The 71,244-nt window shown below is 47.1% G+C and overlaps 7 non-coding genes across 7 annotated transcripts; 1 reads left to right on the top strand and 6 right to left on the bottom strand.

Moving 5' to 3' along the window:
* Positions 1-27,838: 27,838 nt before the first annotated feature.
* Positions 27,839-27,948, bottom strand: TRNAL-CAA (transfer RNA leucine (anticodon CAA)). The gene is made up of 2 exons: positions 27,911-27,948; positions 27,839-27,884 (listed from the first exon to the last, which is right to left on the bottom strand). It is a non-coding gene; the product is annotated as a tRNA-Leu (tRNA).
* A 6,063-nt stretch (positions 27,949-34,011) lies between these two features.
* Positions 34,012-34,121, bottom strand: TRNAL-CAA (transfer RNA leucine (anticodon CAA)). The gene is made up of 2 exons: positions 34,084-34,121; positions 34,012-34,057 (listed from the first exon to the last, which is right to left on the bottom strand). It is a non-coding gene; the product is annotated as a tRNA-Leu (tRNA).
* Positions 34,122-39,804: 5,683 nt separating this feature from the next.
* Positions 39,805-39,877, top strand: TRNAK-CUU (transfer RNA lysine (anticodon CUU)). Its single transcript has one exon. It is a non-coding gene; the product is annotated as a tRNA-Lys (tRNA).
* A 298-nt stretch (positions 39,878-40,175) lies between these two features.
* Positions 40,176-40,285, bottom strand: TRNAL-CAA (transfer RNA leucine (anticodon CAA)). The gene is made up of 2 exons: positions 40,248-40,285; positions 40,176-40,221 (listed from the first exon to the last, which is right to left on the bottom strand). It is a non-coding gene; the product is annotated as a tRNA-Leu (tRNA).
* A 17,305-nt stretch (positions 40,286-57,590) lies between these two features.
* On the bottom strand, positions 57,591-57,700 carry TRNAL-CAA (transfer RNA leucine (anticodon CAA)). Its single transcript has 2 exons — positions 57,663-57,700; positions 57,591-57,636 (listed from the first exon to the last, which is right to left on the bottom strand). It is a non-coding gene; the product is annotated as a tRNA-Leu (tRNA).
* Positions 57,701-63,762: 6,062 nt separating this feature from the next.
* Positions 63,763-63,872, bottom strand: TRNAL-CAA (transfer RNA leucine (anticodon CAA)). Its single transcript has 2 exons — positions 63,835-63,872; positions 63,763-63,808 (listed from the first exon to the last, which is right to left on the bottom strand). It is a non-coding gene; the product is annotated as a tRNA-Leu (tRNA).
* A 6,062-nt stretch (positions 63,873-69,934) lies between these two features.
* On the bottom strand, positions 69,935-70,044 carry TRNAL-CAA (transfer RNA leucine (anticodon CAA)). Its single transcript has 2 exons — positions 70,007-70,044; positions 69,935-69,980 (listed from the first exon to the last, which is right to left on the bottom strand). It is a non-coding gene; the product is annotated as a tRNA-Leu (tRNA).
* Between the last annotated feature and the right edge of the window lie 1,200 nt (positions 70,045-71,244).

The raw sequence follows: 71,244 nt of genomic DNA, 5'->3' as shown, positions 1-71,244 counted from the left end.
CAGCCAAAGGACCTGATTCAGACGAGGCCAAATCTGTCAGTTTGGGATCCATCTTGATTAAAAATGGAGCGCCGCCACTCACTAGAGATAGCTCACTTTGGGTTTTCCAGAAAGCACAAGGCTCTCTGGGCCCAACCAACCAGAACTTCAGGGTTAACAGGGATACCTGATGCCTTAGCCTAAAAACCCAGCTCCAAGATCTTAGTAGGAGGGCCTGAGACATCCAGGAGTTTGTCCTGACAGCCTCACCAGGCACGATCAATGCCCTTTTTAAGGTCTTTGGAGAAATTCTTAAGATAGGTTACCAGGGTGGGATCTATCTCCGTAGTCTCAGTAACCTTTGAGGGAAAATCATGTCTAGGACATTCAGATCTCAGCCGAGACCTGACATCTTTGTCGAAACAATGCTGAATGTGTGCTTGAACGTATTCGGCTACCTCCGAAGGCGGAGCCCAGGAGTAAGATCTAGGGCGGACAGTATCTTCGGGTTCGAAAGTGAGTACTTTCAGAGGCTGAGAAGCCACTTGAGTGTGCCGTGATTTGGCTTTTCATTTACAGGGAGGAGAATCAGTGTCCTTATCCGGATTGTTAGAGGAAGACGAGGAATCTGAATCCTCCTTACTCTCAGCTCTTAGATGAAGAGACTATGAGGATGAGAACCAGTTTGCCCTAGTCAAGGATTCTACAATTTGTTCAAATCAGCTTGGTGAGGGTTTGCAACAGAACTTGAGCCGGAAGGGTCTTGCGAAAACGGCAGCTCTTCCTGGCTGCTGCAATGTGGGACCCAGCCCTGCTGATCAGTGAAACCCATTAAGAGATGCTTAATCGTCTGGGTAGCTTTATCTAAGGCCACATTGACTGTGTGCCGAACACCAGCATCGAGGGCATAGACAAGGTCTCGCTCAAATGACCCCACGGAGTCATCATAAAAGGTAACTTTCCCAGATTCTCCTTCATAACCATCCATGCTGTAGAGCAGTGGTTCCCAACCTGTGGTCCGGGGACCCCTAGGAGTCCGCAAAGCCTCCTCTGGGGGCCGTGATTACTTAGAAAATCAAATAATAGTAACAGATTAGGTCCCCAGCTTTCAGTAATGACTCAGTGGGGGGTCCCCAGATTCCAATAATGGTTCATTGGGGGTCCCCAGGTTCCAGTAGTGATAAAGTGGGGGTTCACACAAGTCAAAAGGTTGGGAAGCACTGCTGTAGAGTGTCAGGTCAGAAAAGTGGGAATTTGAAAGGGGCAGAGGAAACTGCCAATAGGAACTTCAAATAAAGTGGGAAGTAAAGCTGACAAACTTCAAAGCAGGCTAATATGCTCAGGGAGGGCCACAAGCCAGTAGTAAAGTGTGGGGGGAGGCCTGCTTAGAATAGAAAAAATTCCACTAATAAAGTGGCATTTGAGAACGGCAAAGTAGGTAGGGACGTGCGCAGGGGGTGGGCTGCTTTAGAGTATTTCCATTGAAGTAAAGAGACATAGACAGGCAGGCGACTGTAAGCGGAGACAGGTGCATATATGTAACCAGAGTCCTATCCAGAGAGTCAGATGCATATATGTGCACAGAGGAAAGTTTGGACAGACAAATGTATGTACCCAGAGGCAGGTCCAAAGAGACAGATACATGCATATACCCTGAGACAGGCTGAGAGAGAGAGATGCATGTTTGTAGCTAGAGGCAGGTCTAGGGAAAGTGGTCCATGAGACTGGAGCAGAGCAAGAGGTAGAGAAAGGGAGAGGATCATGACTGAAGTCAGAGGTCTTAAAAAGAAATGACTTCTACTGACAACACTCCCTGGTGCATCACAGAAAAGAGATATATTGCCCAAGCCTAGCTAAAGGAGCAGGGTTATCTCACTTGGTAGTGCACGATCCTTTTAATATCAGGGTCACGGGTTCGAGCCCCCAGTTAAGCAATTAGTATTTTTTTGTTTAAGGTTTATTCCAATTTTTTTTACAGACTTCCTGCTTTTCACCAATACTACTCAGGCTTTGAAAACACAACTCCTGCAGTTTGCCTCACAATCTCTCCCATCATATTCCACAGCGCTTTCCACTCACGAAAGGTGCCTCAAAGCCGGGTTTAGCCCTGCCTCCTCTAAACACATCCAGAAACCTGTACTTTAATCCCCAAAAATTCTAGCTATTGCGTCACGAATTTTCAATTCTATTAAGGACACGGAGGCGCGGATTGTCACAGCAGCCAATCAATGTTAAAAACTACATATCCCAACATTCCCAGTAGTCCATAACATGCCCAATCCCAGGCCTGCTCTCCATATAAATATCTCTGCCTCCTTAGTCCTTCATCTTTCTTTGCAATAACCAAACAAAATAACCTGCACTCTAAGAATTGAAATCTTCCAACTCCAACGAAGAAAACAAATTGAAGCCACCAACCGAACCCTGGTGCACGTTCCATGCCGGTATCGTCTCTCCTAGTACTCATGCGCCCTTGTTATCCGATCCTGTTAATGAAAGGAAACAGTGCTAATAATCTGCTATTGACTATTAAGAAAAAACATGGATGGCTATCTCAATAATACATATAAAATCATCATATATGAATTGTGCTGTAACTTTCTGCATTATGCCAGCGTGCCCTATGCCAGTCTGTGCTTGTGATAGGTCCCATCTGTCCTTTAGGTCTCTACTTTGTGTCAGTCAGCCCTATGCCAGTCTGCACCTGTGATCCTTCTACAGCTCCATGCTTCAGATCTTTGCACAGTGCCAGTCTACCTTGTGCCAGTCCCGACGTTCATACTTCACATCAGTGCTGTAGCTATGCCCTATGCCAGTCTGCACCTGTGAGGCTTATTAAACACCATATTGCAGCTGCCTACATTGTGCCAATCTGTCATGTGCCAGTCTGTAGCTGTGATGCTTCATATCAGTGCTGTAGGTCTTTGCATTGTGCCAGTCTGCCTTGTGCCAGTCTGTACATGTGATGCTTCACATCAGTGCTGCAGCTCTGCATGGCAGCAGTCTACTATGCTCCAGCCATTCCTGTGATACTTCACATCAGTGCTGTAGCTCTCTGCATTGCACCAGTCTGCCCTGTGTCAGTCTGTATCTTGACACTTCACATCAGTGCTGTAGCTCTCTGCATTGCACGAGCCTGTCCTGTGCCAGTCTGCACCTGTGATCCTTCCACCCCTCCAGGGTACAGGGCTTTGCATTGCACCAGTCTGTTCTGCACCAGCCTGTACCTGAGGTGCTTCTTGATTACAGTGGTGTAGCTGTCTGCACTGTGCCAGTCTGTTCCTGTGATGCTTCTGCGCAGCTTTGGTGCAGCTGTTTGCACTGCGCCAGTGTGGCCTTCTGAGACAGTCCCTGCCAGGGCCTCACAAGCGCCCTGTAGCTGTGCTATTGAGTTGTACGTTGACTGTGTTCAGCTGCTGTAGCTCACTGTAGGCCGGCTGTGAGGCGCTGCGGGCTCAGTCTGTCCTTCACAGTCTCTCTGTGGGAGTGTGTGTTTGTCATGTCCTTGAATCCAGCGAAAAAAGGAAGTATAAATGAGATGCAGAAAAGCCCCATTCTCTAGCTGCTGGACAGACACGCGTCCTTGAGCCTCCTGCAGAGGTGCAGAGCTGCCAGGGGTGCCAGGGGCTGGAGGCGGAGAGCGTCTGCTTTGGAATATTTCCATTGAAGTGAAGGGAGAGGGCGAACGGGGAGCGGAGAGGCGGCTTCCTAGCAGTGAGTGTGGAGTGTCAGCTTGGTCCATCCAGAGGCAGGCAGGGGGGTGTGATGAGACTGAGGCAGAGCGAGAGGTAGAGACAGAGGGAGCTGCAGCACTGGAAGCGGGAGCTTTAAAAGACACAGTGGAATCGGCACACGTGTGTTTCTTCAGAGGAGTCACAAAAAGGACCGCAAGGTCTGTGTTGTGTGGCCCGGCTAGCTCAGTCGGTAGAGCATGAGACTCTTAATCTCAGGGTCGTGGGTTTGAGCCCCACATTGGGCGCTGATACATTTTTTTGTGCTGTACTGTTTTTTTATCTTCGGGTTCGCACCTCCAACAGTGGTTTTATAAAAATTAACAGCGCCCTTTCGGGACTTCACTTTACAATTTCGTTATTTATGTCTGCACACGGGCGGGGACGAGAGCTCTTTATGTCTGCACACGGGCGGGGACGAGAGCTCTCTTCATGTTGACACTTGTAGGGGGTCGCTGCTCCCCGTCCTCTAACTCCGCTGCTGCGCCGCACTCCCATGACCTGTGTGTAAATATGGAGAGTTTAAGTGAGCAAAAACAATGTTGTGTCAGAAGTGGGATTTGAACCCACGCCTCCAATCGGAGACCAGAACACCCAACTGAGGGGAAGAGACAGCTCTTGAGTCTGGCACCTTAGACCGCTCGGCCATCCTGACAACTGAGATAAGTGGAGGCCGGATATGATATCATCACGTATGTGACTCGCCTGCGCGAGCTCTGTTTCTGGGTTTTATCGGGGTGCCCTTTAGCAGGACACACCTTTGTGTCTCACCTGGCAGCCAGGGCCCGAGGGCCCAACTTCACTCTTTAACCCTAATCCCCGCCTTACACCAACCAGGAACCGCAGCCCTCGGCTCCGCTGCCTTTCCAGTGCTCGTCTCTCGCTCCTCCTCAGAGGGTCCTGGCGGCTGCAGGGAATCCAAACTGTGTTGAGATGAATCACGTTACGAAATTCATGTGATTTACAAGCTTTTATTTTAACGTTAAATGCGACCCCGATACAGGAAATCCGAAGCGCGTCGTCTTCCCAACTGTCTTTCCTCAACCTCCGTCCAACTCCCGTTGCCTAGCGATGCTCGTGCCCAGTGTAAACACACTGTGCGCGAAGCACTGTGCGCGAGCATCGCAACACATCTTCCCCCTAACAAACAGAAAATACAACGAGGAAAAAATAAAAAACAATTCCGAAAACGAAAACAATTTTACCCTCAAAGAATAATACATTCACATTCGTAGCATTATGCAAAACAAACATAATCCTGAAATTTGCTTGGTGTCCTGACTAAACGACCACACCTGCTTGTTTTCCTTGCAGGCACATCAAAATGATTGTTGACAGTAGGTACGTTAGACTGTACATTAGAGTTATAATCAGAATCATAGGAAGGCGTATACTTCCAATCATCTAACCAGTCAAATTTGCATACCTTGCGTTCTGGGCTGATAACTTTTCCTTCCTTCCCAACCAACCCAGAATTAACATTCCTACACATGGACAATGAAGACATGTGCCAAACCTTACCATCACTTAATAATGCAGAATTACAAAAAATTCTATTTACTTTAAGGGGATCTGAAAATCGATTATTACCTTTTTTTATGAAACCTGGTTTCTTAACTCTAACCACGTCACCAACTTTTATGGCTTGTTCTTTGCATTTGTGTTTCGCGTCATAATACATCTTACTATGCACTTGGGAACTTTTAATGTTGTGTTTAACTTGTTTAAGTGTCCAATCAGCCTTTTTATCCCCAAAACTCCAACCCACATTATCTTTCCCTGTGGGAATTCTCCCTCTCATCAACACAAAGGGAGAATACCCTGTAGAAACACAAGGTGTCGTTCTGTATGACCATAAATTCCGCATTAATTCACATCTCCAATCCAAATTGTTGTAATTTGCCATTTGGATGACGCCCTTACCCGATTGAATCTCTCCACAGCACCGTTTCCTGCCGGATGATATAAAGCCGTAGTATTATGTACAATACCTTTCCCCTGTACAAAATCTTTGAAAATGCGAGACATAAATTGAGGTCCATTGTCGCTTACTATACACTTAGGTAAACCCTCTTTCAGAAACACCTTGTCCAGGAAGTGTACAACTGAATCCACATCAGCCCTATTAACAATCTCAATCTCTGGCCATTTAGAAAAATGATCAACCAAAACTAAAAAATACTTTTGTTTATCATTGTACATTATTGGCCCTGCAATATCTATGCCTATCCTTTCCCAAGGTCCATCTGGACACGGAATAGGATGGAGAGGTGGTTTTAATGTTACCTGAGTCTTGTCAGATGAATTACATGCATAGCAGTCTCTAACTTTCCTTTCAATGTCTGAGTCCAAACCTGGCCACCAATAAGTACACTTAATTTTGTATTTGGTTTTACCAATTCCAAGATGACCTTCGTGACATATATCAATAATCCTATTTCTTATAGATGTTGGGGGAATAACCCTGCCATTCCTAAAAATTAGACCACCTTCCAGAGAAAGTTCATGTCTCAGTTCCCAAAACACACGCATACTATGATCTAACAAATGTTTATTAGGCCATCCATTCTTGATATATCTGCTAACCACACCAAAGATGTTATCTTGAGCTTGAGCTTGTTCCCAATCCTCTTTGGTAATACCTGGACAATCAGTTAACACATTGGCTACTGTAAACTGTTCAATATCCGTATCTTCATCACACACAACAGGTAAAGGCATCCTGCTTAAAAAATCTGCCACCACATTTTTGACTCCCGGAACATATTGTACACTGTAATTGAAATCTAAAAGTCTAACCGACAAACGAGCTATACGTGGTGACGCTGAAATTAACCCTTTTGTTGTCAACACTTTAGTGAGCGGTTTGTGGTCACATCTTAACAACACATGAAAACCCCAAATGAACTGTCTGAAATGTTCCAAACCCCAAACACATGCAAGTGTACAGAATACCTTTCCTCAGTCGGTGTAATCGAACGCGAGGCAAAAGCTATGGTCCATTCAACTCCCTTTTCATCGATGTGGGATAACGTTGCACCTATGCCTTTAGAACTGGCATCCGTTGTGACCACACTTTGCAACATGGGGTCAAAACCATGAAGTGGTGGAGCATAAGCCACATCATTCTTTATTACCTCACATGCTTCATCACATGCCTCACTCCACACAAACTTAACATTAGTTTTAAGAAGTTGACGCAGAATATATGTTTTTTCTGAGAAATTGTGGACGAATTTGGCGTAAAATTCAGCCAATCCTAAGAAAGCTCGCAAATCATCTTTAGATTGAGGTCTTGGGGCATTTTTGACAGCATTAACTAATTCCAATTTGGGTTTAATACCAGCATCTGAAATTTCATGACCTAAATAATCAATTTTGTTAAATGCAAATCTACATTTTTCAATTTCTGCTGTCAAACCGTGTGTGCTCAGTCTATGCAAAACAATATCTAAATTACGATCATGTTCATTTCTGTCCTTCCCCATTATCAAAATGTCGTCCTGAAAAATCAGTACATCCTTTATGTCCGATAATACCTTGTGCATTAACCTCTGAAACATAGCTGCTGCAGAAGCCAACCCAAAAGGTACTCTTTTAAATCTGTAACAACCAACAGGTGTCACAAAAGTTGTTAAACTTCTACTATCAGCATGTAAAGGCACCTGATGGTAAGCAGCTTTAAGATCAATACTAGAAAACCATCTAATACCTTTAGTGCGAGTTAACATTTCGTTTATTTTTGGCAAAGGAAATTGATCAATTAAAATATTCTTGTTAAGATCTCTGAGATCCACACAGAGTCTCAAATTGCCATTTTTTTTTTTAACTACAACTAAAGGTGCGACCCATTCTGCGGATTCCACGGGTTCGATAATGCCGTCTGACTGAAGTTTTTTAAGTTCTTCTTCTACTTGGTCCCTCACAGAAACAGGTATGTTTCTGACTTTGTGAATACAAGGTGTGGAATTAGCTTTCATTTGTATTTTATGTTGGAAACCCATTAGTTTTCCAATTTGGCCAGAAAAGACATTGGGGAATTTTTTTGCAATATTTCCTGATAAATCTTCGGTATGTTGTACAATAGACACAGGTGTACTACTACTGGGGTTCAAAATAATACCCAACATTCCTTGGTCCTTCCAACCCAGTACGGACGGCCCAGAAACCGCTACATACACCTTGCAGTACGCTTGTTTGCGTTTAAATTCAATTAGCAAATTTCTGTAACCCACCATTCTAATAGGTTCACCCGTGAATGTTTTTGGAGAAATGTCAGTTTTTTCAAAGCAATTACCTAAAAAGGGTTCAAAATATTGTTGCCAAATCTCCTCATTCAGAATAGTGTAGGGAGAACCAGAATCCGCAACAACCGAAATATCAATGCCAGCAATCGTAACATGGCATAAGGGTCTACTCATGTTGTTTTTAACATTCTGTACCTTATCATCAACATTAAGAATGCATAAATTAGAATCAGACTCCTCCGATGAACCGCTGTCACATTCCCTCACACATTTAACACTTGCGTCACCCCCACCAAATTTCCTTCTGCGACACACTTTGGCAAAATGTCCCAAAACACCACAGTTTGAGCACTTCTGATTCCGAGCCGGACATTTCCTATCATTTGCCAGATGAGATTTGCTGCCACATCTGAAACAAAATTTTTTGTCTTTCAGGAATGAATTATCTTTCTCCCCTTGATAAAAATGGACTCTCTTAGACGATAATTCATTGTTTTTCTTGACTATGGCAATAGTAGCATTGTCTTCCAACTTTGAAAATGATTTTTCTTCACTGCGCAGAACAGCCTTTGCGCATCTTCCAGTGAGTTCAGCGCTTTTGACCATGTCAATAACCTCTCGTAACGGTGCTTCCCCTCTAGACCAAAGTTTCTCTTGGATATGTGGATTGGCAGTGTGCATTATAATTTGGTCTCTAATGAGTTCGTCATGAAGATTACCAAACTTGCATGACAAAGCCAAATTCTTGAGTGCAGCAACGTAATCATCTACAGATTCCTCAAATTGTTGCTTCCTATGATAAAATTTAAATCGGTCAACAGCTACGCACACGGCAGGTCTAAAATACTCTGTGAGATCTTCAAGAGCATGGCTAAAAACATCTCCTTGCTCAGGTGCTCTAATCTTTTTGTTAATACTGTTGTAAATTTTCAAACCCTTTGCACCTAAACAGTGTAAAAGAATTTTCTTCTTCTTTTCTGGAGTAAGCTCTTCTTCATCTTCAAAAGTTGAAATGTAGTTTACAAAATATTCTCGCCATTCCTCCCATCTTAGAGTAGCTTCTCCATCTTTTGGCAAGAATGGCTCAGGAGCGCTAAGATTCCATGCATTTCCAGAAGCCATGACCAAAAATTATGATGAAACAACTTTACAACAAATATTTCCTTGGAAAGGAGAAAATATTAATCCAGCAAGTTCGCTAAGTTTGAAAAAATGATGGACTTACGAAAAAATAAATAATAATCAAACGTGCGCAGGCCCTGCGCAAGAGCACAAGAGACTTGTTTGCTTGACACTGTCAGACAATCTGAAAACGTAAAATGCGGCGTGTAGACATTTTCAGTCTAGTTTACTTGGCATAAAACAACTGATAAACAAAGTCTTAATCCTACCGCTACATCAATCACCAAGTCCTGTTGAAAACAGCATGAAAATATCAAGTCCTACAACTTCCTTTAAATCCTGCCTCAAGCTGTGAAGACATTTGCTTGCTGGACGTGTGGGTTCTTCCTCGGGGTCGCTAATAACTCGTCGCCAATTTTGTTGAGATGAATCACGTTACGAAATTCATGTGATTTACAAGCTTTTATTTTAACGTTAAATGCGACCCCGATACAGGAAATCCGAAGCGCGTCGTCTTCGCAACTGTCTTTCCTCAACCTCCGCCCAACTCCCGTTGCCTAGCGATGCTCGTGCCCAGTGTAAACACACTGTGCGCGAAGCACTGTGCGCGAGCATCGCAACAAACTGCGCGCCACGGCACCCTGCTGCGCCCCCAGAGCCACCCAGAGCCGCTGTCCTCGCACTTGCTCAGCAGGGTCCATTATCAATTACCCCGGCCTCTGGAGTGCAGGCCGGGGGCGCTACGTCTGGCGCCTTCTATGTGCTGCACTTGCTGCCTCTTAGCGACACACCGGAGAGCAGGATGCATTTAAGCATGCAATCTTCCATTCCGCTAAAGTCAACCATGCAAGTGCTTAGAAAAAATATATCACCGCTCTCAACAGGCACGGACCACCTTCTCTGAGAGCTACCGCTCCCAGCCGCAGCAGAAGATAAACACCAAATACCCTGGCAGAAATCACCAGCCGCACATGGGCCGGATAGCAGGCTACCCCACAGCATCTTCCTGCTGAGTTGGCCTCTAAGAGAAGTGGGCGCTTGCTGCAGCGTGGACTTTCCCCTTTCAGCAGGGGTCATCCAGTGAGGTCCATGGTCAGCCAGGCGATCTACCTGGCACGGTAGCTCAAAGCTGGCTTCTCTTGCTTTTAAAAGTGAAAAAAGCCCGACATTCCTCCGGCGAGTGGAACCCACCCCTGAACATGAGCCTGGAGTCAAACTTTGCCCATGTGAACAAGTGACACACCCATTTGCAGCACACTGTTTTCACACAGATAAGTATATGTGCATACATTTTTTAATTCCAGATCTTTTATTAGAAATAAAACAAAGAACAGAGACGAATAGCTTCAGTTGTTACCCTACATGCCAGATTTCTTTCGATGCATGAACCAATCAGCTGTTTCCCAGTCTACGAAGGTATTACAGGTACGGATGGCATTTTGTGCCATTATGAGACCCGATGTTAATTCTACATTGATTGAACCTATATTTATGAGGCTGCATACGAAGTTATATTTTGAGAGGCTACTTATTTACCAAGTGTTCTCCTTACTTCACTGGTTCACAAGATGCACACAAAATAAGATGACATTACATACTGTGTTCCAGTATCTGCTCAGTATCCACAGAGCATTGTGCACCTTATATTTAATGTTTTATTATGGAGTTTTGGTCTGTTTGAACATTAATACAAATACACATTTTTAACAAATGGGTTCTGTGGTTGTATAAAGTTTAGGTTAAGAATGTTTCAGAGTGAGCCTGGTGTAAAGTAATAAATTATAGAATTGTTTTCCTTGGCACTTTTTTTTTAGAACACAAAAACAAAAAGTTTTTAATGAATGATTTTTGTGGAATCAACTTCATAACGCCTCTTTGTTCTACCCAGGGTCCTTGGTGTTAAGGTCCAGTTCTGGATTACAGTGCCTCCCACCTGCTGTGAAGCAGTCACTTTAATTATTCTGTTGAGCCAACTTTCTCAAGTTTGTGAAACACAGTCACTATAAATACTACCGCCCTGTTCTCCATTTGTAAAAAAATGTTTTCAGTTTATTAACACTTCCCTGGAAATGGTGCTGGAGCGTGGACAGCAGTGATTCCCAAACTGTGCGCTGTGGCACCCTGAAAGTTCCTTGAGAAAAGGAGAGCCAAAAAGCAGTCCCTCAGCCAAAGGACCTGATTCAGACGAGGCCAAATCTGTCAGTTTGGGATCCATCTTGATTAAAAATGGAGCGCCGCCACTCACTAGAGATAGCTCACTTTGGGTTTTCCAGAAAGCACAAGGCTCTCTGGGCCCAACCAACCAGAACTTCAGGGTTAACAGGGATACCTGATGCCTTAGCCTAAAAACCCAGCTCCAAGATCTTAGTAGGAGGGCCTGAGACATCCAGGAGTTTGTCCTGACAGCCTCACCAGGCACGATCAATGCCCTTTTTAAGGTCTTTGGAGAAATTCTTAAGATAGGTTACCAGGGTGGGATCTATCTCCGTAGTCTCAGTAACCTTTGAGGGAAAATCATGTCTAGGACATTCAGATCTCAGCCGAGACCTGACATCTTTGTCGAAACAATGCCGAATGTGTGCTTGAACGTATTCGGCTACCTCCGAAGGCGGAGCCCAGGAGTAAGATCTAGGGTGGACAGTATCTTCGGGTTCGAAAGTGAGTACTTTCAGAGGCTGAGAAGCCACTTGAGTGTGCCGTGATTTGGCTTTTCATTTACAGGGAGGAGAATCAGTGTCCTTATCCGGATTGTTAGAGGAAGACGAGGAATCTGAATCCTCCTTACTCTCAGCTCTTAGATGAAGAGACTATGAGGATGAGAAACAGTTCGCCCTAGTCAAGGATTCTACAATTTGTTCAAATCAGCTTGGTGAGGGTTTGCAACAGAACTTGAGCCGGAAGGGTCTTGCGAAAACGGCAGCTCTTCCTGGCTGCTGCAATGTGGGACCCAGCCCTGCTGATCAGTGAAACCCAATAAGAGATGCTTAATCGTCTGGGTAGCTTTATCTAAGGCCACATTGACTGTGTGCCGAACACCAGCATCGAGGGCATAGACAAGGTCTCGCTCAAATGACCCCACGGAGTCATAATAAAAGGTAACTTCCCCAGATTCTCCTTCATAACCATCCATGCTGTAGAGCAGTGGTTCCCAACCTGTGGTCCGGGGACCCCTAGGAGTCCGCAAAGCCTCCTCTGGGGGCCGTGATTACTTAGAAAATCAAATAATAGTAACAGATTAGGTCCCCAGCTTTCAGTAATGACTCAGTGGGGGGTCCCCAGATTCCAATAATGGTTCATTGGGGGTCCCCAGGTTCCAGTAGTGATAAAGTGGGGGTTCACACAAGTCAAAAGGTTGGGAAGCACTGCTGTAGAGTGTCAGGTCAGAAAAGTGGGAATTTGAAAGGGGCAGAGGAAACTGCCAATAGGAACTTCAAATAAAGTGGGAAGTAAAGCTGACAAACTTCAAAGCAGGCTAATATGCTCAGGGAGGGCCACAAGCCAGTAGTAAAGTGTGGGGGGAGGCCTGCTTAGAATAGAAAAAATTCCACTAATAAAGTGGCATTCGAGAACGGCAAGGTAGGTAGGGACGTGTGCAGGGGGTGGGCTGCTTTAGAGTATTTCCATTGAAGTAAAGAGACATAGACAGGCAGGCGACTGTAAGCGGAGACAGGTGCATATATGTAACCAGAGTCCTATCCAGAGAGTCAGATGCATATATGTGCACAGAGGAAAGTTTGGACAGACAAATGTATGTACCCAGAGACAGGTCCAAAGAGACAGATACATGTATATACCCTGAGACAGGCTGAGAGAGAGAGATGCATGTTTGTAGCTAGAGGCAGGTCTAGGGAAAGTGGTCCATGAGACTGGAGCAGAGCAAGAGGTAGAGAAAGGGAGAGGATCATGACTGAAGTCAGAGGTCTTAAAAAGAAATGACTTCTACTGACAACACTCCCTGGTGCATCACAGAAAAGAGATATATTGCCCAAGCCTAGCTAAAGGAGCAGGGTTATCTCACTTGGTAGTGCACGAGCCTTTTAATATCAGGGTCACGGGTTCGAGCCCCCAGTTAAGCAATTAGTATTTTTTTGTTTAAGGTTTATTCCAATTTTTTTTACAGACTTCCTGCTTTTCACCAATACTACTCAGGCTTTGAAAACACAACTCCTGCAGTTTGCCTCACAATCTCTCCCATCATATTCCACAGCGCTTTCCACTCACGAAAGGTGCCTCAAAGCCGGGTTTAGCCCTGCCTCCTCTAAACACATCCAGAAACCTGTACTTTAATCCCCATAAATTCTAGCTATTGCGTCACGAATTTTCAATTCTATTAAGGACACAGAGGCGCGGATTGTCACAGCAGCCAATCAATGTTAAAAACTACATATCCCAACATTCCCAGTAGTCCATAACATGCCCAATCCCAGGCCTGCTCTCCATATAAATATCTCTGCCTCCTTAGTCCTTCATCTTTCTTTGCAATAACCAAACAAAATAACCTGCACTCTAAGAATTGAAATCTTCCAACTCCAACGAAGAAAACAAATTGAAGCCACCAACCGAACCCTGGTGCACGTTCCATGCCGGTATCGTCTCTCCTAGTACTCATGCGCCCTTGTTATCCGATCCTGTTAATGAAAGGAAACAGTGCTAATAATCTGCTATTGACTATTAAGAAAAAACATGGATGGCTATCTCAATAATACATATAAAATCATCATATATGAATTGTGCTGTAACTTTCTGCATTATGCCAGCGTGCCCTATGCCAGTCTGTGCTTGTGATAGGTCCCATCTGTCCTTTAGGTCTCTACTTTGTGTCAGTCAGCCCTATGCCAGTCTGCACCTGTGATCCTTCTACAGCTCCATGCTTCAAATCTTTGCACAGTGCCAGTCTACCTTGTGCCAGTCCCGACGTTCATACTTCACATCAGTGCTGTAGCTATGCCCTATGCCAGTCTGCACCTGTGAGGCTTATTAAACACCATATTGCAGCTGCCTACATTGTGCCAATCTGTCATGTGCCAGTCTGTAGCTGTGATGCTTCATATCAGTGCTGTAGGTCTTTGCATTGTGCCAGTCTGCCTTGTGCCAGTCTGTACATGTGATGCTTCACATCAGTGCTGTAGCTCTGCATGGCAGCAGTCTACTATGCTCCAGCCATTCCTGTGATACTTCACATCAGTGCTGTAGCTCTCTGCATTGCACCAGTCTGCCCTGTGTCAGTCTGTATCTTGACACTTCACATCAGTGCTGTAGCTCTCTGCATTGCACGAGCCTGTCCTGTGCCAGTCTGCACCTGTGATCCTTCCACACCTCCAGGGTACAGGGCTTTGCATTGCACCAGTCTGTTCTGCACCAGCCTGTACCTGAGGTGCTTCTTGATTACAGTGGTGTAGCTGTCTGCACTGTGCCAGTCTGTTCCTGTGATGCTTCTGCGCAGCTTTGGTGCAGCTGTTTGCACTGCGCCAGTGTGGCCTTCTGAGACAGTCCCTGCCAGGGCCTCACAAGCGCCCTGTAGCTGTGCTATTGAGTTGTACGTTGACTGTGTTCAGCTGCTGTAGCTCACTGTAGGCCGGCTGTGAGGCGCTGCGGGCTCAGTCTGTCCTTCACAGTCTCTCTGTGGGAGTGTGTGTTTGTCATGTCCTTGAATCCAGCGAAAAAAGGAAGTATAAATGAGATGCAGAAAAGCCCCATTCTCTAGCTGCTGGACAGACACGCGTCCTTGAGCCTCCTGCAGAGGTGCAGAGCTGCCAGGGGTGCAAGGGGCTGGAGGCGGAGAGCGTCTGCTTTGGAATATTTCCATTGAAGTGAAGGGAGAGGGCGAACGGGGAGCGGAGAGGCGGCTTCCTAGCAGTGAGTGTGGAGTGTCAGCTTGGTCCATCCAGAGGCAGGCAGGGGGGTGTGATGAGACTGAGGCAGAGCGAGAGGTAGAGACAGAGGGAGCTGCAGCACTGGAAGCGGGAGCTTTAAAATACACAGTGGAATCGGCACACGTGTGTTTCTGCAGAGGGGTCACAAAAAGGACCGCAAGGTTTGTGTTATGTGGCCCGGCTAGCTCAGTTGGTAGAGCATGAGACTCTTAATCTCAGGGTCGTGGGTTCGAGCCCCATTTGGGCGCTGATACATTTTTTTGTGCTGTACTGTTTTTTATCTTCGGGTTCGCACCTCCAACAGTGGTTTTATAAAAATTAACAGCGCCCTTTCGGGACTTCACTTTACAATTTCGTTATTTATGTCTGCACACGGGCGGGGACGAGAGCTCTTTATGTCTGCACACGGGCGGGGACGAGAGCTCTCTTCATGTTCACACTTGTAGGGGGTCGCTGCTCCCCGTCCTCTAACTCCGCTGCTGCGCCGCACTCCCATGACCTGTGTGTAAATATGGAGAGTTTAAGTGAGCAAAAACAATGGTGTGTCAGAAGTGGGATTTGAACCCACGCATCCAATCGGAGACCAGAACACCCAGCTGAGGGGAAGAGACAGCTCTTGAGTCTGGCGCCTTAGACCGCTCGGCCATCCTGACAACTGAGAAAGAGGGGGCCGGATATGATATCATCACGCATGTGACACGCCTCCGCGAGCTCTGTTTCTGGGTTTTATCGGGGTGCCCTTTAGCAGGACACACCTTCGTGTCTCACCTGGCAGCCAGGGCCCGAGGGCCCAACCTCACACTCTTTAACCCTAATCCCCGCTTTACACCAACCAGGAACCGCAGCCCTCGGCTCCGCTGCCTTTCCAGTGCTCGTCTCTCGCTCCTCCTCAGAGGCTCGTGCCGGCTGCAGGGAACCCAAACTGCGCGCCACGGCACCCTGCTGCGCCCCCACAGCCACCCAGGGCCGCTGTCCTCGCACTTGCTCAGCAGGGTCCATTATCAATTACCCCGGCCTCTGGAGTGCAGGCCGGGGGCGCTACGTCTGGCGCCTTCTAGGTGCTGCACTTGCTGCCTCTTAGCGACACACCGGAGAGCAGGATGCATTTAAGCATGCAATCTTCCATTCCGCTAAAGTCAACCATGCAAGTGCTTAGAAAAAATATATCACCGCTCTCAACAGGCACGGACCACCTTCTCTGAGAGCTACCGCTCCCAGCCGCAGCAGAAGATAAACACCAAATACCCTGGCAGAAATCGCCAGCCGCACATGGGCCGGATAGCAGGCTACCCCACAGCATCTTCCTGCTGAGTTGGCCTCTAAGAGAAGTGGGCGCTTGCTGCAGCGTGGACTTTCCCCTTTCAGCAGGGGTCATCCAGTGACGTCCATGGTCAGCCAGGCGATCTACCTGGCACGGTAGCTCAAAGCTGGCTTCTCTTGCTTTTAAAAGTGAAAAAAGCCCGACATTCCTCCGGCGAGTGGAACCCACCCCTGAACATGAGCCTGGAGTCAAACTTTGCCCATGTGAACAAGTGACACACCCATTTGCAGCACACTGTTTTCACACAGATAAGTATATGTGCATACATTTTTTAATTCCAGATCTTTTATTAGAAATAAAACAAAGAACAGAGACGAATAGCTTCAGTTGTTACCCTACATGCCAGATTTCTTTCGATGCATGAACCAATCAGCTGTTTCCCAGTCTACGAAGGTATTACAGGTACGGATGGCATTTTGTGCCATTATGAGACCCGATGTTAATTCTACATTGATTGAACCTATATTTATGAGGCTGCATACGAAGTTATATTTTGAGAGGCTACTTATTTACCAAGTGTTCTCCTTACTTCACTGGTTCACAAGATGCACACAAAATAAGATGACATTACATACTGTGTTCCAGTATCTGCTCAGTATCCACAGAGCATTGTGCACCTTATATTTAATGTTTTATTATGGAGTTTTGGTCTGTTTGAACATTAATACAAATACACATTTTTAACAAATGGGTTCTGTGGTTGTATAAAGTTTAGGTTAAGAATGTTTCAGAGTGAGCCTGGTGTAAAGTAATAAATTATAGAATTGTTTTCCTTGGCACTTTTTTTTTAGAACACAAAAACAAAAAGTTTTTAATGAATGATTTTTGTGGAATCAACTTCATAACGCCTCTTTGTTCTACCCAGGGTCCTTGGTGTTAAGGTCCAGTTCTGGATTACAGTGCCTCCCACCTGCTGTGAAGCAGTCACTTTAATTATTCTGTTGAGCCAACTTTCTCAAGTTTGTGAAACACAGTCACTATAAATACTACCGCCCTGTTCTCCATTTGTAAAAAAATGTTTTCAGTTTATTAACACTTCCCTGGAAATGGTGCTGGAGCGTGGACAGCAGTGATTCCCAAACTGTGCGCTGTGGCACCCTGAAAGTTCCTTGAGAAAAGGAGAGCCAAAAAGCAGTCCCTCAGCCAAAGGACCTGATTCAGACGAGGCCAAATCTGTCAGTTTGGGATCCATCTTGATTAAAAATGGAGCGCCGCCACTCACTAGAGATAGCTCACTTTGGGTTTTCCAGAAAGCACAAGGCTCTCTGGGCCCAACCAACCAGAACTTCAGGGTTAACAGGGATACCTGATGCCTTAGCCTAAAAACCCAGCTCCAAGATCTTAGTAGGAGGGCCTGAGACATCCAGGAGTTTGTCCTGACAGCCTCACCAGGCACGATCAATGCCCTTTTTAAGGTCTTTGGAGAAATTCTTAAGATAGGTTACCAGGGTGGGATCTATCTCCGTAGTCTCAGTAACCTTTGAGGGAAAATCATGTCTAGGACATTCAGATCTCAGCCGAGACCTGACATCTTTGTCGAAACAATGCCGAATGTGTGCTTGAACGTATTCGGCTACCTCCGAAGGCGGAGCCCAGGAGTAAGATCTAGGGTGGACAGTATCTTCGGGTTCGAAAGTGAGTACTTTCAGAGGCTGAGAAGCCACTTGAGTGTGCCGTGATTTGGCTTTTCATTTACAGGGAGGAGAATCAGTGTCCTTATCCGGATTGTTAGAGGAAGACGAGGAATCTGAATCCTCCTTACTCTCAGCTCTTAGATGAAGAGACTATGAGGATGAGAAACAGTTCGCCCTAGTCAAGGATTCTACAATTTGTTCAAATCAGCTTGGTGAGGGTTTGCAACAGAACTTGAGCCGGAAGGGTCTTGCGAAAACGGCAGCTCTTCCTGGCTGCTGCAATGTGGGACCCAGCCCTGCTGATCAGTGAAACCCAATAAGAGATGCTTAATCGTCTGGGTAGCTTTATCTAAGGCCACATTGACTGTGTGCCGAACACCAGCATCGAGGGCATAGACAAGGTCTCGCTCAAATGACCCCACGGAGTCATAATAAAAGGTAACTTCCCCAGATTCTCCTTCATAACCATCCATGCTGTAGAGCAGTGGTTCCCAACCTGTGGTCCGGGGACCCCTAGGAGTCCGCAAAGCCTCCTCTGGGGGCCGTGATTACTTAGAAAATCAAATAATAGTAACAGATTAGGTCCCCAGCTTTCAGTAATGACTCAGTGGGGGGTCCCCAGATTCCAATAATGGTTCATTGGGGGTCCCCAGGTTCCAGTAGTGATAAAGTGGGGGTTCACACAAGTCAAAAGGTTGGGAAGCACTGCTGTAGAGTGTCAGGTCAGAAAAGTGGGAATTTGAAAGGGGCAGAGGAAACTGCCAATAGGAACTTCAAATAAAGTGGGAAGTAAAGCTGACAAACTTCAAAGCAGGCTAATATGCTCAGGGAGGGCCACAAGCCAGTAGTAAAGTGTGGGGGGAGGCCTGCTTAGAATAGAAAAAATTCCACTAATAAAGTGGCATTCGAGAACGGCAAGGTAGGTAGGGACGTGTGCAGGGGGTGGGCTGCTTTAGAGTATTTCCATTGAAGTAAAGAGACATAGACAGGCAGGCGACTGTAAGCGGAGACAGGTGCATATATGTAACCAGAGTCCTATCCAGAGAGTCAGATGCATATATGTGCACAGAGGAAAGTTTGGACAGACAAATGTATGTACCCAGAGACAGGTCCAAAGAGACAGATACATGTATATACCCTGAGACAGGCTGAGAGAGAGAGATGCATGTTTGTAGCTAGAGGCAGGTCTAGGGAAAGTGGTCCATGAGACTGGAGCAGAGCAAGAGGTAGAGAAAGGGAGAGGATCATGACTGAAGTCAGAGGTCTTAAAAAGAAATGACTTCTACTGACAACACTCCCTGGTGCATCACAGAAAAGAGATATATTGCCCAAGCCTAGCTAAAGGAGCAGGGTTATCTCACTTGGTAGTGCACGAGCCTTTTAATATCAGGGTCACGGGTTCGAGCCCCCAGTTAAGCAATTAGTATTTTTTTGTTTAAGGTTTATTCCAATTTTTTTTACAGACTTCCTGCTTTTCACCAATACTACTCAGGCTTTGAAAACACAACTCCTGCAGTTTGCCTCACAATCTCTCCCATCATATTCCACAGCGCTTTCCACTCACGAAAGGTGCCTCAAAGCCGGGTTTAGCCCTGCCTCCTCTAAACACATCCAGAAACCTGTACTTTAATCCCCATAAATTCTAGCTATTGCGTCACGAATTTTCAATTCTATTAAGGACACAGAGGCGCGGATTGTCACAGCAGCCAATCAATGTTAAAAACTACATATCCCAACATTCCCAGTAGTCCATAACATGCCCAATCCCAGGCCTGCTCTCCATATAAATATCTCTGCCTCCTTAGTCCTTCATCTTTCTTTGCAATAACCAAACAAAATAACCTGCACTCTAAGAATTGAAATCTTCCAACTCCAACGAAGAAAACAAATTGAAGCCACCAACCGAACCCTGGTGCACGTTCCATGCCGGTATCGTCTCTCCTAGTACTCATGCGCCCTTGTTATCCGATCCTGTTAATGAAAGGAAACAGTGCTAATAATCTGCTATTGACTATTAAGAAAAAACATGGATGGCTATCTCAATAATACATATAAAATCATCATATATGAATTGTGCTGTAACTTTCTGCATTATGCCAGCGTGCCCTATGCCAGTCTGTGCTTGTGATAGGTCCCATCTGTCCTTTAGGTCTCTACTTTGTGTCAGTCAGCCCTATGCCAGTCTGCACCTGTGATCCTTCTACAGCTCCATGCTTCAAATCTTTGCACAGTGCCAGTCTACCTTGTGCCAGTCCCGACGTTCATACTTCACATCAGTGCTGTAGCTATGCCCTATGCCAGTCTGCACCTGTGAGGCTTATTAAACACCATATTGCAGCTGCCTACATTGTGCCAATCTGTCATGTGCCAGTCTGTAGCTGTGATGCTTCATATCAGTGCTGTAGGTCTTTGCATTGTGCCAGTCTGCCTTGTGCCAGTCTGTACATGTGATGCTTCACATCAGTGCTGTAGCTCTGCATGGCAGCAGTCTACTATGCTCCAGCCATTCCTGTGATACTTCACATCAGTGCTGTAGCTCTCTGCATTGCACCAGTCTGCCCTGTGTCAGTCTGTATCTTGACACTTCACATCAGTGCTGTAGCTCTCTGCATTGCACGAGCCTGTCCTGTGCCAGTCTGCACCTGTGATCCTTCCACACCTCCAGGGTACAGGGCTTTGCATTGCACCAGTCTGTTCTGCACCAGCCTGTACCTGAGGTGCTTCTTGATTACAGTGGTGTAGCTGTCTGCACTGTGCCAGTCTGTTCCTGTGATGCTTCTGCGCAGCTTTGGTGCAGCTGTTTGCACTGCGCCAGTGTGGCCTTCTGAGACAGTCCCTGCCAGGGCCTCACAAGCGCCCTGTAGCTGTGCTATTGAGTTGTACGTTGACTGTGTTCAGCTGCTGTAGCTCACTGTAGGCCGGCTGTGAGGCGCTGCGGGCTCAGTCTGTCCTTCACAGTCTCTCTGTGGGAGTGTGTGTTTGTCATGTCCTTGAATCCAGCGAAAAAAGGAAGTATAAATGAGATGCAGAAAAGCCCCATTCTCTAGCTGCTGGACAGACACGCGTCCTTGAGCCTCCTGCAGAGGTGCAGAGCTGCCAGGGGTGCAAGGGGCTGGAGGCGGAGAGCGTCTGCTTTGGAATATTTCCATTGAAGTGAAGGGAGAGGGCGAACGGGGAGCGGAGAGGCGGCTTCCTAGCAGTGAGTGTGGAGTGTCAGCTTGGTCCATCCAGAGGCAGGCAGGGGGGTGTGATGAGACTGAGGCAGAGCGAGAGGTAGAGACAGAGGGAGCTGCAGCACTGGAAGCGGGAGCTTTAAAATACACAGTGGAATCGGCACACGTGTGTTTCTGCAGAGGGGTCACAAAAAGGACCGCAAGGTTTGTGTTATGTGGCCCGGCTAGCTCAGTTGGTAGAGCATGAGACTCTTAATCTCAGGGTCGTGGGTTCGAGCCCCATTTGGGCGCTGATACATTTTTTTGTGCTGTACTGTTTTTTATCTTCGGGTTCGCACCTCCAACAGTGGTTTTATAAAAATTAACAGCGCCCTTTCGGGACTTCACTTTACAATTTCGTTATTTATGTCTGCACACGGGCGGGGACGAGAGCTCTTTATGTCTGCACACGGGCGGGGACGAGAGCTCTCTTCATGTTCACACTTGTAGGGGGTCGCTGCTCCCCGTCCTCTAACTCCGCTGCTGCGCCGCACTCCCATGACCTGTGTGTAAATATGGAGAGTTTAAGTGAGCAAAAACAATGTTGTGTCAGAAGTGGGATTTGAACCCCCGCCTCCAATCGGAGACCAGAACACCCAGCTGAGGGGAAGAGACAGCTCTTGAGTCTGGCGCCTTAGACCGCTCGGCCATCCTGACAACTGAGATAGGTGGAGGCCGGATATGATATCATCACGTATGTGACACGCCTCCGCGAGCTCTGTTTCTGGGTTTTATCGGGGTGCCCTTTAGCAGGACACACCTTCGTGTCTCACCTGGCAGCCAGGGCCCGAGGGCCCAACCTCACACTCTTTAACCCTAATCCCCGCTTTACACCAACCAGGAACCGCAGCCCTCGGCTCCGCTGCCTTTCCAGTGCTCGTCTCTCGCTCCTCCTCAGAGGCTCGTGCCGGCTGCAGGGAACCCAAACTGCGCGCCACGGCACCCTGCTGCGCCCCCACAGCCACCCAGGGCCGCTGTCCTCGCACTTGCTCAGCAGGGTCCATTATCAATTACCCCGGCCTCTGGAGTGCAGGCCGGGGGCGCTACGTCTGGCGCCTTCTAGGTGCTGCACTTGCTGCCTCTTAGCGACACACCGGAGAGCAGGATGCATTTAAGCATGCAATCTTCCATTCCGCTAAAGTCAACCATGCAAGTGCTTAGAAAAAATATATCACCGCTCTCAACAGGCACGGACCACCTTCTCTGAGAGCTACCGCTCCCAGCCGCAGCAGAAGATAAACACCAAATACCCTGGCAGAAATCGCCAGCCGCACATGGGCCGGATAGCAGGCTACCCCACAGCATCTTCCTGCTGAGTTGGCCTCTAAGAGAAGTGGGCGCTTGCTGCAGCGTGGACTTTCCCCTTTCAGCAGGGGTCATCCAGTGAGGTCCATGGTCAGCCAGGCGATCTACCTGGCACGGTAGCTCAAAGCTGGCTTCTCTTGCTTTTAAAAGTGAAAAAAGCCCGACATTCCTCCGGCGAGTGGAACCCACCCCTGAACATGAGCCTGGAGTCAAACTTTGCCCATGTGAACAAGTGACACACCCATTTGCAGCACACTGTTTTCACACAGATAAGTATATGTGCATACATTTTTTAATTCCAGATCTTTTATTAGAAATAAAACAAAGAACAGAGACGAATAGCTTCAGTTGTTACCCTACATGCCAGATTTCTTTCGATGCATGAACCAATCAGCTGTTTCCCAGTCTACGAAGGTATTACAGGTACGGATGGCATTTTGTGCCATTATGAGACCCGATGTTAATTCTACATTGATTGAACCTATATTTATGAGGCTGCATACGAAGTTATATTTTGAGAGGCTACTTATTTACCAAGTGTTCTCCTTACTTCACTGGTTCACAAGATGCACACAAAATAAGATGACATTACATACTGTGTTCCAGTATCTGCTCAGTATCCACAGAGCATTGTGCACCTTATATTTAATGTTTTATTATGGAGTTTTGGTCTGTTTGAACATTAATACAAATACACATTTTTAACAAATGGGTTCTGTGGTTGTATAAAGTTTAGGTTAAGAATGTTTCAGAGTGAGCCTGGTGTAAAGTAATAAATTATAGAATTGTTTTCCTTGGCACTTTTTTTTTAGAACACAAAAACAAAAAGTTTTTAATGAATGATTTTTGTGGAATCAACTTCATAACGCCTCTTTGTTCTACCCAGGGTCCTTGGTGTTAAGGTCCAGTTCTGGATTACAGTGCCTCCCACCTGCTGTGAAGCAGTCACTTTAATTATTCTGTTGAGCCAACTTTCTCAAGTTTGTGAAACACAGTCACTATAAATACTACCGCCCTGTTCTCCATTTGTAAAAAAATGTTTTCAGTTTATTAACACTTCCCTGGAAATGGTGCTGGAGCGTGGACAGCAGTGATTCCCAAACTGTGCGCTGTGGCACCCTGAAAGTTCCTTGAGAAAAGGAGAGCCAAAAAGCAGTCCCTCAGCCAAAGGACCTGATTCAGACGAGGCCAAATCTGTCAGTTTGGGATCCATCTTGATTAAAAATGGAGCGCCGCCACTCACTAGAGATAGCTCACTTTGGGTTTTCCAGAAAGCACAAGGCTCTCTGGGCCCAACCAACCAGAACTTCAGGGTTAACAGGGATACCTGATGCCTTAGCCTAAAAACCCAGCTCCAAGATCTTAGTAGGAGGGCCTGAGACATCCAGGAGTTTGTCCTGACAGCCTCACCAGGCACGATCAATGCCCTTTTTAAGGTCTTTGGAGAAATTCTTAAGATAGGTTACCAGGGTGGGATCTATCTCCGTAGTCTCAGTAACCTTTGAGGGAAAATCATGTCTAGGACATTCAGATCTCAGCCGAGACCTGACATCTTTGTCGAAACAATGCCGAATGTGTGCTTGAACGTATTCGGCTACCTCCGAAGGCGGAGCCCAGGAGTAAGATCTAGGGTGGACAGTATCTTCGGGTTCGAAAGTGAGTACTTTCAGAGGCTGAGAAGCCACTTGAGTGTGCCGTGATTTGGCTTTTCATTTACAGGGAGGAGAATCAGTGTCCTTATCCGGATTGTTAGAGGAAGACGAGGAATCTGAATCCTCCTTACTCTCAGCTCTTAGATGAAGAGACTATGAGGATGAGAAACAGTTCGCCCTAGTCAAGGATTCTACAATTTGTTCAAATCAGCTTGGTGAGGGTTTGCAACAGAACTTGAGCCGGAAGGGTCTTGCGAAAACGGCAGCTCTTCCTGGCTGCTGCAATGTGGGACCCAGCCCTGCTGATCAGTGAAACCCAATAAGAGATGCTTAATCGTCTGGGTAGCTTTATCTAAGGCCACATTGACTGTGTGCCGAACACCAGCATCGAGGGCATAGACAAGGTCTCGCTCAAATGACCCCACGGAGTCATAATAAAAGGTAACTTCCCCAGATTCTCCTTCATAACCATCCATGCTGTAGAGCAGTGGTTCCCAACCTGTGGTCCGGGGACCCCTAGGAGTCCGCAAAGCCTCCTCTGGGGGCCGTGATTACTTAGAAAATCAAATAATAGTAACAGATTAGGTCCCCAGCTTTCAGTAATGACTCAGTGGGGGGTCCCCAGATTCCAATAATGGTTCATTGGGGGTCCCCAGGTTCCAGTAGTGATAAAGTGGGGGTTCACACAAGTCAAAAGGTTGGGAAGCACTGCTGTAGAGTGTCAGGTCAGAAAAGTGGGAATTTGAAAGGGGCAGAGGAAACTGCCAATAGGAACTTCAAATAAAGTGGGAAGTAAAGCTGACAAACTTCAAAGCAGGCTAATATGCTCAGGGAGGGCCACAAGCCAGTAGTAAAGTGTGGGGGGAGGCCTGCTTAGAATAGAAAAAATTCCACTAATAAAGTGGCATTCGAGAACGGCAAGGTAGGTAGGGACGTGTGCAGGGGGTGGGCTGCTTTAGAGTATTTCCATTGAAGTAAAGAGACATAGACAGGCAGGCGACTGTAAGCGGAGACAGGTGCATATATGTAACCAGAGTCCTATCCAGAGAGTCAGATGCATATATGTGCACAGAGGAAAGTTTGGACAGACAAATGTATGTACCCAGAGACAGGTCCAAAGAGACAGATACATGTATATACCCTGAGACAGGCTGAGAGAGAGAGATGCATGTTTGTAGCTAGAGGCAGGTCTAGGGAAAGTGGTCCATGAGACTGGAGCAGAGCAAGAGGTAGAGAAAGGGAGAGGATCATGACTGAAGTCAGAGGTCTTAAAAAGAAATGACTTCTACTGACAGCACTCCCTAGTGCATCACAGAAAAGAGATATATTGCCCAAGCCTAACTAAAGGAGCAGGGTTATCTCACTTGGTAGTGCACGAGCCTTTTAATATCAGGGTCACGGGTTCGAGCCCCCAGTTAAGCAATTAGTATTTTTTTGTTTAAGGTTTATTCCAATTTTTTTTACAGACTTCCTGCTTTTCACCAATACTACTCAGGCTTTGAAAACACAACTCCTGCAGTTTGCCTCACAATCTCTCCCATCATATTCCACAGCGCTTTCCACTCACGAAAGGTGCCTCAAAGCCGGGTTTAGCCCTGCCTCCTCTAAACACATCCAGAAACCTGTACTTTAATCCCCATAAATTCTAGCTATTGCGTCACGAATTTTCAATTCTATTAAGGACACAGAGGCGCGGATTGTCACAGCAGCCAATCAATGTTAAAAACTACATATCCCAACATTCCCAGTAGTCCATAACATGCCCAATCCCAGGCCTGCTCTCCATATAAATATCTCTGCCTCCTTAGTCCTTCATCTTTCTTTGCAATAACCAAACAAAATAACCTGCACTCTAAGAATTGAAATCTTCCAACTCCAACGAAGAAAACAAATTGAAGCCACCAACCGAACCCTGGTGCACGTTCCATGCCGGTATCGTCTCTCCTAGTACTCATGCGCCCTTGTTATCCGATCCTGTTAATGAAAGGAAACAGTGCTAATAATCTGCTATTGACTATTAAGAAAAAACATGGATGGCTATCTCAATAATACATATAAAATCATCATATATGAATTGTGCTGTAACTTTCTGCATTATGCCAGCGTGCCCTATGCCAGTCTGTGCTTGTGATAGGTCCCATCTGTCCTTTAGGTCTCTACTTTGTGTCAGTCAGCCCTATGCCAGTCTGCACCTGTGATCCTTCTACAGCTCCATGCTTCAAATCTTTGCACAGTGCCAGTCTACCTTGTGCCAGTCCCGACGTTCATACTTCACATCAGTGCTGTAGCTATGCCCTATGCCAGTCTGCACCTGTGAGGCTTATTAAACACCATATTGCAGCTGCCTACATTGTGCCAATCTGTCATGTGCCAGTCTGTAGCTGTGATGCTTCATATCAGTGCTGTAGGTCTTTGCATTGTGCCAGTCTGCCTTGTGCCAGTCTGTACATGTGATGCTTCACATCAGTGCTGTAGCTCTGCATGGCAGCAGTCTACTATGCTCCAGCCATTCCTGTGATACTTCACATCAGTGCTGTAGCTCTCTGCATTGCACCAGTCTGCCCTGTGTCAGTCTGTATCTTGACACTTCACATCAGTGCTGTAGCTCTCTGCATTGCACGAGCCTGTCCTGTGCCAGTCTGCACCTGTGATCCTTCCACACCTCCAGGGTACAGGGCTTTGCATTGCACCAGTCTGTTCTGCACCAGCCTGTACCTGAGGTGCTTCTTGATTACAGTGGTGTAGCTGTCTGCACTGTGCCAGTCTGTTCCTGTGATGCTTCTGCGCAGCTTTGGTGCAGCTGTTTGCACTGCGCCAGTGTGGCCTTCTGAGACAGTCCCTGCCAGGGCCTCACAAGCGCCCTGTAGCTGTGCTATTGAGTTGTACGTTGACTGTGTTCAGCTGCTGTAGCTCACTGTAGGCCGGCTGTGAGGCGCTGCGGGCTCAGTCTGTCCTTCACAGTCTCTCTGTGGGAGTGTGTGTTTGTCATGTCCTTGAATCCAGCGAAAAAAGGAAGTATAAATGAGATGCAGAAAAGCCCCATTCTCTAGCTGCTGGACAGACACGCGTCCTTGAGCCTCCTGCAGAGGTGCAGAGCTGCCAGGGGTGCAAGGGGCTGGAGGCGGAGAGCGTCTGCTTTGGAATATTTCCATTGAAGTGAAGGGAGAGGGCGAACGGGGAGCGGAGAGGCGGCTTCCTAGCAGTGAGTGTGGAGTGTCAGCTTGGTCCATCCAGAGGCAGGCAGGGGGGTGTGATGAGACTGAGGCAGAGCGAGAGGTAGAGACAGAGGGAGCTGCAGCACTGGAAGCGGGAGCTTTAAAATACACAGTGGAATCGGCACACGTGTGTTTCTGCAGAGGGGTCACAAAAAGGACCGCAAGGTTTGTGTTATGTGGCCCGGCTAGCTCAGTTGGTAGAGCATGAGACTCTTAATCTCAGGGTCGTGGGTTCGAGCCCCATTTGGGCGCTGATACATTTTTTTGTGCTGTACTGTTTTTTATCTTCGGGTTCGCACCTCCAACAGTGGTTTTATAAAAATTAACAGCGCCCTTTCGGGACTTCACTTTACAATTTCGTTATTTATGTCTGCACACGGGCGGGGACGAGAGCTCTTTATGTCTGCACACGGGCGGGGACGAGAGCTCTCTTCATGTTCACACTTGTAGGGGGTCGCTGCTCCCCGTCCTCTAACTCCGCTGCTGCGCCGCACTCCCATGACCTGTGTGTAAATATGGAGAGTTTAAGTGAGCAAAAACAATGTTGTGTCAGAAGTGGGATTTGAACCCACGCCTCCAATCGGAGACCAGAACACCCAGCTGAGGGGAAGAGACAGCTCTTGAGTCTGGCGCCTTAGACCGCTCGGCCATCCTGACAACTGAGATAGGTGGGGGCCGGATATGATATCATCCCGTATGTGATACGCCTCCGCGAGCTCTGTTTCTGGGTTTTATCGGGGTGCCCTTTAGCAGGACACACCTTCGTGTCTCACCTGGCAGCCAGGGCCCGAGGGCCCAACTTCACACTCTTTAACCCTAATCCCCGCTTTACACCAAACAGGAACCGCAGCCCTCGGCTCCGCTGCCTTTCCAGTGCTCGTCTCTCGCTCCTCCTCAGAGGCTCGTGCCGGCTGCAGGGAACCCAAACTGCGCGCCACGGCACCCTGCTGCGCCCCCACAGCCACCCAGGGCCGCTGTCCTCGCACTTGCTCAGCAGGGTCCATTATCAATTACCCCGGCCTCTGGAGTGCAGGCCGGGGGCGCTACGTCTGGCGCCTTCTAGGTGCTGCACTTGCTGCCTCTTAGCGACACACCGGAGAGCAGGATGCATTTAAGCATGCAATCTTCCATTCCGCTAAAGTCAACCATGCAAGTGCTTAGAAAAAATATATCACCGCTCTCAACAGGCACGGACCACCTTCTCTGAGAGCTACCGCTCCCAGCCGCAGCAGAAGATAAACACCAAATACCCTGGCAGAAATCGCCAGCCGCACATGGGCCGGATAGCAGGCTACCCCACAGCATCTTCCTGCCGAGTTGGCCTCTAAGAGAAGTGGGCGCTTGCTGCAGCGTGGACTTTCCCCTTTCAGCAGGGGTCATCCAGTGAGGTCCATGGTCAGCCAGGCGATCTACCTGGCACGGTAGCTCAAAGCTGGCTTCTCTTGCTTTTAAAAGTGAAAAAAGCCCGACATTCCTCCGGCGAGTGGAACCCACCCCTGAACATGAGCCTGGAGTCAAACTTTGCCCATGTGAACAAGTGACACACCCATTTGCAGCACACTGTTTTCACACAGATAAGTATACGTGCATACATTTTTTAATTCCAGATCTTTTATTAGAAATAAAACAAAGAACAGAGACGAATAGCTTCAGTTGTTACCCTACATGCCAGATTTCTTTCGATGCATGAACCAATCAGCTGTTTCCCAGTCTACGAAGGTATTACAGGTACGGATGGCATTTTGTGCCATTATGAGACCCGATGTTAATTCTACATTGATTGAACCTATATTTATGAGGCTGCATACGAAGTTATATTTTGAGAGGCTACTTATTTACCAAGTGTTCTCCTTACTTCACTGGTTCACAAGATGCACACAAAATAAGATGACATTACATACTGTGTTCCAGTATCTGCTCAGTATCCACAGAGCATTGTGCACCTTATATTTAATGTTTTATTATGGAGTTTTGGTCTGTTTGAACATTAATACAAATACACATTTTTAACAAATGGGTTCTGTGGTTGTATAAAGTTTAGGTTAAGAATGTTTCAGAGTGAGCCTGGTGTAAAGTAATAAATTATAGAATTGTTTTCCTTGGCACTTTTTTTTTAGAACACAAAAACAAAAAGTTTTTAATGAATGATTTTTGTGGAATCAACTTCATAACGCCTCTTTGTTCTACCCAGGGTCCTTGGTGTTAAGGTCCAGTTCTGGATTACAGTGCCTCCCACCTGCTGTGAAGCAGTCACTTTAATTCTTCTGTTGAGCCAACTTTCTCAAGTTTGTGAAACACAGTCACTATAAATACTACCGCCCTGTTCTCCATTTGTAAAAAAATGTTTTCAGTTTATTAACACTTCCCTGGAAATGGTGCTGGAGCGTGGACAGCAGTGATTCCCAAACTGTGCGCTGTGGCACCCTGAAAGTTCCTTGAGAAAAGGAGAGCCAAAAAGCAGTCCCTCAGCCAAAGGACCTGATTCAGACGAGGCCAAATCTGTCAGTTTGGGATCCATCTTGATTAAAAATGGAGCACCGCCACTCACTAGAGATAGCTCACTTTGGGTTTTCCAGAAAGCACAAGGCTCTCTGGGCCCAACCAACCAGAACTTCAGGGTTAACAGGGATACCTGATGCCTTAGCCTAAAAACCCAGCTCCAAGATCTTAGTAGGAGGGCCTGAGACATCCAGGAGTTTGTCCTGACAGCCTCACCAGGCACGATCAATGCCCTTTTTAAGGTCTTTGGAGAAATTCTTAAGATAGGTTACCAGGGTGGGATCTATCTCCGTAGTCTCAGTAACCTTTGAGGGAAAATCATGTCTAGGACATTCAGATCTCAGCCGAGACCTGACATCTTTGTCGAAACAATGCTGAATGTGTGCTTGAACGTATTCGGCTACCTCCGAAGGCGGAGCCCAGGAGTAAGATCTAGGGCGGACAGTATCTTCGGGTTCGAAAGTGAGTACTTTCAGAGGCTGAGAAGCCACTTGAGTGTGCCGTGATTTGGCTTTTCATTTACAGGGAGGAGAATCAGTGTCCTTATCCGGATTGTTAGAGGAAGACGAGGAATCTGAATCCTCCTTACTCTCAGCTCTTAGATGAAGAGACTATGAGGATGAGAAACAGTTTGCCCTAGTCAAGGATTCTACAATTTGTTCAAATCAGCTTGGTGAGGGTTTGCAACAGAACTTGAGCCGGAAGGGTCTTGCGAAAACGGCAGCTCTTCCTGGCTGCTGCAATGTGGGACCCAGCCCTGCTGATCAGTGAAACCCATTAAGAGATGCTTAATCGTCTGGGTAGCTTTATCTAAGGCCACATTGACTGTGTGCCGAACACCAGCATCGAGGGCATAGACAAGGTCTCGCTCAAATGACCCCACGGAGTCATCATAAAAGGTAACTTTCCCAGATTCTCCTTCATAACCATCCATGCTGTAGAGCAGTGGTTCCCAACCTGTGGTCCGGGGACCCCTAGGAGTCCGCAAAGCCTCCTCTGGGGGCCGTGATTACTTAGAAAATCAAATAATAGTAACAGATTAGGTCCCCAGCTTTCAGTAATGACTCAGTGGGGGGTCCCCAGATTCCAATAATGGTTCATTGGGGGTCCCCAGGTTCCAGTAGTGATAAAGTGGGGGTTCACACAAGTCAAAAGGTTGGGAAGCACTGCTGTAGAGTGTCAGGTCAGAAAAGTGGGAATTTGAAAGGGGCAGAGGAAACTGCCAATAGGAACTTCAAATAAAGTGGGAAGTAAAGCTGACAAACTTCAAAGCAGGCTAATATGCTCAGGGAGGGCCACAAGCCAGTAGTAAAGTGTGGGGGGAGGCCTGCTTAGAATAGAAAAAATTCCACTAATAAAGTGGCATTTGAGAACGGCAAAGTAGGTAGGGACGTGCGCAGGGGGTGGGCTGCTTTAGAGTATTTCCATTGAAGTAAAGAGACATAGACAGGCAGGCGACTGTAAGCGGAGACAGGTGCATATATGTAACCAGAGTCCTATCCAGAGAGTCAGATGCATATATGTGCACAGAGGAAAGTTTGGACAGACAAATGTATGTACCCAGAGGCAGGTCCAAAGAGACAGATACATGCATATACCCCGAGACAGGCTGAGAGAGAGAGATGCATGTTTGTAGCTAGAGGCAGGTCTAGGGAAAGTGGTCCATGAGACTGGAGCAGAGCAAGAGGTAGAGAAAGGGAGAGGATCATGACTGAAGTCAGAGGTCTTAAAAAGAAATGACTTCTACTGACAACACTCCCTGGTGCATCACAGAAAAGAGATATATTGCCCAAGCCTAGCTAAAGGAGCAGGGTTATCTCACTTGGTAGTGCACGAGCCTTTTAATATCAGGGTCACGGGTTCGAGCCCCCAGTTAAGCAATTAGTATTTTTTTGTTTAAGGTTTATTCCAATTTTTTTTACAGACTTCCTGCTTTTCACCAATACTACTCAGGCTTTGAAAACACAACTCCTGCAGTTTGCCTCACAATCTCTCCCATCATATTCCACAGCGCTTTCCACTCACGAAAGGTGCCTCAAAGCCGGGTTTAGCCCTGCCTCCTCTAAACACATCCAGAAACCTGTACTTTAATCCCCAAAAATTCTAGCTATTGCGTCACGAATTTTCAATTCTATTAAGGACACGGAGGCGCGGATTGTCACAGCAGCCAATCAATGTTAAAAACTACATATCCCAACATTCCCAGTAGTCCATAACATGCCCAATCCCAGGCCTGCTCTCCATATAAATATCTCTGCCTCCTTAGTCCTTCATCTTTCTTTGCAATAACCAAACAAAATAACCTGCACTCTAAGAATTGAAATCTTCCAACTCCAACGAAGAAAACAAATTGAAGCCACCAACCGAACCCTGGTGCACGTTCCATGCCGGTATCGTCTCTCCTAGTACTCATGCGCCCTTGTTATCCGATCCTGTTAATGAAAGGAAACAGTGCTAATAATCTGCTATTGACTATTAAGAAAAAACATGGATGGCTATCTCAATAATACATATAAAATCATCATATATGAATTGTGCTGTAACTTTCTGCATTATGCCAGCGTGCCCTATGCCAGTCTGTGCTTGTGATAGGTCCCATCTGTCCTTTAGGTCTCTACTTTGTGTCAGTCAGCCCTATGCCAGTCTGCACCTGTGATCCTTCTACAGCTCCATGCTTCAGATCTTTGCACAGTGCCAGTCTACCTTGTGCCAGTCCCGACGTTCATACTTCACATCAGTGCTGTAGCTATGCCCTATGCCAGTCTGCACCTGTGAGGCTTATTAAACACCATATTGCAGCTGCCTACATTGTGCCAATCGGTCATGTGCCAGTCTGTAGCTGTGATGCTTCATATCAGTGCTGTAGGTCTTTGCATTGTGCCAGTCTGCCTTGTGCCAGTCTGTACATGTGATGCTTCACATCAGTGCTGTAGCTCTGCATGGCAGCAGTCTACTATGCTCCAGCCATTCCTGTGATACTTCACATCAGTGCTGTAGCTCTCTGCATTGCACCAGTCTGCCCTGTGTCAGTCTGTATCTTGACACTTCACATCAGTGCTGTAGCTCTCTGCATTGCACGAGCCTGTCCTGTGCCAGTCTGCACCTGTGATCCTTCCACACCTCCAGGGTACAGGGCTTTGCATTGCACCAGTCTGTTCTGCACCAGCCTGTACCTGAGGTGCTTCTTGATTACAGTGGTGTAGCTGTCTGCACTGTGCCAGTCTGTTCCTGTGATGCTTCTGCGCAGCTTTGGTGCAGCTGTTTGCACTGCGCCAGTGTGGCCTTCTGAGACAGTCCCTGCCAGGGCCTCACAAGCGCCCTGTAGCTGTGCTATTGAGTTGTACGTTGACTGTGTTCAGCTGCTGTAGCTCACTGTAGGCCGGCTGTGAGGCGCTGCGGGCTCAGTCTGTCCTTCACAGTCTCTCTGTGGGAGTGTGTGTTTGTCATGTCCTTGAATCCAGCGAAAAAAGGAAGTATAAATGAGATGCAGAAAAGCCCCATTCTCTAGCTGCTGGACAGACACGCGTCCTTGAGCCTCCTGCAGAGGTGCAGAGCTGCCAGGGGTGCAAGGGGCTGGAGGCGTAGAGCGTCTGCTTTGGAATATTTCCATTGAAGTGAAGGGAGAGGGCGAACGGGGAGCGGAGAGGCGGCTTCCTAGCAGTGAGTGTGGAGTGTCAGCTTGGTCCATCCAGAGGCAGGCAGGGGGGTGTGATGAGACTGAGGCAGAGCGAGAGGTAGAGACAGAGGGAGCTGCAGCACTGGAAGCGGGAGCTTTAAAATACACAGTAGAATCGGCACACGTGTGTTTCTTCAGAGGAGTCACACAAAGGACCGCAAGGTCTGTGTTATGTAGCCCGGCTAGCTCAGTCGGTATAGCATGAGACTCTTAATCTCAGGGTCGTGGGTTTGAGCCCCACGTTGGGCGCTGATACATTTTTTTGTGCTGTACTGTTTTTTATCTTCGGGTTCGCACCTCCAACAGTGGTTTTATAAAAATTAACAGCGCCCTTTCGGGACTTCACTTTACAATTTCGTTATTTATGTCTGCACACGGGCGGGGACGAGAGCTCTTTATGTCTGCACACGGGCGGGGACGAGAGCTCTCTTCATGTTCACACTTGTAGGGGGTCGCTGCTCCCCGTCCTCTAACTCCGCTGCTGCGCCGCACTCCCATGACCTGTGTGTAAATATGGAGAGTTTAAGTGAGCAAAAACAATGTTGTGTCAGAAGTGGGATTTGAACCCACGCCTCCAATCGGAGACCAGAACACCCAGCTGAGGGGAAGAGACAGCTCTTGAGTCTGGCGCCTTAGACCGCTCGGCCATCCTGACAACTGAGAAAGAGGGGGCCGGATATGATATCATCACGCATGTGACACGCCTCCGCGAGCTCTGTTTCTGGGTTTTATCGGGGTGCCCTTTAGCAGGACACACCTTCGTGTCTCACCTGGCAGCCAGGGCCCGAGGGCCCAACCTCACACTCTTTAACTCTAATCCCCGCTTTACACCAACCAGGAACCGCAGCCCTCGGCTCCGCTGCCTTTCCAGTGCTCGTCTCTCGCTCCTCCTCAGAGGCTCGTGCCGGCTGCAGGGAACCCAAACTGCGCGCCACGGCACCCTGCTGCGCCCCCACAGCCACCCAGAGCCGCTGTCCTCGCACTTGCTCAGCAGGGTCCATTATCAATTACCCCGGCCTCTGGAGTGCAGGCCGGGGGCGCTACGTCTGGCGCCTTCTAGGTGCTGCACTTGCTGCCTCTTAGCGACACACCGGAGAGCAGGATGCATTTAAGCATGCAATCTTCCATTCCGCTAAAGTCAACCATGCAAGTGCTTAGAAAAAATATATCACCGCTCTCAACAGGCACGGACCACCTTCTCTGAGAGCTACCGCTCCCAGCCGCAGCAGAAGATAAACACCAAATACCCTGGCAGAAATCGCCAGCCGCACATGGGCCGGATAGCAGGCTACCCCACAGCATCTTCCTGCCGAGTTGGCCTCTAAGAGAAGTGGGCGCTTGCTGCAGCGTGGACTTTCCCCTTTCAGCAGGGGCCATCCAGGGAGGTCCATGGTCAGCCAGGCGATCTACCTGGCACGGTAGCTCAAAGCTGGCTTCTCTTGCTTTTAAAAGTGAAAAAAGCCCGACATTCCTCCGGCGAGTGGAACCCACCCCTGAACATGAGCCTGGAGTCAAACTTTGCCCATGTGAACAAGTGACACACCCATTTGCAGCACACTGTTTTCACACAGATAAGTATATGTGCATACATTTTTTAATTCCAGATCTTTTATTAGAAATAAAACAAAGAACAGAGACGAATAGCTTCAGTTGTTACCCTACATGCCAGATTTCTTTCGATGCATGAACCAATCAGCTGTTTCCCAGTCTACGAAGGTATTACAGGTACGGATGGCATTTTGTGCCATTATGAGACCCGATGTTAATTCTACATTGATTGGACCTATATTTATGAGACTGCATACGAAGGTATATTTTGAGAGGCTACTTATTTACCAAGTGTTCTCCTTACTTCACTGGTTCACAAGATGCACACAAAATAAGATGACATTACATACTGTGTTCTAGTATCTGCTCAGTATCCACAGAGCATTGTGCACCTTATATTTAATGTTTTATTATGGAGTTTTGGTCTGTTTGAACATTAATACAAATACACATTTTTAACAAATGGGTTCTGTGGTTGTATAAAGTTTAGGTTAAGAATGTTTCAGAGTGAGCCTGGTGTAAAGTAATAAATTATAGAATTGTTTTCCTTGGCACTTTTTTTTTAGAACACAAAAACAAAAAGTTTTTAATGAATGATTTTTGTGGAATCAACTTCATAACGCCTCTTTGTTCTACCCAGGGTCCTTGGTGTTAAGGTCCAGTTCTGGATTACAGTGCCTCCCACCTGCTGTGAAGCAGTCACTTTAATTCTTCTGTTGAGCCAACTTTCTCAAGTTTGTGAAACACAGTCACTATAAATACTACCGCCCTGTTCTTTATTTGTAAAAAAAATGTTTTCAGTTTATTAACACTTCCCTGGAAATGGTGCTGGAGCGTGGACAGCAGTGATTCCCAAACTGTGCGCTGTGGCACCCCGAAAGTTCCTTGAGAAAAGGAGAGCCAAAAAGCAGTCCCTCAGCCAAAGGACCTGATTCAGACGAGGCCAAATCTGTCAGTTTGGGATCCATCTTGATTAAAAATGGAGCGCCGCCACTCACTAGAGATAGCTCACTTTGGGTTTTCCAGAAAGCACAAGGCTCTCTGGGCCCAACCAACCAGAACTTCAGGGTTAACAGGGATACCTGATGCCTTAGCCTAAAAACCCAGCTCCAAGATCTTAGTAGGAGGGCCTGAGACATCCAGGAGTTTGTCCTGACAGCCTCACCAGGCACGATCAATGCCCTTTTTAAGGTCTTTGGAGAAATTCTTAAGATAGGTTACCAGGGTGGGATCTATCTCCGTAGTCTCAGTAACCTTTGAGGGAAAATCATGTCTAGGACATTCAGATCTCAGCCGAGACCTGACATCTTTGTCGAAACAATGCTGAATGTGTGCTTGAACGTATTCGGCTACCTCCGAAGGCGGAGCCCAGGAGTAAGATCTAGGGCGGACAGTATCTTCGGGTTCGAAAGTGAGTACTTTCAGAGGCTGAGAAGCCACTTGAGTGTGCCGTGATTTGGCTTTTCATTTACAGGGAGGAGAATCAGTGTCCTTATCCGGATTGTTAGAGGAAGACGAGGAATCTGAATCCTCCTTACTCTCAGCTCTTAGATGAAGAGACTATGAGGATGAGAAACAGTTTGCCCTAGTCAAGGATTCTACAATTTGTTCAAATCAGCTTGGTGAGGGTTTGCAACAGAACTTGAGCCGGAAGGGTCTTGCGAAAACGGCAGCTCTTCCTGGCTGCTGCAATGTGGGACCCAGCCCTGCTGATCAGTGAAACCCATTAAGAGATGCTTAATCGTCTGGGTAGCTTTATCTAAGGCCACATTGACTGTGTGCCGAACACCAGCATCGAGGGCATAGACAAGGTCTCGCTCAAATGACCCCACGGAGTCATCATAAAAGGTAACTTTCCCAGATTCTCCTTCATAACCATCCATGCTGTAGAGCAGTGGTTCCCAACCTGTGGTCCGGGGACCCCTAGGAGTCCGCAAAGCCTCCTCTGGGGGCCGTGATTACTTAGAAAATCAAATAATAGTAACAGATTAGGTCCCCAGCTTTCAGTAATGACTCAGTGGGGGGTCCCCAGATTCCAATAATGGTTCATTGGGGGTCCCCAGGTTCCAGTAGTGATAAAGTGGGGGTTCACACAAGTCAAAAGGTTGGGAAGCACTGCTGTAGAGTGTCAGGTCAGAAAAGTGGGAATTTGAAAGGGGCAGAGGAAACTGCCAATAGGAACTTCAAATAAAGTGGGAAGTAAAGCTGACAAACTTCAAAGCAGGCTAATATGCTCAGGGAGGGCCACAAGCCAGTAGTAAAGTGTGGGGGGAGGCCTGCTTAGAATAGAAAAAATTCCACTAATAAAGTGGCATTTGAGAACGGCAAAGTAGGTAGGGACGTGCGCAGGGGGTGGGCTGCTTTAGAGTATTTCCATTGAAGTAAAGAGACATAGACAGGCAGGCGACTGTAAGCGGAGACAGGTGCATATATGTAACCAGAGTCCTATCCAGAGAGTCAGATGCATATATGTGCACAGAGGAAAGTTTGGACAGACAAATGTATGTACCCAGAGGCAGGTCCAAAGAGACAGATACATGCATATACCCCGAGACAGGCTGAGAGAGAGAGATGCATGTTTGTAGCTAGAGGCAGGTCTAGGGAAAGTGGTCCATGAGACTGGAGCAGAGCAAGAGGTAGAGAAAGGGAGAGGATCATGACTGAAGTCAGAGGTCTTAAAAAGAAATGACTTCTACTGACAACACTCCCTGGTGCATCACAGAAAAGAGATATATTGCCCAAGCCTAGCTAAAGGAGCAGGGTTATCTCACTTGGTAGTGCACGAGCCTTTTAATATCAGGGTCACGGGTTCGAGCCCCCAGTTAAGCAATTAGTATTTTTTTGTTTAAGGTTTATTCCAATTTTTTTTACAGACTTCCTGCTTTTCACCAATACTACTCAGGCTTTGAAAACACAACTCCTGCAGTTTGCCTCACAATCTCTCCCATCATATTCCACAGCGCTTTCCACTCACGAAAGGTGCCTCAAAGCCGGGTTTAGCCCTGCCTCCTCTAAACACATCCAGAAACCTGTACTTTAATCCCCAAAAATTCTAGCTATTGCGTCACGAATTTTCAATTCTATTAAGGACACGGAGGCGCGGATTGTCACAGCAGCCAATCAATGTTAAAAACTACATATCCCAACATTCCCAGTAGTCCATAACATGCCCAATCCCAGGCCTGCTCTCCATATAAATATCTCTGCCTCCTTAGTCCTTCATCTTTCTTTGCAATAACCAAACAAAATAACCTGCACTCTAAGAATTGAAATCTTCCAACTCCAACGAAGAAAACAAATTGAAGCCACCAACCGAACCCTGGTGCACGTTCCATGCCGGTATCGTCTCTCCTAGTACTCATGCGCCCTTGTTATCCGATCCTGTTAATGAAAGGAAACAGTGCTAATAATCTGCTATTGACTATTAAGAAAAAACATGGATGGCTATCTCAATAATACATATAAAATCATCATATATGAATTGTGCTGTAACTTTCTGCATTATGCCAGCGTGCCCTATGCCAGTCTGTGCTTGTGATAGGTCCCATCTGTCCTTTAGGTCTCTACTTTGTGTCAGTCAGCCCTATGCCAGTCTGCACCTGTGATCCTTCTACAGCTCCATGCTTCAGATCTTTGCACAGTGCCAGTCTACCTTGTGCCAGTCCCGACGTTCATACTTCACATCAGTGCTGTAGCTATGCCCTATGCCAGTCTGCACCTGTGAGGCTTATTAAACACCATATTGCAGCTGCCTACATTGTGCCAATCTGTCATGTGCCAGTCTGTAGCTGTGATGCTTCATATCAGTGCTGTAGGTCTTTGCATTGTGCCAGTCTGCCTTGTGCCAGTCTGTACATGTGATGCTTCACATCAGTGCTGCAGCTCTGCATGGCAGCAGTCTACTATGCTCCAGCCATTCCTGTGATACTTCACATCAGTGCTGTAGCTCTCTGCATTGCACCAGTCTGCCCTGTGTCAGTCTGTATCTTGACACTTCACATCAGTGCTGTAGCTCTCTGCATTGCACGAGCCTGTCCTGTGCCAGTCTGCACCTGTGATCCTTCCACCCCTCCAGGGTACAGGGCTTTGCATTGCACCAGTCTGTTCTGCACCAGCCTGTACCTGAGGTGCTTCTTGATTACAGTGGTGTAGCTGTCTGCACTGTGCCAGTCTGTTCCTGTGATGCTCTTGCGCAGCTTTGGTGCAGCTGTTTGCACTGCGCCAGTGTGGCCTTCTGAGACAGTCCCTGCCAGGGCCTCACAAGCGCCCTGTAGCTGTGCTATTGAGTTGTACGTTGACTGTGTTCAGCTGCTGTAGCTCACTGTAGGCCGGCTGTGAGGCGCTGCGGGCTCAGTCTGTCCTTCACAGTCTCTCTGTGGGAGTGTGTGTTTGTCATGTCCTTGAATCCAGCGAAAAAAGGAAGTATAAATGAGATGCAGAAAAGCCCCATTCTCTAGCTGCTGGACAGACACGCGTCCTTGAGCCTCCTGCAGAGGTGCAGAGCTGCCAGGGGCTGGAGGCGTAGAGCGTCTGCTTTGGAATATTTCCATTGAAGTGAAGGGAGAGGGCGAACGGGGAGCGGAGAGGCGGCTTCCTAGCTGAGTGTGGAGTGTCAGCTTGGTCCATCCAGAGGCAGGCAGGGGGCTGTGATGAGACTGAGGCAGAGCGAGAGGTAGAGACAGAGGGAGCTGCAGCACTGGAAGCGGGAGCTTTAAAATACACAGTAGAATCGGCACACGTGTGTTTCTTCAGAGGAGTCACACAAAGGACCGCAAGGTTTGTGTTATGTGGCCCGGCTAGCTCAGTCGGTAGAGCATGAGACTCTTAATCTCAGGGTCGTGGGTTCGAGCCCCACGTTGGGCGCTGATACATTTTTTTTGTGCTGTACTGTTTTTTTATCTTCGGGTTCGCACCTCCAACAGTGGTTTTATAAAAATTAACAGCGCCCTTTCGGGACTTCACTTTACAATTTCGTTATTTATGTCTGCACACGGGCGGGGACGAGAGCTCTTTATGTCTGCACACGGGCGGGGACGAGAGCTCTCTTCATGTTGACACTTGTAGGGGGTCGCTGCTCCCCGTCCTCTAACTCCGCTGCTGCGCCGCACTCCCATGACCTGTGTGTAAATATGGAGAGTTTAAGTGAGCAAAAACAATGTTGTGTCAGAAGTGGGATTTGAACCCACGCCTCCAATCGGAGACCAGAACACCTAGCTGAGGGGAAGAGACAGCTCTTGAGTCTGGCGCCTTAGACCGCTCGGCCATCCTGACAACTGAGATAGGTGGTGGCCGGATATGATATCATCACGCATGTGACACGCCTCCGCGAGCTGTGTTTCTGGGTTTTATCGGGGTGCCCTTTAGCAGGACACACCTTCGTGTCTCACCTGGCAGCCAGGGCCCGAGGGCCCAACTTCACACTCTTTAACCCTAATCCCCGCTTTACACCAACCAGGAACCGCAGCCCTCGGCTCCGCTGCCTTTCCAGTGCTCGTCTCTCGCTCCTCCTCAGAGGCTCGTGCCGGCTGCAGGGAACCCAAACTGCGCGCCACGGCACCCTGCTGCGCCCCCACAGCCACCCAGGGCCGCTGTCCTCGCACTTGCTCAGCAGGGTCCATTATCAATTACCCCGGCCTCTGGAGTGCAGGCCGGGGGCGCTACGTCTGGCGCCTTCTAGGTGCTGCACTTGCTGCCTCTTAGCGACACACCGGAGAGCAGGATGCATTTAAGCATGCAATCTTCCATTCCGCTAAAGTCAACCATGCAAGTGCTTAGAAAAAATATATCACCGCTCTCAACAGGCACGGACCACCTTCTCTGAGAGCTACCGCTCCCAGCCGCAGCAGAAGATAAACACCAAATACCCTGGCAGAAATCACCAGCCGCACATGGGCCGGATTGCAGGCTACCCCACAGCATCTTCCTGCTGAGTTGGCCTCTAAGAGAAGTGGGCGCTTGCTGCAGCGTGGACTTTCCCCTTTCAGCAGGGGTCATCCAGTGACGTCCATGGTCAGCCAGGCGATCTACCTGGCACGGTAGCTCAAAGCTGGCTTCTCTTGCTTTTAAAAGTGAAAAAAGCCCGACATTCCTCCGGCGAGTGGAACCCACCCCTGAACATGAGCCTGGAGTCAAACTTTGCCCATGTGAACAAGTGACACACCCATTTGCAGCACACTGTTTTCACACAGATAAGTATATGTGCATACATTTTTTAATTCCAGATCTTTTATTAGAAATAAAACAAAGAACAGAGACGAATAGCTTCAGTTGTTACCCTATATGCCAGATTTCTTTCGATGCATGAACCAATCAGCTGTTTCCCAGTCTACGAAGGTATTACAGGTACGGATGGCATTTTGTGCCATTATGAGACCCGATGTTAATTCTACATTGATTGAACCTATATTTATGAGGCTGCATACGAAGTTATATTTTGAGAGGCTACTTATTTACCAAGTGTTCTCCTTACTTCACTGGTTCACAAGATGCACACAAAATAAGATGACATTACATACTGTGTTCCAGTATCTGCTCAGTATCCACAGAGCATTGTGCACCTTATATTTAATGTTTTATTATGGAGTTTTGGTCTGTTTGAACATTAATACAAATACACATTTTTAACAAATGGGTTCTGTGGTTGTATAAAGTTTAGGTTAAGAATGTTTCAGAGTGAGCCTGGTGTAAAGTAATAAATTATAGAATTGTTTTCCTTGGCACTTTTTTTTTAGAACACAAAAACAAAAAGTTTTTAATGAATGATTTTTGTGGAATCAACTTCATAACGCCTCTTTGTTCTACCCAGGGTCCTTGGTGTTAAGGTCCAGTTCTGGATTACAGTGCCTCCCACCTGCTGTGAAGCAGTCACTTTAATTCTTCTGTTGAGCCAACTTTCTCAAGTTTGTGAAACACAGTCACTATAAATACTATCGCCCTGTTCTTTATTTGTAAAAAAAATGTTTTCAGTTTATTAACACTTCCCTGGAAATGGTGCTGGAGCGTGGACAGCAGTGATTCCCAAACTGTGCGCTGTGGCACCCCGAAAGTTCCTTGAGAAAAGGAGAGCCAAAAAGCAGTCCCTCAGCCAAAGGACCTGATTCAGACGAGGCCAAATCTGTCAGTTTGGGATCCATCTTGATTAAAAATGGAGCGCCGCCACTCACTAGAGATAGCTCACTTTGGGTTTTCCAGAAAGCACAAGGCTCTCTGGGCCCAACCAACCAGAACTTCAGGGTTAACAGGGATACCTGATGCCTTAGCCTAAAAACCCAGCTCCAAGATCTTAGTAGGAGGGCCTGAGACATCCAGGAGTTTGTCCTGACAGCCTCACCAGGCACGATCAATGCCCTTTTTAAGGTCTTTGGAGAAATTCTTAAGATAGGTTACCAGGGTGGGATCTATCTCCGTAGTCTCAGTAACCTTTGAGGGAAAATCATGTCTAGGACATTCAGATCTCAGCCGAGACCTGACATCTTTGTCGAAACAATGCTGAATGTGTGCTTGAACGTATTCGGCTACCTCCGAAGGCGGAGCCCAGGAGTAAGATCTAGGGCGGACAGTATCTTCGGGTTCGAAAGTGAGTACTTTCAGAGGCTGAGAAGCCACTTGAGTGTGCCGTGATTTGGCTTTTCATTTACAGGGAGGAGAATCAGTGTCCTTATCCGGATTGTTAGAGGAAGACGAGGAATCTGAATCCTCCTTACTCTCAGCTCTTAGATGAAGAGACTATGAGGATGAGAAACAGTTTGCCCTAGTCAAGGATTCTACAATTTGTTCAAATCAGCTTGGTGAGGGTTTGCAACAGAACTTGAGCCGGAAGGGTCTTGCGAAAACGGCAGCTCTTCCTGGCTGCTGCAATGTGGGACCCAGCCCTGCTGATCAGTGAAACCCATTAAGAGATGCTTAATCGTCTGGGTAGCTTTATCTAAGGCCACATTGACTGTGTGCCGAACACCAGCATCGAGGGCATAGACAAGGTCTCGCTCAAATGACCCCACGGAGTCATCATAAAAGGTAACTTTCCCAGATTCTCCTTCATAACCATCCATGCTGTAGAGCAGTGGTTCCCAACCTGTGGTCCGGGGACCCCTAGGAGTCCGCAAAGCCTCCTCTGGGGGCCGTGATTACTTAGAAAATCAAATAATAGTAACAGATTAGGTCCCCAGCTTTCAGTAATGACTCAGTGGGGGGTCCCCAGATTCCAATAATGGTTCATTGGGGGTCCCCAGGTTCCAGTAGTGATAAAGTGGGGGTTCACACAAGTCAAAAGGTTGGGAAGCACTGCTGTAGAGTGTCAGGTCAGAAAAGTGGGAATTTGAAAGGGGCAGAGGAAACTGCCAATAGGAACTTCAAATAAAGTGGGAAGTAAAGCTGACAAACTTCAAAGCAGGCTAATATGCTCAGGGAGGGCCACAAGCCAGTAGTAAAGTGTGGGGGGAGGCCTGCTTAGAATAGAAAAAATTCCACTAATAAAGTGGCATTTGAGAACGGCAAAGTAGGTAGGGACGTGCGCAGGGGGTGGGCTGCTTTAGAGTATTTCCATTGAAGTAAAGAGACATAGACAGGCAGGCGACTGTAAGCGGAGACAGGTGCATATATGTAACCAGAGTCCTATCCAGAGAGTCAGATGCATATATGTGCACAGAGGAAAGTTTGGACAGACAAATGTATGTACCCAGAGGCAGGTCCAAAGAGACAGATACATGCATATACCCTGAGACAGGCTGAGAGAGAGAGATGCATGTTTGTAGCTAGAGGCAGGTCTAGGGAAAGTGGTCCATGAGACTGGAGCAGAGCAAGAGGTAGAGAAAGGGAGAGGATCATGACTGAAGTCAGAGGTCTTAAAAAGAAATGACTTCTACTGACAACACTCCCTGGTGCATCACAGAAAAGAGATATATTGCCCAAGCCTAGCTAAAGGAGCAGGGTTATCTCACTTGGTAGTGCACGATCCTTTTAATATCAGGGTCACGGGTTCGAGCCCCCAGTTAAGCAATTAGTATTTTTTTGTTTAAGGTTTATTCCAATTTTTTTTACAGACTTCCTGCTTTTCACCAATACTACTCAGGCTTTGAAAACACAACTCCTGCAGTTTGCCTCACAATCTCTCCCATCATATTCCACAGCGCTTTCCACTCACGAAAGGTGCCTCAAAGCCGGGTTTAGCCCTGCCTCCTCTAAACACATCCAGAAACCTGTACTTTAATCCCCAAAAATTCTAGCTATTGCGTCACGAATTTTCAATTCTATTAAGGACACGGAGGCGCGGATTGTCACAGCAGCCAATCAATGTTAAAAACTACATATCCCAACATTCCCAGTAGTCCATAACATGCCCAATCCCAGGCCTGCTCTCCATATAAATATCTCTGCCTCCTTAGTCCTTCATCTTTCTTTGCAATAACCAAACAAAATAACCTGCACTCTAAGAATTGAAATCTTCCAACTCCAACGAAGAAAACAAATTGAAGCCACCAACCGAACCCTGGTGCACGTTCCATGCCGGTATCGTCTCTCCTAGTACTCATGCGCCCTTGTTATCCGATCCTGTTAATGAAAGGAAACAGTGCTAATAATCTGCTATTGACTATTAAGAAAAAACATGGATGGCTATCTCAATAATACATATAAAATCATCATATATGAATTGTGCTGTAACTTTCTGCATTATGCCAGCGTGCCCTATGCCAGTCTGTGCTTGTGATAGGTCCCATCTGTCCTTTAGGTCTCTACTTTGTGTCAGTCAGCCCTATGCCAGTCTGCACCTGTGATCCTTCTACAGCTCCATGCTTCAGATCTTTGCACAGTGCCAGTCTACCTTGTGCCAGTCCCGACGTTCATACTTCACATCAGTGCTGTAGCTATGCCCTATGCCAGTCTGCACCTGTGAGGCTTATTAAACACCATATTGCAGCTGCCTACATTGTGCCAATCTGTCATGTGCCAGTCTGTAGCTGTGATGCTTCATATCAGTGCTGTAGGTCTTTGCATTGTGCCAGTCTGCCTTGTGCCAGTCTGTACATGTGATGCTTCACATCAGTGCTGCAGCTCTGCATGGCAGCAGTCTACTATGCTCCAGCCATTCCTGTGATACTTCACATCAGTGCTGTAGCTCTCTGCATTGCACCAGTCTGCCCTGTGTCAGTCTGTATCTTGACACTTCACATCAGTGCTGTAGCTCTCTGCATTGCACGAGCCTGTCCTGTGCCAGTCTGCACCTGTGATCCTTCCACCCCTCCAGGGTACAGGGCTTTGCATTGCACCAGTCTGTTCTGCACCAGCCTGTACCTGAGGTGCTTCTTGATTACAGTGGTGTAGCTGTCTGCACTGTGCCAGTCTGTTCCTGTGATGCTTCTGCGCAGCTTTGGTGCAGCTGTTTGCACTGCGCCAGTGTGGCCTTCTGAGACAGTCCCTGCCAGGGCCTCACAAGCGCCCTGTAGCTGTGCTATTGAGTTGTACGTTGACTGTGTTCAGCTGCTGTAGCTCACTGTAGGCCGGCTGTGAGGCGCTGCGGGCTCAGTCTGTCCTTCACAGTCTCTCTGTGGGAGTGTGTGTTTGTCATGTCCTTGAATCCAGCGAAAAAAGGAAGTATAAATGAGATGCAGAAAAGCCCCATTCTCTAGCTGCTGGACAGACACGCGTCCTTGAGCCTCCTGCAGAGGTGCAGAGCTGCCAGGGGTGCCAGGGGCTGGAGGCGGAGAGCGTCTGCTTTGGAATATTTCCATTGAAGTGAAGGGAGAGGGCGAACGGGGAGCGGAGAGGCGGCTTCCTAGCAGTGAGTGTGGAGTGTCAGCTTGGTCCATCCAGAGGCAGGCAGGGGGGTGTGATGAGACTGAGGCAGAGCGAGAGGTAGAGACAGAGGGAGCTGCAGCACTGGAAGCGGGAGCTTTAAAAGACACAGTGGAATCGGCACACGTGTGTTTCTTCAGAGGAGTCACAAAAAGGACCGCAAGGTCTGTGTTGTGTGGCCCGGCTAGCTCAGTCGGTAGAGCATGAGACTCTTAATCTCAGGGTCGTGGGTTTGAGCCCCACATTGGGCGCTGATACATTTTTTTGTGCTGTACTGTTTTTTTATCTTCGGGTTCGCACCTCCAACAGTGGTTTTATAAAAATTAACAGCGCCCTTTCGGGACTTCACTTTACAATTTCGTTATTTATGTCTGCACACGGGCGGGGACGAGAGCTCTTTATGTCTGCACACGGGCGGGGACGAGAGCTCTCTTCATGTTGACACTTGTAGGGGGTCGCTGCTCCCCGTCCTCTAACTCCGCTGCTGCGCCGCACTCCCATGACCTGTGTGTAAATATGGAGAGTTTAAGTGAGCAAAAACAATGTTGTGTCAGAAGTGGGATTTGAACCCACGCCTCCAATCGGAGACCAGAACACCCAACTGAGGGGAAGAGACAGCTCTTGAGTCTGGCACCTTAGACCGCTCGGCCATCCTGACAACTGAGATAAGTGGAGGCCGGATATGATATCATCACGTATGTGACTCGCCTGCGCGAGCTCTGTTTCTGGGTTTTATCGGGGTGCCCTTTAGCAGGACACACCTTTGTGTCTCACCTGGCAGCCAGGGCCCGAGGGCCCAACTTCACTCTTTAACCCTAATCCCCGCCTTACACCAACCAGGAACCGCAGCCCTCGGCTCCGCTGCCTTTCCAGTGCTCGTCTCTCGCTCCTCCTCAGAGGGTCCTGGCGGCTGCAGGGAATCCAAACTGTGTTGAGATGAATCACGTTACGAAATTCATGTGATTTACAAGCTTTTATTTTAACGTTAAATGCGACCCCGATACAGGAAATCCGAAGCGCGTCGTCTTCCCAACTGTCTTTCCTCAACCTCCGTCCAACTCCCGTTGCCTAGCGATGCTCGTGCCCAGTGTAAACACACTGTGCGCGAAGCACTGTGCGCGAGCATCGCAACACATCTTCCCCCTAACAAACAGAAAATACAACGAGGAAAAAATAAAAAACAATTCCGAAAACGAAAACAATTTTACCCTCAAAGAATAATACATTCACATTCGTAGCATTATGCAAAACAAACATAATCCTGAAATTTGCTTGGTGTCCTGACTAAACGACCACACCTGCTTGTTTTCCTTGCAGGCACATCAAAATGATTGTTGACAGTAGGTACGTTAGACTGTACATTAGAGTTATAATCAGAATCATAGGAAGGCGTATACTTCCAATCATCTAACCAGTCAAATTTGCATACCTTGCGTTCTGGGCTGATAACTTTTCCTTCCTTCCCAACCAACCCAGAATTAACATTCCTACACATGGACAATGAAGACATGTGCCAAACCTTACCATCACTTAATAATGCAGAATTACAAAAAATTCTATTTACTTTAAGGGGATCTGAAAATCGATTATTACCTTTTTTTATGAAACCTGGTTTCTTAACTCTAACCACGTCACCAACTTTTATGGCTTGTTCTTTGCATTTGTGTTTCGCGTCATAATACATCTTACTATGCACTTGGGAACTTTTAATGTTGTGTTTAACTTGTTTAAGTGTCCAATCAGCCTTTTTATCCCCAAAACTCCAACCCACATTATCTTTCCCTGTGGGAATTCTCCCTCTCATCAACACAAAGGGAGAATACCCTGTAGAAACACAAGGTGTCGTTCTGTATGACCATAAATTCCGCATTAATTCACATCTCCAATCCAAATTGTTGTAATTTGCCATTTGGATGACGCCCTTACCCGATTGAATCTCTCCACAGCACCGTTTCCTGCCGGATGATATAAAGCCGTAGTATTATGTACAATACCTTTCCCCTGTACAAAATCTTTGAAAATGCGAGACATAAATTGAGGTCCATTGTCGCTTACTATACACTTAGGTAAACCCTCTTTCAGAAACACCTTGTCCAGGAAGTGTACAACTGAATCCACATCAGCCCTATTAACAATCTCAATCTCTGGCCATTTAGAAAAATGATCAACCAAAACTAAAAAATACTTTTGTTTATCATTGTACATTATTGGCCCTGCAATATCTATGCCTATCCTTTCCCAAGGTCCATCTGGACACGGAATAGGATGGAGAGGTGGTTTTAATGTTACCTGAGTCTTGTCAGATGAATTACATGCATAGCAGTCTCTAACTTTCCTTTCAATGTCTGAGTCCAAACCTGGCCACCAATAAGTACACTTAATTTTGTATTTGGTTTTACCAATTCCAAGATGACCTTCGTGACATATATCAATAATCCTATTTCTTATAGATGTTGGGGGAATAACCCTGCCATTCCTAAAAATTAGACCACCTTCCAGAGAAAGTTCATGTCTCAGTTCCCAAAACACACGCATACTATGATCTAACAAATGTTTATTAGGCCATCCATTCTTGATATATCTGCTAACCACACCAAAGATGTTATCTTGAGCTTGAGCTTGTTCCCAATCCTCTTTGGTAATACCTGGACAATCAGTTAACACATTGGCTACTGTAAACTGTTCAATATCCGTATCTTCATCACACACAACAGGTAAAGGCATCCTGCTTAAAAAATCTGCCACCACATTTTTGACTCCCGGAACATATTGTACACTGTAATTGAAATCTAAAAGTCTAACCGACAAACGAGCTATACGTGGTGACGCTGAAATTAACCCTTTTGTTGTCAACACTTTAGTGAGCGGTTTGTGGTCACATCTTAACAACACATGAAAACCCCAAATGAACTGTCTGAAATGTTCCAAACCCCAAACACATGCAAGTGTACAGAATACCTTTCCTCAGTCGGTGTAATCGAACGCGAGGCAAAAGCTATGGTCCATTCAACTCCCTTTTCATCGATGTGGGATAACGTTGCACCTATGCCTTTAGAACTGGCATCCGTTGTGACCACACTTTGCAACATGGGGTCAAAACCATGAAGTGGTGGAGCATAAGCCACATCATTCTTTATTACCTCACATGCTTCCTCACATGCCTCACTCCACACAAACTTAACATTAGTTTTAAGAAGTTGACGCAGAATATATGTTTTTTCTGAGAAATTGTGGACGAATTTGGCGTAAAATTCAGCCAATCCTAAGAAAGCTCGCAAATCATCTTTAGATTGAGGTCTTGGGGCATTTTTGACAGCATTAACTAATTCCAATTTGGGTTTAATACCAGCATCTGAAATTTCATGACCTAAATAATCAATTTTGTTAAATGCAAATCTACATTTTTCAATTTCTGCTGTCAAACCGTGTGTGCTCAGTCTATGCAAAACAATATCTAAATTACGATCATGTTCATTTCTGTCCTTCCCCATTATCAAAATGTCGTCCTGAAAAATCAGTACATCCTTTATGTCCGATAATACCTTGTGCATTAACCTCTGAAACATAGCTGCTGCAGAAGCCAACCCAAAAGGTACTCTTTTAAATCTGTAACAACCAACAGGTGTCACAAAAGTTGTTAAACTTCTACTATCAGCATGTAAAGGCACCTGATGGTAAGCAGCTTTAAGATCAATACTAGAAAACCATCTAATACCTTTAGTGCGAGTTAACATTTCGTTTATTTTTGGCAAAGGAAATTGATCAATTAAAATATTCTTGTTAAGATCTCTGAGATCCACACAGAGTCTCAAATTGCCATTTTTTTTTTTAACTACAACTAAAGGTGCGACCCATTCTGCGGATTCCACGGGTTCGATAATGCCGTCTGACTGAAGTTTTTTAAGTTCTTCTTCTACTTGGTCCCTCACAGAAACAGGTATGTTTCTGACTTTGTGAATACAAGGTGTGGAATTAGCTTTCATTTGTATTTTATGTTGGAAACCCATTAGTTTTCCAATTTGGCCAGAAAAGACATTGGGGAATTTTTTTGCAATATTTCCTGATAAATCTTCGGTATGTTGTACAATAGACACAGGTGTACTACTACTGGGGTTCAAAATAATACCCAACATTCCTTGGTCCTTCCAACCCAGTACGGACGGCCCAGAAACCGCTACATACACCTTGCAGTACGCTTGTTTGCGTTTAAATTCAATTAGCAAATTTCTGTAACCCACCATTCTAATAGGTTCACCCGTGAATGTTTTTGGAGAAATGTCAGTTTTTTCAAAGCAATTACCTAAAAAGGGTTCAAAATATTGTTGCCAAATCTCCTCATTCAGAATAGTGTAGGGAGAACCAGAATCCGCAACAACCGAAATATCAATGCCAGCAATCGTAACATGGCATAAGGGTCTACTCATGTTGTTTTTAACATTCTGTACCTTATCATCAACATTAAGAATGCATAAATTAGAATCAGACTCCTCCGATGAACCGCTGTCACATTCCCTCACACATTTAACACTTGCGTCACCCCCACCAAATTTCCTTCTGCGACACACTTTGGCAAAATGTCCCAAAACACCACAGTTTGAGCACTTCTGATTCCGAGCCGGACATTTCCTATCATTTGCCAGATGAGATTTGCTGCCACATCTGAAACAAAATTTTTTGTCTTTCAGGAATGAATTATCTTTCTCCCCTTGATAAAAATGGACTCTCTTAGACGATAATTCATTGTTTTTCTTGACTATGGCAATAGTAGCATTGTCTTCCAACTTTGAAAATGATTTTTCTTCACTGCGCAGAACAGCCTTTGCGCATCTTCCAGTGAGTTCAGCGCTTTTGACCATGTCAATAACCTCTCGTAACGGTGCTTCCCCTCTAGACCAAAGTTTCTCTTGGATATGTGGATTGGCAGTGTGCATTATAATTTGGTCTCTAATGAGTTCGTCATGAAGATTACCAAACTTGCATGACAAAGCCAAATTCTTGAGTGCAGCAACGTAATCATCTACAGATTCCTCAAATTGTTGCTTCCTATGATAAAATTTAAATCGGTCAACAGCTACGCACACGGCAGGTCTAAAATACTCTGTGAGATCTTCAAGAGCATGGCTAAAAACATCTCCTTGCTCAGGTGCTCTAATCTTTTTGTTAATACTGTTGTAAATTTTCAAACCCTTTGCACCTAAACAGTGTAAAAGAATTTTCTTCTTCTTTTCTGGAGTAAGCTCTTCTTCATCTTCAAAAGTTGAAATGTAGTTTACAAAATATTCTCGCCATTCCTCCCATCTTAGAGTAGCTTCTCCATCTTTTGGCAAGAATGGCTCAGGAGCGCTAAGATTCCATGCATTTCCAGAAGCCATGACCAAAAATTATGATGAAACAACTTTACAACAAATATTTCCTTGGAAAGGAGAAAATATTAATCCAGCAAGTTCGCTAAGTTTGAAAAAATGATGGACTTACGAAAAAATAAATAATAATCAAACGTGCGCAGGCCCTGCGCAAGAGCACAAGAGACTTGTTTGCTTGACACTGTCAGACAATCTGAAAACGTAAAATGCGGCGTGTAGACATTTTCAGTCTAGTTTACTTGGCATAAAACAACTGATAAACAAAGTCTTAATCCTACCGCTACATCAATCACCAAGTCCTGTTGAAAACAGCATGAAAATATCAAGTCCTACAACTTCCTTTAAATCCTGCCTCAAGCTGTGAAGACATTTGCTTGCTGGACGTGTGGGTTCTTCCTCGGGGTCGCTAATAACTCGTCGCCAATTTTGTTGAGATGAATCACGTTACGAAATTCATGTGATTTACAAGCTTTTATTTTAACGTTAAATGCGACCCCGATACAGGAAATCCGAAGCGCGTCGTCTTCGCAACTGTCTTTCCTCAACCTCCGCCCAACTCCCGTTGCCTAGCGATGCTCGTGCCCAGTGTAAACACACTGTGCGCGAAGCACTGTGCGCGAGCATCGCAACAAACTGCGCGCCACGGCACCCTGCTGCGCCCCCAGAGCCACCCAGAGCCGCTGTCCTCGCACTTGCTCAGCAGGGTCCATTATCAATTACCCCGGCCTCTGGAGTGCAGGCCGGGGGCGCTACGTCTGGCGCCTTCTAGGTGCTGCACTTGCTGCCTCTTAGCGACACACCGGAGAGCAGGATGCATTTAAGCATGCAATCTTCCATTCCGCTAAAGTCAACCATGCAAGTGCTTAGAAAAAATATATCACCGCTCTCAACAGGCACGGACCACCTTCTCTGAGAGCTACCGCTCCCAGCCGCAGCAGAAGATAAACACCAAATACCCTGGCAGAAATCACCAGCCGCACATGGGCCGGATAGCAGGCTACCCCACAGCATCTTCCTGCTGAGTTGGCCTCTAAGAGAAGTGGGCGCTTGCTGCAGCGTGGACTTTCCCCTTTCAGCAGGGGTCATCCAGTGAGGTCCATGGTCAGCCAGGCGATCTACCTGGCACGGTAGCTCAAAGCTGGCTTCTCTTGCTTTTAAAAGTGAAAAAAGCCCGACATTCCTCCGGCGAGTGGAACCCACCCCTGAACATGAGCCTGGAGTCAAACTTTGCCCATGTGAACAAGTGACACACCCATTTGCAGCACACTGTTTTCACACAGATAAGTATATGTGCATACATTTTTTAATTCCAGATCTTTTATTAGAAATAAAACAAAGAACAGAGACGAATAGCTTCAGTTGTTACCCTACATGCCAGATTTCTTTCGATGCATGAACCAATCAGCTGTTTCCCAGTCTACGAAGGTATTACAGGTACGGATGGCATTTTGTGCCATTATGAGACCCGATGTTAATTCTACATTGATTGAACCTATATTTATGAGGCTGCATACGAAGTTATATTTTGAGAGGCTACTTATTTACCAAGTGTTCTCCTTACTTCACTGGTTCACAAGATGCACACAAAATAAGATGACATTACATACTGTGTTCCAGTATCTGCTCAGTATCCACAGAGCATTGTGCACCTTATATTTAATGTTTTATTATGGAGTTTTGGTCTGTTTGAACATTAATACAAATACACATTTTTAACAAATGGGTTCTGTGGTTGTATAAAGTTTAGGTTAAGAATGTTTCAGAGTGAGCCTGGTGTAAAGTAATAAATTATAGAATTGTTTTCCTTGGCACTTTTTTTTTAGAACACAAAAACAAAAAGTTTTTAATGAATGATTTTTGTGGAATCAACTTCATAACGCCTCTTTGTTCTACCCAGGGTCCTTGGTGTTAAGGTCCAGTTCTGGATTACAGTGCCTCCCACCTGCTGTGAAGCAGTCACTTTAATTATTCTGTTGAGCCAACTTTCTCAAGTTTGTGAAACACAGTCACTATAAATACTACCGCCCTGTTCTCCATTTGTAAAAAAATGTTTTCAGTTTATTAACACTTCCCTGGAAATGGTGCTGGAGCGTGGACAGCAGTGATTCCCAAACTGTGCGCTGTGGCACCCTGAAAGTTCCTTGAGAAAAGGAGAGCCAAAAAGCAGTCCCTCAGCCAAAGGACCTGATTCAGACGAGGCCAAATCTGTCAGTTTGGGATCCATCTTGATTAAAAATGGAGCGCCGCCACTCACTAGAGATAGCTCACTTTGGGTTTTCCAGAAAGCACAAGGCTCTCTGGGCCCAACCAACCAGAACTTCAGGGTTAACAGGGATACCTGATGCCTTAGCCTAAAAACCCAGCTCCAAGATCTTAGTAGGAGGGCCTGAGACATCCAGGAGTTTGTCCTGACAGCCTCACCAGGCACGATCAATGCCCTTTTTAAGGTCTTTGGAGAAATTCTTAAGATAGGTTACCAGGGTGGGATCTATCTCCGTAGTCTCAGTAACCTTTGAGGGAAAATCATGTCTAGGACATTCAGATCTCAGCCGAGACCTGACATCTTTGTCGAAACAATGCCGAATGTGTGCTTGAACGTATTCGGCTACCTCCGAAGGCGGAGCCCAGGAGTAAGATCTAGGGTGGACAGTATCTTCGGGTTCGAAAGTGAGTACTTTCAGAGGCTGAGAAGCCACTTGAGTGTGCCGTGATTTGGCTTTTCATTTACAGGGAGGAGAATCAGTGTCCTTATCCGGATTGTTAGAGGAAGACGAGGAATCTGAATCCTCCTTACTCTCAGCTCTTAGATGAAGAGACTATGAGGATGAGAAACAGTTCGCCCTAGTCAAGGATTCTACAATTTGTTCAAATCAGCTTGGTGAGGGTTTGCAACAGAACTTGAGCCGGAAGGGTCTTGCGAAAACGGCAGCTCTTCCTGGCTGCTGCAATGTGGGACCCAGCCCTGCTGATCAGTGAAACCCAATAAGAGATGCTTAATCGTCTGGGTAGCTTTATCTAAGGCCACATTGACTGTGTGCCGAACACCAGCATCGAGGGCATAGACAAGGTCTCGCTCAAATGACCCCACGGAGTCATAATAAAAGGTAACTTCCCCAGATTCTCCTTCATAACCATCCATGCTGTAGAGCAGTGGTTCCCAACCTGTGGTCCGGGGACCCCTAGGAGTCCGCAAAGCCTCCTCTGGGGGCCGTGATTACTTAGAAAATCAAATAATAGTAACAGATTAGGTCCCCAGCTTTCAGTAATGACTCAGTGGGGGGTCCCCAGATTCCAATAATGGTTCATTGGGGGTCCCCAGGTTCCAGTAGTGATAAAGTGGGGGTTCACACAAGTCAAAAGGTTGGGAAGCACTGCTGTAGAGTGTCAGGTCAGAAAAGTGGGAATTTGAAAGGGGCAGAGGAAACTGCCAATAGGAACTTCAAATAAAGTGGGAAGTAAAGCTGACAAACTTCAAAGCAGGCTAATATGCTCAGGGAGGGCCACAAGCCAGTAGTAAAGTGTGGGGGGAGGCCTGCTTAGAATAGAAAAAATTCCACTAATAAAGTGGCATTCGAGAACGGCAAGGTAGGTAGGGACGTGTGCAGGGGGTGGGCTGCTTTAGAGTATTTCCATTGAAGTAAAGAGACATAGACAGGCAGGCGACTGTAAGCGGAGACAGGTGCATATATGTAACCAGAGTCCTATCCAGAGAGTCAGATGCATATATGTGCACAGAGGAAAGTTTGGACAGACAAATGTATGTACCCAGAGACAGGTCCAAAGAGACAGATACATGTATATACCCTGAGACAGGCTGAGAGAGAGAGATGCATGTTTGTAGCTAGAGGCAGGTCTAGGGAAAGTGGTCCATGAGACTGGAGCAGAGCAAGAGGTAGAGAAAGGGAGAGGATCATGACTGAAGTCAGAGGTCTTAAAAAGAAATGACTTCTACTGACAACACTCCCTGGTGCATCACAGAAAAGAGATATATTGCCCAAGCCTAGCTAAAGGAGCAGGGTTATCTCACTTGGTAGTGCACGAGCCTTTTAATATCAGGGTCACGGGTTCGAGCCCCCAGTTAAGCAATTAGTATTTTTTTGTTTAAGGTTTATTCCAATTTTTTTTACAGACTTCCTGCTTTTCACCAATACTACTCAGGCTTTGAAAACACAACTCCTGCAGTTTGCCTCACAATCTCTCCCATCATATTCCACAGCGCTTTCCACTCACGAAAGGTGCCTCAAAGCCGGGTTTAGCCCTGCCTCCTCTAAACACATCCAGAAACCTGTACTTTAATCCCCATAAATTCTAGCTATTGCGTCACGAATTTTCAATTCTATTAAGGACACAGAGGCGCGGATTGTCACAGCAGCCAATCAATGTTAAAAACTACATATCCCAACATTCCCAGTAGTCCATAACATGCCCAATCCCAGGCCTGCTCTCCATATAAATATCTCTGCCTCCTTAGTCCTTCATCTTTCTTTGCAATAACCAAACAAAATAACCTGCACTCTAAGAATTGAAATCTTCCAACTCCAACGAAGAAAACAAATTGAAGCCACCAACCGAACCCTGGTGCACGTTCCATGCCGGTATCGTCTCTCCTAGTACTCATGCGCCCTTGTTATCCGATCCTGTTAATGAAAGGAAACAGTGCTAATAATCTGCTATTGACTATTAAGAAAAAACATGGATGGCTATCTCAATAATACATATAAAATCATCATATATGAATTGTGCTGTAACTTTCTGCATTATGCCAGCGTGCCCTATGCCAGTCTGTGCTTGTGATAGGTCCCATCTGTCCTTTAGGTCTCTACTTTGTGTCAGTCAGCCCTATGCCAGTCTGCACCTGTGATCCTTCTACAGCTCCATGCTTCAAATCTTTGCACAGTGCCAGTCTACCTTGTGCCAGTCCCGACGTTCATACTTCACATCAGTGCTGTAGCTATGCCCTATGCCAGTCTGCACCTGTGAGGCTTATTAAACACCATATTGCAGCTGCCTACATTGTGCCAATCTGTCATGTGCCAGTCTGTAGCTGTGATGCTTCATATCAGTGCTGTAGGTCTTTGCATTGTGCCAGTCTGCCTTGTGCCAGTCTGTACATGTGATGCTTCACATCAGTGCTGTAGCTCTGCATGGCAGCAGTCTACTATGCTCCAGCCATTCCTGTGATACTTCACATCAGTGCTGTAGCTCTCTGCATTGCACCAGTCTGCCCTGTGTCAGTCTGTATCTTGACACTTCACATCAGTGCTGTAGCTCTCTGCATTGCACGAGCCTGTCCTGTGCCAGTCTGCACCTGTGATCCTTCCACACCTCCAGGGTACAGGGCTTTGCATTGCACCAGTCTGTTCTGCACCAGCCTGTACCTGAGGTGCTTCTTGATTACAGTGGTGTAGCTGTCTGCACTGTGCCAGTCTGTTCCTGTGATGCTTCTGCGCAGCTTTGGTGCAGCTGTTTGCACTGCGCCAGTGTGGCCTTCTGAGACAGTCCCTGCCAGGGCCTCACAAGCGCCCTGTAGCTGTGCTATTGAGTTGTACGTTGACTGTGTTCAGCTGCTGTAGCTCACTGTAGGCCGGCTGTGAGGCGCTGCGGGCTCAGTCTGTCCTTCACAGTCTCTCTGTGGGAGTGTGTGTTTGTCATGTCCTTGAATCCAGCGAAAAAAGGAAGTATAAATGAGATGCAGAAAAGCCCCATTCTCTAGCTGCTGGACAGACACGCGTCCTTGAGCCTCCTGCAGAGGTGCAGAGCTGCCAGGGGTGCAAGGGGCTGGAGGCGGAGAGCGTCTGCTTTGGAATATTTCCATTGAAGTGAAGGGAGAGGGCGAACGGGGAGCGGAGAGGCGGCTTCCTAGCAGTGAGTGTGGAGTGTCAGCTTGGTCCATCCAGAGGCAGGCAGGGGGGTGTGATGAGACTGAGGCAGAGCGAGAGGTAGAGACAGAGGGAGCTGCAGCACTGGAAGCGGGAGCTTTAAAATACACAGTGGAATCGGCACACGTGTGTTTCTGCAGAGGGGTCACAAAAAGGACCGCAAGGTTTGTGTTATGTGGCCCGGCTAGCTCAGTTGGTAGAGCATGAGACTCTTAATCTCAGGGTCGTGGGTTCGAGCCCCATTTGGGCGCTGATACATTTTTTTGTGCTGTACTGTTTTTTATCTTCGGGTTCGCACCTCCAACAGTGGTTTTATAAAAATTAACAGCGCCCTTTCGGGACTTCACTTTACAATTTCGTTATTTATGTCTGCACACGGGCGGGGACGAGAGCTCTTTATGTCTGCACACGGGCGGGGACGAGAGCTCTCTTCATGTTCACACTTGTAGGGGGTCGCTGCTCCCCGTCCTCTAACTCCGCTGCTGCGCCGCACTCCCATGACCTGTGTGTAAATATGGAGAGTTTAAGTGAGCAAAAACAATGTTGTGTCAGAAGTGGGATTTGAACCCACGCCTCCAATCGGAGACCAGAACACCCAGCTGAGGGGAAGAGACAGCTCTTGAGTCTGGCGCCTTAGACCGCTCGGCCATCCTGACAACTGAGATAGGTGGAGGCCGGATATGATATCATCACGCATGTGACACGCCTCCGCGAGCTCTGTTTCTGGGTTTTATCGGGGTGCCCTTTAGCAGGACACACCTTCGTGTCTCACCTGGCAGCCAGGGCCCGAGGGCCCAACCTCACACTCTTTAACCCTAATCCCCGCTTTACACCAACCAGGAACCGCAGCCCTCGGCTCCGCTGCCTTTCCAGTGCTCGTCTCTCGCTCCTCCTCAGAGGCTCGTGCCGGCTGCAGGGAACCCAAACTGCGCGCCACGGCACCCTGCTGCGCCCCCACAGCCACCCAGGGCCGCTGTCCTCGCACTTGCTCAGCAGGGTCCATTATCAATTACCCCGGCCTCTGGAGTGCAGGCCGGGGGCGCTACGTCTGGCGCCTTCTAGGTGCTGCACTTGCTGCCTCTTAGCGACACACCGGAGAGCAGGATGCATTTAAGCATGCAATCTTCCATTCCGCTAAAGTCAACCATGCAAGTGCTTAGAAAAAATATATCACCGCTCTCAACAGGCACGGACCACCTTCTCTGAGAGCTACCGCTCCCAGCCGCAGCAGAAGATAAACACCAAATACCCTGGCAGAAATCGCCAGCCGCACATGGGCCGGATAGCAGGCTACCCCACAGCATCTTCCTGCTGAGTTGGCCTCTAAGAGAAGTGGGCGCTTGCTGCAGCGTGGACTTTCCCCTTTCAGCAGGGGTCATCCAGTGAGGTCCATGGTCAGCCAGGCGATCTACCTGGCACGGTAGCTCAAAGCTGGCTTCTCTTGCTTTTAAAAGTGAAAAAAGCCCGACATTCCTCCGGCGAGTGGAACCCACCCCTGAACATGAGCCTGGAGTCAAACTTTGCCCATGTGAACAAGTGACACACCCATTTGCAGCACACTGTTTTCACACAGATAAGTATATGTGCATACATTTTTTAATTCCAGATCTTTTATTAGAAATAAAACAAAGAACAGAGACGAATAGCTTCAGTTGTTACCCTACATGCCAGATTTCTTTCGATGCATGAACCAATCAGCTGTTTCCCAGTCTACGAAGGTATTACAGGTACGGATGGCATTTTGTGCCATTATGAGACCCGATGTTAATTCTACATTGATTGAACCTATATTTATGAGGCTGCATACGAAGTTATATTTTGAGAGGCTACTTATTTACCAAGTGTTCTCCTTACTTCACTGGTTCACAAGATGCACACAAAATAAGATGACATTACATACTGTGTTCCAGTATCTGCTCAGTATCCACAGAGCATTGTGCACCTTATATTTAATGTTTTATTATGGAGTTTTGGTCTGTTTGAACATTAATACAAATACACATTTTTAACAAATGGGTTCTGTGGTTGTATAAAGTTTAGGTTAAGAATGTTTCAGAGTGAGCCTGGTGTAAAGTAATAAATTATAGAATTGTTTTCCTTGGCACTTTTTTTTTAGAACACAAAAACAAAAAGTTTTTAATGAATGATTTTTGTGGAATCAACTTCATAACGCCTCTTTGTTCTACCCAGGGTCCTTGGTGTTAAGGTCCAGTTCTGGATTACAGTGCCTCCCACCTGCTGTGAAGCAGTCACTTTAATTATTCTGTTGAGCCAACTTTCTCAAGTTTGTGAAACACAGTCACTATAAATACTACCGCCCTGTTCTCCATTTGTAAAAAAATGTTTTCAGTTTATTAACACTTCCCTGGAAATGGTGCTGGAGCGTGGACAGCAGTGATTCCCAAACTGTGCGCTGTGGCACCCTGAAAGTTCCTTGAGAAAAGGAGAGCCAAAAAGCAGTCCCTCAGCCAAAGGACCTGATTCAGACGAGGCCAAATCTGTCAGTTTGGGATCCATCTTGATTAAAAATGGAGCGCCGCCACTCACTAGAGATAGCTCACTTTGGGTTTTCCAGAAAGCACAAGGCTCTCTGGGCCCAACCAACCAGAACTTCAGGGTTAACAGGGATACCTGATGCCTTAGCCTAAAAACCCAGCTCCAAGATCTTAGTAGGAGGGCCTGAGACATCCAGGAGTTTGTCCTGACAGCCTCACCAGGCACGATCAATGCCCTTTTTAAGGTCTTTGGAGAAATTCTTAAGATAGGTTACCAGGGTGGGATCTATCTCCGTAGTCTCAGTAACCTTTGAGGGAAAATCATGTCTAGGACATTCAGATCTCAGCCGAGACCTGACATCTTTGTCGAAACAATGCCGAATGTGTGCTTGAACGTATTCGGCTACCTCCGAAGGCGGAGCCCAGGAGTAAGATCTAGGGTGGACAGTATCTTCGGGTTCGAAAGTGAGTACTTTCAGAGGCTGAGAAGCCACTTGAGTGTGCCGTGATTTGGCTTTTCATTTACAGGGAGGAGAATCAGTGTCCTTATCCGGATTGTTAGAGGAAGACGAGGAATCTGAATCCTCCTTACTCTCAGCTCTTAGATGAAGAGACTATGAGGATGAGAAACAGTTCGCCCTAGTCAAGGATTCTACAATTTGTTCAAATCAGCTTGGTGAGGGTTTGCAACAGAACTTGAGCCGGAAGGGTCTTGCGAAAACGGCAGCTCTTCCTGGCTGCTGCAATGTGGGACCCAGCCCTGCTGATCAGTGAAACCCAATAAGAGATGCTTAATCGTCTGGGTAGCTTTATCTAAGGCCACATTGACTGTGTGCCGAACACCAGCATCGAGGGCATAGACAAGGTCTCGCTCAAATGACCCCACGGAGTCATAATAAAAGGTAACTTCCCCAGATTCTCCTTCATAACCATCCATGCTGTAGAGCAGTGGTTCCCAACCTGTGGTCCGGGGACCCCTAGGAGTCCGCAAAGCCTCCTCTGGGGGCCGTGATTACTTAGAAAATCAAATAATAGTAACAGATTAGGTCCCCAGCTTTCAGTAATGACTCAGTGGGGGGTCCCCAGATTCCAATAATGGTTCATTGGGGGTCCCCAGGTTCCAGTAGTGATAAAGTGGGGGTTCACACAAGTCAAAAGGTTGGGAAGCACTGCTGTAGAGTGTCAGGTCAGAAAAGTGGGAATTTGAAAGGGGCAGAGGAAACTGCCAATAGGAACTTCAAATAAAGTGGGAAGTAAAGCTGACAAACTTCAAAGCAGGCTAATATGCTCAGGGAGGGCCACAAGCCAGTAGTAAAGTGTGGGGGGAGGCCTGCTTAGAATAGAAAAAATTCCACTAATAAAGTGGCATTCGAGAACGGCAAGGTAGGTAGGGACGTGTGCAGGGGGTGGGCTGCTTTAGAGTATTTCCATTGAAGTAAAGAGACATAGACAGGCAGGCGACTGTAAGCGGAGACAGGTGCATATATGTAACCAGAGTCCTATCCAGAGAGTCAGATGCATATATGTGCACAGAGGAAAGTTTGGACAGACAAATGTATGTACCCAGAGACAGGTCCAAAGAGACAGATACATGTATATACCCTGAGACAGGCTGAGAGAGAGAGATGCATGTTTGTAGCTAGAGGCAGGTCTAGGGAAAGTGGTCCATGAGACTGGAGCAGAGCAAGAGGTAGAGAAAGGGAGAGGATCATGACTGAAGTCAGAGGTCTTAAAAAGAAATGACTTCTACTGACAGCACTCCCTGGTGCATCACAGAAAAGAGATATATTGCCCAAGCCTAGCTAAAGGAGCAGGGTTATCTCACTTGGTAGTGCACGAGCCTTTTAATATCAGGGTCACGGGTTCGAGCCCCCAGTTAAGCAATTAGTATTTTTTTGTTTAAGGTTTATTCCAATTTTTTTTACAGACTTCCTGCTTTTCACCAATACTACTCAGGCTTTGAAAACACAACTCCTGCAGTTTGCCTCACAATCTCTCCCATCATATTCCACAGCGCTTTCCACTCACGAAAGGTGCCTCAAAGCCGGGTTTAGCCCTGCCTCCTCTAAACACATCCAGAAACCTGTACTTTAATCCCCATAAATTCTAGCTATTGCGTCACGAATTTTCAATTCTATTAAGGACACAGAGGCGCGGATTGTCACAGCAGCCAATCAATGTTAAAAACTACATATCCCAACATTCCCAGTAGTCCATAACATGCCCAATCCCAGGCCTGCTCTCCATATAAATATCTCTGCCTCCTTAGTCCTTCATCTTTCTTTGCAATAACCAAACAAAATAACCTGCACTCTAAGAATTGAAATCTTCCAACTCCAACGAAGAAAACAAATTGAAGCCACCAACCGAACCCTGGTGCACGTTCCATGCCGGTATCGTCTCTCCTAGTACTCATGCGCCCTTGTTATCCGATCCTGTTAATGAAAGGAAACAGTGCTAATAATCTGCTATTGACTATTAAGAAAAAACATGGATGGCTATCTCAATAATACATATAAAATCATCATATATGAATTGTGCTGTAACTTTCTGCATTATGCCAGCGTGCCCTATGCCAGTCTGTGCTTGTGATAGGTCCCATCTGTCCTTTAGGTCTCTACTTTGTGTCAGTCAGCCCTATGCCAGTCTGCACCTGTGATCCTTCTACAGCTCCATGCTTCAAATCTTTGCACAGTGCCAGTCTACCTTGTGCCAGTCCCGACGTTCATACTTCACATCAGTGCTGTAGCTATGCCCTATGCCAGTCTGCACCTGTGAGGCTTATTAAACACCATATTGCAGCTGCCTACATTGTGCCAATCTGTCATGTGCCAGTCTGTAGCTGTGATGCTTCATATCAGTGCTGTAGGTCTTTGCATTGTGCCAGTCTGCCTTGTGCCAGTCTGTACATGTGATGCTTCACATCAGTGCTGTAGCTCTGCATGGCAGCAGTCTACTATGCTCCAGCCATTCCTGTGATACTTCACATCAGTGCTGTAGCTCTCTGCATTGCACCAGTCTGCCCTGTGTCAGTCTGTATCTTGACACTTCACATCAGTGCTGTAGCTCTCTGCATTGCACGAGCCTGTCCTGTGCCAGTCTGCACCTGTGATCCTTCCACACCTCCAGGGTACAGGGCTTTGCATTGCACCAGTCTGTTCTGCACCAGCCTGTACCTGAGGTGCTTCTTGATTACAGTGGTGTAGCTGTCTGCACTGTGCCAGTCTGTTCCTGTGATGCTTCTGCGCAGCTTTGGTGCAGCTGTTTGCACTGCGCCAGTGTGGCCTTCTGAGACAGTCCCTGCCAGGGCCTCACAAGCGCCCTGTAGCTGTGCTATTGAGTTGTACGTTGACTGTGTTCAGCTGCTGTAGCTCACTGTAGGCCGGCTGTGAGGCGCTGCGGGCTCAGTCTGTCCTTCACAGTCTCTCTGTGGGAGTGTGTGTTTGTCATGTCCTTGAATCCAGCGAAAAAAGGAAGTATAAATGAGATGCAGAAAAGCCCCATTCTCTAGCTGCTGGACAGACACGCGTCCTTGAGCCTCCTGCAGAGGTGCAGAGCTGCCAGGGGTGCAAGGGGCTGGAGGCGGAGAGCGTCTGCTTTGGAATATTTCCATTGAAGTGAAGGGAGAGGGCGAACGGGGAGCGGAGAGGCGGCTTCCTAGCAGTGAGTGTGGAGTGTCAGCTTGGTCCATCCAGAGGCAGGCAGGGGGGTGTGATGAGACTGAGGCAGAGCGAGAGGTAGAGACAGAGGGAGCTGCAGCACTGGAAGCGGGAGCTTTAAAATACACAGTGGAATCGGCACACGTGTGTTTCTGCAGAGGGGTCACAAAAAGGACCGCAAGGTCTGTGTTATGTGGCCCGGCTAGCTCAGTTGGTAAAGCATGAGACTCTTAATCTCAGGGTCGTGGGTTCGAGCCCCATTTGGCCGCTGATACATTTTTTTGTGCTGTACTGTTTTTTATCTTCGGGTTCGCACCTCCAACAGTGGTTTTATAAAAATTAACAGCGCCCTTTCGGGACTTCACTTTACAATTTCGTTATTTATGTCTGCACACGGGCGGGGACGAGAGCTCTTTATGTCTGCACACGGGCGGGGACGAGAGCTCTCTTCATGTTCACACTTGTAGGGGGTCGCTGCTCCCCGTCCTCTAACTCCGCTGCTGCGCCGCACTCCCATGACCTGTGTGTAAATATGGAGAGTTTAAGTGAGCAAAAACAATGTTGTGTCAGAAGTGGGATTTGAACCCACGCCTCCAATCGGAGACCAGAACACCCAGCTGAGGGGAAGAGACAGCTCTTGAGTCTGGCGCCTTAGACCGCTCGGCCATCCTGACAACTGAGATAGGTGGAGGCCGGATATGATATCATCACGCATGTGACACGCCTCCGCGAGCTCTGTTTCTGGGTTTTATCGGGGTGCCCTTTAGCAGGACACACCTTCGTGTCTCACCTGGCAGCCAGGGCCCGAGGGCCCAACCTCACACTCTTTAACCCTAATCCCCGCTTTACACCAACCAGGAACCGCAGCCCTCGGCTCCGCTGCCTTTCCAGTGCTCGTCTCTCGCTCCTCCTCAGAGGCTCGTGCCGGCTGCAGGGAACCCAAACTGCGCGCCACGGCACCCTGCTGCGCCCCCACAGCCACCCAGGGCCGCTGTCCTCGCACTTGCTCAGCAGGGTCCATTATCAATTACCCCGGCCTCTGGAGTGCAGGCCGGGGGCGCTACGTCTGGCGCCTTCTAGGTGCTGCACTTGCTGCCTCTTAGCGACACACCGGAGAGCAGGATGCATTTAAGCATGCAATCTTCCATTCCGCTAAAGTCAACCATGCAAGTGCTTAGAAAAAATATATCACCGCTCTCAACAGGCACGGACCACCTTCTCTGAGAGCTACCGCTCCCAGCCGCAGCAGAAGATAAACACCAAATACCCTGGCAGAAATCGCCAGCCGCACATGGGCCGGATAGCAGGCTACCCCACAGCATCTTCCTGCTGAGTTGGCCTCTAAGAGAAGTGGGCGCTTGCTGCAGCGTGGACTTTCCCCTTTCAGCAGGGGTCATCCAGTGAGGTCCATGGTCAGCCAGGCGATCTACCTGGCACGGTAGCTCAAAGCTGGCTTCTCTTGCTTTTAAAAGTGAAAAAAGCCCGACATTCCTCCGGCGAGTGGAACCCACCCCTGAACATGAGCCTGGAGTCAAACTTTGCCCATGTGAACAAGTGACACACCCATTTGCAGCACACTGTTTTCACACAGATAAGTATATGTGCATACATTTTTTAATTCCAGATCTTTTATTAGAAATAAAACAAAGAACAGAGACGAATAGCTTCAGTTGTTACCCTACATGCCAGATTTCTTTCGATGCATGAACCAATCAGCTGTTTCCCAGTCTACGAAGGTATTACAGGTACGGATGGCATTTTGTGCCATTATGAGACCCGATGTTAATTCTACATTGATTGAACCTATATTTATGAGGCTGCATACGAAGTTATATTTTGAGAGGCTACTTATTTACCAAGTGTTCTCCTTACTTCACTGGTTCACAAGATGCACACAAAATAAGATGACATTACATACTGTGTTCCAGTATCTGCTCAGTATCCACAGAGCATTGTGCACCTTATATTTAATGTTTTATTATGGAGTTTTGGTCTGTTTGAACATTAATACAAATACACATTTTTAACAAATGGGTTCTGTGGTTGTATAAAGTTTAGGTTAAGAATGTTTCAGAGTGAGCCTGGTGTAAAGTAATAAATTATAGAATTGTTTTCCTTGGCACTTTTTTTTTAGAACACAAAAACAAAAAGTTTTTAATGAATGATTTTTGTGGAATCAACTTCATAACGCCTCTTTGTTCTACCCAGGGTCCTTGGTGTTAAGGTCCAGTTCTGGATTACAGTGCCTCCCACCTGCTGTGAAGCAGTCACTTTAATTATTCTGTTGAGCCAACTTTCTCAAGTTTGTGAAACACAGTCACTATAAATACTACCGCCCTGTTCTCCATTTGTAAAAAAATGTTTTCAGTTTATTAACACTTCCCTGGAAATGGTGCTGGAGCGTGGACAGCAGTGATTCCCAAACTGTGCGCTGTGGCACCCTGAAAGTTCCTTGAGAAAAGGAGAGCCAAAAAGCAGTCCCTCAGCCAAAGGACCTGATTCAGACGAGGCCAAATCTGTCAGTTTGGGATCCATCTTGATTAAAAATGGAGCGCCGCCACTCACTAGAGATAGCTCACTTTGGGTTTTCCAGAAAGCACAAGGCTCTCTGGGCCCAACCAACCAGAACTTCAGGGTTAACAGGGATACCTGATGCCTTAGCCTAAAAACCCAGCTCCAAGATCTTAGTAGGAGGGCCTGAGACATCCAGGAGTTTGTCCTGACAGCCTCACCAGGCACGATCAATGCCCTTTTTAAGGTCTTTGGAGAAATTCTTAAGATAGGTTACCAGGGTGGGATCTATCTCCGTAGTCTCAGTAACCTTTGAGGGAAAATCATGTCTAGGACATTCAGATCTCAGCCGAGACCTGACATCTTTGTCGAAACAATGCCGAATGTGTGCTTGAACGTATTCGGCTACCTCCGAAGGCGGAGCCCAGGAGTAAGATCTAGGGTGGACAGTATCTTCGGGTTCGAAAGTGAGTACTTTCAGAGGCTGAGAAGCCACTTGAGTGTGCCGTGATTTGGCTTTTCATTTACAGGGAGGAGAATCAGTGTCCTTATCCGGATTGTTAGAGGAAGACGAGGAATCTGAATCCTCCTTACTCTCAGCTCTTAGATGAAGAGACTATGAGGATGAGAAACAGTTCGCCCTAGTCAAGGATTCTACAATTTGTTCAAATCAGCTTGGTGAGGGTTTGCAACAGAACTTGAGCCGGAAGGGTCTTGCGAAAACGGCAGCTCTTCCTGGCTGCTGCAATGTGGGACCCAGCCCTGCTGATCAGTGAAACCCAATAAGAGATGCTTAATCGTCTGGGTAGCTTTATCTAAGGCCACATTGACTGTGTGCCGAACACCAGCATCGAGGGCATAGACAAGGTCTCGCTCAAATGACCCCACGGAGTCATAATAAAAGGTAACTTCCCCAGATTCTCCTTCATAACCATCCATGCTGTAGAGCAGTGGTTCCCAACCTGTGGTCCGGGGACCCCTAGGAGTCCGCAAAGCCTCCTCTGGGGGCCGTGATTACTTAGAAAATCAAATAATAGTAACAGATTAGGTCCCCAGCTTTCAGTAATGACTCAGTGGGGGGTCCCCAGATTCCAATAATGGTTCATTGGGGGTCCCCAGGTTCCAGTAGTGATAAAGTGGGGGTTCACACAAGTCAAAAGGTTGGGAAGCACTGCTGTAGAGTGTCAGGTCAGAAAAGTGGGAATTTGAAAGGGGCAGAGGAAACTGCCAATAGGAACTTCAAATAAAGTGGGAAGTAAAGCTGACAAACTTCAAAGCAGGCTAATATGCTCAGGGAGGGCCACAAGCCAGTAGTAAAGTGTGGGGGGAGGCCTGCTTAGAATAGAAAAAATTCCACTAATAAAGTGGCATTCGAGAACGGCAAGGTAGGTAGGGACGTGTGCAGGGGGTGGGCTGCTTTAGAGTATTTCCATTGAAGTAAAGAGACATAGACAGGCAGGCGACTGTAAGCGGAGACAGGTGCATATATGTAACCAGAGTCCTATCCAGAGAGTCAGATGCATATATGTGCACAGAGGAAAGTTTGGACAGACAAATGTATGTACCCAGAGACAGGTCCAAAGAGACAGATACATGTATATACCCTGAGACAGGCTGAGAGAGAGAGATGCATGTTTGTAGCTAGAGGCAGGTCTAGGGAAAGTGGTCCATGAGACTGGAGCAGAGCAAGAGGTAGAGAAAGGGAGAGGATCATGACTGAAGTCAGAGGTCTTAAAAAGAAATGACTTCTACTGACAGCACTCCCTAGTGCATCACAGAAAAGAGATATATTGCCCAAGCCTAGCTAAAGGAGCAGGGTTATCTCACTTGGTAGTGCACGAGCCTTTTAATATCAGGGTCACGGGTTCGAGCCCCCAGTTAAGCAATTAGTATTTTTTTGTTTAAGGTTTATTCCAATTTTTTTTACAGACTTCCTGCTTTTCACCAATACTACTCAGGCTTTGAAAACACAACTCCTGCAGTTTGCCTCACAATCTCTCCCATCATATTCCACAGCGCTTTCCACTCACGAAAGGTGCCTCAAAGCCGGGTTTAGCCCTGCCTCCTCTAAACACATCCAGAAACCTGTACTTTAATCCCCATAAATTCTAGCTATTGCGTCACGAATTTTCAATTCTATTAAGGACACAGAGGCGCGGATTGTCACAGCAGCCAATCAATGTTAAAAACTACATATCCCAACATTCCCAGTAGTCCATAACATGCCCAATCCCAGGCCTGCTCTCCATATAAATATCTCTGCCTCCTTAGTCCTTCATCTTTCTTTGCAATAACCAAACAAAATAACCTGCACTCTAAGAATTGAAATCTTCCAACTCCAACGAAGAAAACAAATTGAAGCCACCAACCGAACCCTGGTGCACGTTCCATGCCGGTATCGTCTCTCCTAGTACTCATGCGCCCTTGTTATCCGATCCTGTTAATGAAAGGAAACAGTGCTAATAATCTGCTATTGACTATTAAGAAAAAACATGGATGGCTATCTCAATAATACATATAAAATCATCATATATGAATTGTGCTGTAACTTTCTGCATTATGCCAGCGTGCCCTATGCCAGTCTGTGCTTGTGATAGGTCCCATCTGTCCTTTAGGTCTCTACTTTGTGTCAGTCAGCCCTATGCCAGTCTGCACCTGTGATCCTTCTACAGCTCCATGCTTCAAATCTTTGCACAGTGCCAGTCTACCTTGTGCCAGTCCCGACGTTCATACTTCACATCAGTGCTGTAGCTATGCCCTATGCCAGTCTGCACCTGTGAGGCTTATTAAACACCATATTGCAGCTGCCTACATTGTGCCAATCTGTCATGTGCCAGTCTGTAGCTGTGATGCTTCATATCAGTGCTGTAGGTCTTTGCATTGTGCCAGTCTGCCTTGTGCCAGTCTGTACATGTGATGCTTCACATCAGTGCTGTAGCTCTGCATGGCAGCAGTCTACTATGCTCCAGCCATTCCTGTGATACTTCACATCAGTGCTGTAGCTCTCTGCATTGCACCAGTCTGCCCTGTGTCAGTCTGTATCTTGACACTTCACATCAGTGCTGTAGCTCTCTGCATTGCACGAGCCTGTCCTGTGCCAGTCTGCACCTGTGATCCTTCCACACCTCCAGGGTACAGGGCTTTGCATTGCACCAGTCTGTTCTGCACCAGCCTGTACCTGAGGTGCTTCTTGATTACAGTGGTGTAGCTGTCTGCACTGTGCCAGTCTGTTCCTGTGATGCTTCTGCGCAGCTTTGGTGCAGCTGTTTGCACTGCGCCAGTGTGGCCTTCTGAGACAGTCCCTGCCAGGGCCTCACAAGCGCCCTGTAGCTGTGCTATTGAGTTGTACGTTGACTGTGTTCAGCTGCTGTAGCTCACTGTAGGCCGGCTGTGAGGCGCTGCGGGCTCAGTCTGTCCTTCACAGTCTCTCTGTGGGAGTGTGTGTTTGTCATGTCCTTGAATCCAGCGAAAAAAGGAAGTATAAATGAGATGCAGAAAAGCCCCATTCTCTAGCTGCTGGACAGACACGCGTCCTTGAGCCTCCTGCAGAGGTGCAGAGCTGCCAGGGGTGCAAGGGGCTGGAGGCGGAGAGCGTCTGCTTTGGAATATTTCCATTGAAGTGAAGGGAGAGGGCGAACGGGGAGCGGAGAGGCGGCTTCCTAGCAGTGAGTGTGGAGTGTCAGCTTGGTCCATCCAGAGGCAGGCAGGGGGGTGTGATGAGACTGAGGCAGAGCGAGAGGTAGAGACAGAGGGAGCTGCAGCACTGGAAGCGGGAGCTTTAAAATACACAGTGGAATCGGCACACGTGTGTTTCTGCAGAGGGGTCACAAAAAGGACCGCAAGGTCTGTGTTATGTGGCCCGGCTAGCTCAGTTGGTAAAGCATGAGACTCTTAATCTCAGGGTCGTGGGTTCGAGCCCCATTTGGCCGCTGATACATTTTTTTGTGCTGTACTGTTTTTTATCTTCGGGTTCGCACCTCCAACAGTGGTTTTATAAAAATTAACAGCGCCCTTTCGGGACTTCACTTTACAATTTCGTTATTTATGTCTGCACACGGGCGGGGACGAGAGCTCTTTATGTCTGCACACGGGCGGGGACGAGAGCTCTCTTCATGTTCACACTTGTAGGGGGTCGCTGCTCCCCGTCCTCTAACTCCGCTGCTGCGCCGCACTCCCATGACCTGTGTGTAAATATGGAGAGTTTAAGTGAGCAAAAACAATGTTGTGTCAGAAGTGGGATTTGAACCCACGCCTCCAATCGGAGACCAGAACACCCAGCTGAGGGGAAGAGACAGCTCTTGAGTCTGGCGCCTTAGACCGCTCGGCCATCCTGACAACTGAGAAAGAGGGGGCCGGATATGATATCATCACGCATGTGACACGCCTCCGCGAGCTCTGTTTCTGGGTTTTATCGGGGTGCCCTTTAGCAGGACACACCTTCGTGTCTCACCTGGCAGCCAGGGCCCGAGGGCCCAACCTCACACTCTTTAACCCTAATCCCCGCTTTACACCAACCAGGAACCGCAGCCCTCGGCTCCGCTGCCTTTCCAGTGCTCGTCTCTCGCTCCTCCTCAGAGGCTCGTGCCGGCTGCAGGGAACCCAAACTGCGCGCCACGGCACCCTGCTGCGCCCCCACAGCCACCCAGGGCCGCTGTCCTCGCACTTGCTCAGCAGGGTCCATTATCAATTACCCCGGCCTCTGGAGTGCAGGCCGGGGGCGCTACGTCTGGCGCCTTCTAGGTGCTGCACTTGCTGCCTCTTAGCGACACACCGGAGAGCAGGATGCATTTAAGCATGCAATCTTCCATTCCGCTAAAGTCAACCATGCAAGTGCTTAGAAAAAATATATCACCGCTCTCAACAGGCACGGACCACCTTCTCTGAGAGCTACCGCTCCCAGCCGCAGCAGAAGATAAACACCAAATACCCTGGCAGAAATCGCCAGCCGCACATGGGCCGGATAGCAGGCTACCCCACAGCATCTTCCTGCCGAGTTGGCCTCTAAGAGAAGTGGGCGCTTGCTGCAGCGTGGACTTTCCCCTTTCAGCAGGGGTCATCCAGTGAGGTCCATGGTCAGCCAGGCGATCTACCTGGCACGGTAGCTCAAAGCTGGCTTCTCTTGCTTTTAAAAGTGAAAAAAGCCCGACATTCCTCCGGCGAGTGGAACCCACCCCTGAACATGAGCCTGGAGTCAAACTTTGCCCATGTGAACAAGTGACACACCCATTTGCAGCACACTGTTTTCACACAGATAAGTATACGTGCATACATTTTTTAATTCCAGATCTTTTATTAGAAATAAAACAAAGAACAGAGACGAATAGCTTCAGTTGTTACCCTACATGCCAGATTTCTTTCGATGCATGAACCAATCAGCTGTTTCCCAGTCTACGAAGGTATTACAGGTACGGATGGCATTTTGTGCCATTATGAGACCCGATGTTAATTCTACATTGATTGAACCTATATTTATGAGGCTGCATACGAAGTTATATTTTGAGAGGCTACTTATTTACCAAGTGTTCTCCTTACTTC

The sequence above is a fragment of the Pleurodeles waltl genome, chromosome 6, assembly GCF_031143425.1.
Source record: "Pleurodeles waltl isolate 20211129_DDA chromosome 6, aPleWal1.hap1.20221129, whole genome shotgun sequence".
Classification (NCBI taxonomy): domain Eukaryota; kingdom Metazoa; phylum Chordata; class Amphibia; order Caudata; family Salamandridae; genus Pleurodeles; species Pleurodeles waltl.
Note: the sequence above shows the minus strand (reverse complement) of the source record. Positions and strands in the feature narration are given on the sequence as shown.